At 37.6% G+C, this 58817-nt stretch overlaps 2 protein-coding genes, 1 long non-coding RNA gene and 1 pseudogene across 4 annotated transcripts; 2 read left to right on the plus strand and 2 right to left on the minus strand.

Annotated features, from left to right (window-relative positions):
* The first annotated feature begins 8449 nt into the window (after positions 1 to 8449).
* Positions 8450 to 8953, plus strand: LOC140833688 (uncharacterized). The gene has a single exon (XM_073198010.1). The coding sequence runs from the start codon at positions 8450 to 8452 to the stop codon at positions 8951 to 8953; it is 504 nt and encodes a 167-aa protein (XP_073054111.1).
* Positions 8954 to 15615: 6662 nt separating this feature from the next.
* On the plus strand, positions 15616 to 19305 carry LOC140833762 (calmodulin calcium-dependent NAD kinase-like). Its single transcript, XM_073198145.1, has 8 exons — positions 15616 to 16069; positions 16181 to 16404; positions 16501 to 16562; positions 16706 to 16927; positions 17103 to 17229; positions 17464 to 17783; positions 18031 to 18175; positions 18380 to 19305. The coding sequence occupies exons 1-8, from the start codon at positions 15859 to 15861 to the stop codon at positions 18623 to 18625; spliced, it is 1557 nt and encodes a 518-aa protein (XP_073054246.1). The 5' UTR covers positions 15616 to 15858; the 3' UTR covers positions 18626 to 19305.
* On the minus strand, positions 16063 to 19335 carry LOC140833764 (uncharacterized). 2 transcript variants are annotated; one of them, XR_012118562.1, is made up of 4 exons: positions 19314 to 19335; positions 17090 to 17281; positions 16760 to 16902; positions 16063 to 16237 (listed from the first exon to the last, which is right to left on the minus strand). It is a non-coding gene; the product is annotated as an uncharacterized lncRNA (long non-coding RNA). The 2 variants fall into 2 exon arrangements; XR_012118563.1 differs by having other exon boundaries at positions 16760 to 16907.
* An 8-nt stretch (positions 19336 to 19343) lies between these two features.
* On the minus strand, positions 19344 to 20656 carry LOC140833763 (uncharacterized; annotated as a pseudogene).
* Positions 20657 to 58817: the final 38161 nt, after the last annotated feature.

The following is a 58817-nucleotide window of genomic DNA, read 5'->3' on the forward strand; positions in this document are numbered from 1 at the left end:
TGTGTTATATTGAGTTAGAAATTGATAGAAGATATATCAATATTGTCATTTCAGATTCGGATTGACAGATTTAATATTGACTTCGAGACTTCGAGTCTTCCTACGACAAGAAAGGTATAAGCCATGTTTGTTTGAGAAGCCACAACTCAAATAAGATATCATTTGAGTTTCCCAACCAAAATCACATACTAGCATTGTTGTATATATGGTAACATGTTTATGACTTGTTTATAGAATTATATCCAAATCTTGTAACATGATTATGCTTTGATTATAGAATTGTATTCAAGCATATAAGATCATTGTGATATTCAGATATGAATATGAGCATGCTTTGTTTACAGATTGATATTCATTGCATTTAAGATAAGAGAGTCGTTGACAGCTATTGTCAAATATCTAGATGTTCGGTGTATCTCAGCTTAGGAGCAGCTCTGACTCCTATTGCAGCCGTCGATACAGCTCAGACCGAAGTCTAGGAATAAGACGTACAGTCACCCCGAGTGGGAGGGTAGGTGACAGCCATTGACGTCTTATTCACACCGGGATCCCTAGAGTTCTAGTCGAGTCGAGTCCAGACATGGTTTGATTTGCAGTGCATTGCATGTTTATATGGATGTCATTCATTATATCATGTTTCCTGTTTTAGATTGATTATATGCATGTATACATGTTTATACTGGGATTTGTTCTCACCGGAGTTTCCGGCTGTTGTTATGTTTGTATGTGTGCATAACAACAGGTGGGGCAGGATCTGGGTCACGCAGAGGATGAGAGATGGACATAGCGTGGTGATCTCGGGCATAGCAGAAGAACTAGTAGTTGTACTTTTGACATATACTGTATTTAATTACTAGTTGTTGAGAATGGATGGAACAAGACATGTTGTACCTTATGTTTGTAAAATAAATAAAGACTTTATGCTTGTTTATACAACATTAGAATAAATGTTGAAAAACGAAAATTTGACCCACTTTTTATATTAACGATCCATTGAATCCCAAAGGAAAGAGTTAGAGACCGGGTCCCCACAACAGGTGGTATCAGAGCCGTAGGTTCTGTAGATTGTGATAGAATAGAATGAGCGGGGTAGATCGAGTCTTCTTCCTTGCTTTTGATATGCTAGCATGATTTATTGCTTTCCCTATTACGTGTTGTGTTATCTGATTTGATTGCAGCATGTATTGGTTAAGACTGAATCAGAACCGATTCTGGATCAGAGGTAAATGATCAGAGGAGGGCTGAGACAGTTGGTATAAATTGTATACTAAACTGTTTGAATAGCAGATACATGCCTCCTAGAAGAGCAGCCGTTCCTTTACGACCACCAGCACCAGAACAGGGTAGCACATCTGGTGATACGATGGATGTCACTGCTACGCCCATGGAGACTCTATTAAAGCGATTCCAGTCTTTCCGACCACCGACCTTAAAGGGTACAGAAAATGCAATTGAATGTGAAAGCTGGTTGGAGGATATCGAGATGTTATTCGAGTCTCTGGAATATAGTGATGAGAAGCGAGTGAAACTCATTGGCCATCAACTGCAAGACGTGGCTAAGTATTGGTGGTTGAATATTATGAGAGCACTAGAACAGCGTGGCACCGAGATTACATGAAAAGTATTCAAGACAGAGTTTTATCAGCGATTCTTTCCTGTATCCTACCGTAAAGATAAAGGCGCTGAGTTTGCAAACTTGAGGCAAGGGCAATTGAACATTGAAGAGTATGTTGCTAAATTTTCTTCCTTGCTTCGCTTTGCACCTCACGTTTCAGGTAATGATGAGGCCGTAGCAGATCAGTTTATAAACGGCTTAAATCCTGATGTCTTTACATTGGTTAATACTGGGAGACCCAATAACTTCGCGGATGCGTTGAATCGTGCCAAAGGAGCTGAAGCAGGGTTGCTGAGACAACGGAGTGTTCTGTATGTTGCCCCGAGTCCGAGACCGCCACTACCTCCAGCACAACCTCCTCCTAGATTCGATAGCGGTGGTAGTAGTAGTGGGCGAAAAGATCAACTAAAAGCGAAGGGCAAACAGTTTAAGAGGGCAGAGAGCAGTTCGTCGAGCTCCAGCGAGTCAAGAGAGAGAGGTCCTGGCCAGAGTTTAGAGGTGACAAGTGGATATTGCAGTACTTGTGGAGGTAAGCATGCCACATAACAGTGTCAGGGTATAGTGGGCAGATGTAACATATGCAAGCAACCGGGGCATTATGCCAAGGTCTGTCCTCAGAGAAGTGGTACACAGAGATTTCAGGGTGCAGGGTCATCAGCCCGAGAGGCAAGCTTCATCTGTTCACTCTTTTCAGCCGCCACCTGCACAGACCCAGCCTCGAGCCAGAGGTGGTCATACCGGGAATCAGCAGACCCGACAACAGGCTCAGGTGTTTGCGTTGACAGAGGAGTAAGCACAGGATGCCCCAGATGATGTCATTGCAGGTAACTGTTTCCTTTGCGGTTATCCTGCTTATATATTGATAGATACGGGTACATCACATACATTCATTTCAGAACGATTTGCATTATTGCATTCTTTGCCTGTTGAGTCATTGTTGGATGTCGTGTCGATTACTTCTCCGTTAGGAAGTGGATTGATATCGGTGACTACGGTTAGACATTGCATCATACAATTTGAGGGTCATGAAATTGATCTAGATTGCATAGTACTTGGGCTAGCTGACTTTGATTGTATAGTGGGTATTGATATGTTAACAAAGTACAGAGCCACCGTGGATTGTTTCCACAAGATTGTCAGATTCAGACAAGAAATGGCAGAAGAGTGGAAATTCTACGGTAAGGGTTCCAGATCTCGGATTCCCTTGATTTCGGCTTTGACTATGAATAAGTTGTTGCAGAAAGGAGCAGATAGGTTCCTTGTGTATTCTGTAGATGTACAGAAATCTAGCCCGACATTGGCAGATTTGCCAGTAGTACGAGATTTTGCAGATGTGTTTCCAGAGGAGATTCCAGGGTTACCTCCAATGCGAGAGGTAGATTTTAGTATTGATTTGATTCCAGGTACCACTCCTATTTCGAGAGCTCCGTATAGGATGGCGCCGATAGAGTTGAAAGAATTAAAAGCACAGTTGGAAGATCTGCTAGCCAAGGGATATATCAGACCTAGTGTATCTCCTTGGGGCGCTCCGGTACTATTTGTGCGAAAGAAAGATGGATCGATGCGGTTGTGTATCGATTACAGGCAACTGAATAAGGCAACGATAAAGAATAAGTATCCTTTGCCTAGAATTGATGATTTATTTGATCAGTTGCAGGGATCCTCTGTTTATTCTAAGATTGATTTGCGATCCGGATATCATCAGCTCCGAGTTCGAGATGTAGACATACCGAAGACAGCATTTCGAACCAGGTATGGGCATTACGAATTTATTGTCATGCCTTTTGGTTTAACTAATGCTCCGGCGGTATTTATGGGCTTGATGAATCAAATCTTTCAGAGGTATTTGGATGATTTTGTGATTGCCTTTATCGATGATATTCTGGTGTATTCTAAGAATAGGAATGAGCATGCAGAACATCTCAGAATTGTTTTGCAGACACTGAGAAATGAGATATTGTATGCTAAATTGTCAAAGTGTGAATTTTGGTTAAATCGAGTTGTCTTTTTGGGACATATCATATCTGGAGATGGTATTTCTGTAGACCCGAGTAAAGTGAAAGCTGTGATCAATTGGTCGAGACCGACTTCTGTGCCAGAGATACGCAGTTTCATGGGTCTAGCAGGATACTATAGACGATTCATCCAAGATTTCTCCCGTATTGCGAAGCCAATTACACAATTGACACAGAAGAATGCACCATTCCTATGGTCTGAGGGGTGTGAGTCTAGCTTTCTAGAATTGAAGAAGAGGCTGACCAGTGCACCTGTCTTGATGATTCCTTCAGGTACGGGTGATTTCATTGTATATTGTGATGCCTCTCACAGAGGTTTGGGATGTGTTCTTATGCAGCAAGGTCATGTGGTCGCATATGCCTCAAGACAGTTGAAGACTCACGAGACTCGATACCCCATTCATGATCTTGAATTGGCGGCTATCGTATTTGCACTAAAGATCTGGCGTCATTATCTTTATGGCGAGAAATTTGAGATCTATTCAGACCATAAAAGCCTAAAATACTTGTTTTCTCAGTCGGAGTTGAACATGAGGCAGCGTAGATGGCTTGATCTGTTAAAAGACTTTGATTGCGAGATCAAATATTATCCAGGGAAGTCAAATGCAGCAGCAGACGCCTTAAGTCGAAAGATTTGCTCCTTATCCTTATCAACGATAGGTGTTACAAAGTTAGTTGAAAATTGCTGTTTCTCTGGATTAGAATTTGATACAGATAGGAGGCCACTACGACTTGCTGCTATTCAAGTTGAGCCAGATTTGATCATGAGGATTAAAGAAGCACAAAGAACAGATCAGAGTGTGCAGAGATCGATTCAAATGGTCAGATTTTGAATGATTTAGCCATCCGAGAGCTTGCCAAGGAGAAAACCTCCATTTCCTTTTGATCTTAAACTTGTGATTTTGAATGATTTAGCCATCCGATTTGTATTCCGAGTAGAGATTCTTGTTCCTTGCTTCAAGGGCTTCAAGGTGATGTAAGTTTCCTTCGATTTCATCATGGTTCAGATTTTATGGATTGAGGAAAGTATAATATGATGGTTATATTGTGTTCTTGATATAATGAGCATCGTATATTCATTACCGGATTGAATATCGGATATCAGATGCAATTATTATAATTTCCAGCATGTATATGCATAAGATTATGCAAATTTTCATAGTTTGAAATGGTTATGGTACTGATTATGAGTTGAGGGTATTGATTATTGATATAGGATGAGATTTAGATTGATCGGTATTGAAGAATCAAGCCGTTATACCGTCGAATTGTATCAGAATCAATTACTGAATTGTATATGTGTTATATTGAGTTAGAAATTGATAGAAGATATATCAATATTTTCATTTCAGATTCGGATTGGCAGATTTAATATTGACTTCGAGACTTCGAGTCTTCCTACGACAAGAAAGGTATAAGCCATGTTTGTTTGGGAAGCCACAACTCAAATAAGATATCATTTGAGTTTCCCAACCAAAATCACATACTAGCATTGTTGTATATATGATAACATGTTTATGACTTGTTTATAGAATTATATCCAAATCTTGTAACATGATTATGCTTTGATTATAGAATTGTATTCAAGCATATAAGATCATTGTGATATTCAGATATGAATATGAGCATGCTTTGTTTACAGATTGATATTCATTGCATTTAAGATAGGAGAGTCGTTGACAGCTATTGTCAAATATCTAGATGTTCGGTGTATCTCAGCTTAGGAGCAGCTCTGACTCCTATTGCAGCCGTCGATACAGCTCAGACCGAATTCTAGGAATAAGACGTACAGTCACCCCGAGTGAAAGGGTAGGTGACAGCCATTGACGTCTTATTCACACCGGGATCCCTAGAGTTCTAGTCGAGTCGAGTCCAGACATGGTTTGATTCGCAGTGCATTGCATGTTTATATGGATGTCATTCATTATATCATGTTTCCTGTTTTAGATTGATTATATGCATGTATACATGTTTATACTGGGATTTGTTCTCACCGGAGTTTCCGGCTGTTGTTATGTTTGTATGTGTGCATAACAACAGGTGGGGCAGGATCTGGGTCACGCAGAGGATGAGAGATGGACATAGCGTGGTGATCTCGGGCATAGCAGAAGAACTAGTATTTGTACTTTTGACATATATTGTATTTAATTACTAGTTGTTGAGAATGGATGGAACAAGACATGTTGTACCTTATGTTTGTAAAATAAATAAAGACTTTATGCTTGTTTATATAACATTAGAATAAATGTTGAAAAGCGAAAAATTTGACCCACTTTTTATATTAACGATCCATTGAATCACAAAGGAAAGAGTTAGAGCCCGGGTCCCCACAAAAGCATGATGTATGTATATGTTATTTTCGAAAATGATGGAAAATTTTTATGTTGTGTTCAATACGCCCCTACTTGCTGAGTATTTCCCAAAATACTCACCCCCTTACAACCTTTCCCAGAGAAAATCCAAGGAGGAACTCGAGGAGGAGGAATCGGACTAGTTTTGGTGCTGGTGAATGCGAGACATCAAGATTTTAGATTAAGTTGATCTTTTAATTTAGTTTTACGATTCCACAATTAAACTCTGTCGTTTTTTGGATTTCGGTATTGTAAAGACAATGTTTATTCCGTTTGAATTATGATTTATAATCTGGTTTCGGTTTACACTGTGCTACAAAGGCTTGTTGTTTCGATTGTGTGATTGTTAAACAACGCTGGTGTCGACCCTGAGTTTCGGGGCGTGACAGCCTCGGCAGAGAATGCATGTGCATATCGTGCTAATATAAAAAAACAATGATAGAACTCGATCGAGCTTGTATTCGATTACATAGTGCGATACATTCTACAAGCTACAACATAGACAGGTATCGCATCACCACAATGATGAAAAATTATTAAAATGGGCTAACGAAGTTAGAGAATGTTTACGTATCTCATCCTGATATATTGATGACACAGACTTACAAGATTCTCATGTACGAGCTTAGTATTAGTAGTGATGCTACATCAAATAAGGAAAAGAGGAGGGAAAGACCGATGTAGAGGGATAAGTTGTAGCGCTTGCATGGATGGGACTCGGAACATTTTTTGAAACGAATGAGTTTATCTCATACACCTTGGAAACCATTACTAGGACTCTAGGAGGTAACTTTCACACTTTAACTTAATTGGTCAATTGACTGTCATGGAAAAAATACAAAATTCATTTGTTAACTTGGTTATATTTCTTTTTTTATTTGTCATGTAGTAGGTCTTCGAGGGCAAGGGCCTTTGCCCTAATAGACTTTGTCATACACCATTATTCATAGAATATCTCATCCATGACAATGGTTTATGTGAACCAACCATTATACGCCATGAACAACCTGGCGTATGTGAACCAACGTCTGACCCAGCAAGTTGAAGCTCTCAAGGACCAAATCAAGCAGAAGAAACAGTGCCATCTGTAGTATCAGCAGCATTGGAATGATGAGAAGGAAGCGGCTGAGGCAGAGATACAGGGACTTAAGGCACAGGTGGCACAGCTCACAGAAGAGAACGACCAGCTCACTCATATGGTGGAGATACTTCAAGAGGAAGAGCCAGAGGAGGAACCGATAGATATAGATGGGCCTATAGCAGTAGTTGGGGATGGAGATATAGATGATAGAGTGTCTTAGTAACTTTTCTTTACTACTAGGAGTCATTTTACTATTGTTGCTATGTTATTCAGTACGATTTGTTTTCATTCAGTACTATTTGTTTCCATTCAGTTGTTCCTCTATATTCAAAAATTAACAAAGTTATGGTTATTTATTCATTTAAGTGTTCCAGCATAACTTATTCATTCAAACATATCGTTATGAACAAACAAATTCTTAGAAACGTTTAAATTGTAGGAAATGGCCGGTAGACCTCCGAGGCAAAACCGCAGCCCCCGTTATGCAAACAACAACAATGACAATGAAGGGGACAATGGACCAACACCTGGGTTCAGTCTTAACCAAGCAGACCTGATGGTCATAGCCACGATCGTGGCAACGACACTGCAAGGGTTAGTGAACCCGAATGCCAATCAACAACCACCACAACACGGAGTCAAGTTCCACTATGAGTCACTGCGCAAGAACATGTGTCCAACTTTCAGTGGCGCTGCGGACCCTGAAGTTAGCCAGAGTTGGCTAAAAAGCGTGGAGACTCAGCTGCGACTGTTGGAAGTCCCTGAGGTACTAAAAGTAGACGTGATTGTACCTTTCTTGGAGGATAGAGTAGTCAAGTGGTGGGAAGCAATCTCACCAGCCATAACAGCTGCAGGACCAATCACGTGGCAGCATTTTAGATAAGTTTTTCTGAAACAGTATTATCCAGCAGAGGTCAGACTGCAGAAACTGAGTGAGTTTGAAAATTTCAGTCAAGCCCCAGACATGTCGGTTGTGGAATACACCTCCCAGTTCAATGCCCTGGGATCTTATGCTCCAGCTATCATGGCGGACGAAGTTTTGAAATTGCACCGCTTTAAGAAAGGATTGAACAGCAGGATCCAATCAGCCCTAGCAGTCTACCAACCGGAGAATTTTTCAGACCTGATGGGCGCATCTATCCGAGTTGAAACTGATATCCAGCACAGGGAGAAGGAATTTAAGAACAAAAGGCCTATGAGTAGTCATTCCCCACATAACGGCCAAACTTTCATGAGGCCTAACCAGTTTGGTGGACCATCAAAAGGGCCTTCGCCTGCCACAAACTACTAAGTCATTAAGCCTTGCCCAACGTGCTACTTACGACACCTGGGAGAGTGCCGTAGAGCGAGCGGTGTCTTCTTTGGATGCGGAAAACCAGGTCACCGTATGGCAGAATTTCCAGACGCTACCTACAGAACAACTGGACCGGGTAAAGGAGACGGTTCAAACTCAGGGGTGAATGCAAATAAGCCACGGGAGAACAAACCAAATGCCAGGGTGTTTGCCATAATTCAAGAGGAGGCAAACGAAGCAAACGATGTCGTGACATGTACCATATTTATTCAACAAGTGCCTGCTTATGTGTTATTTGACTGTAGTGCTACACATTCTTTTATGTCTAAGAGATTTTCTAAGAAGTTAGGATATAAGCTCGAGAAACTAAATGAGCCCTTTCGCATAGCCACACCTACAAGTAGGGCCATTGAAACTCACGAAATTTACAGAGATTGTAAAATCAGTATGGGTAACCAGACTTTTAGCGCCGACTTGATACAGTTAGTCATGGTCGATTTCGACATCATCTTAGGAATGGAATGGTTAGCAAGAAACAGCGCGATAGTAGATTGTAAGGGAAATAGAGTCAATCTCAGAACCCCAGATCAGGAATAAGTCGTATTTCACGGTAAATCCAAGGAACGGAAATCGCTGCTTTCCGTATCTCAAGCTTGGAGGGCCATGAAATCCGGAGAATACATCTACCTAGCAATGGTCAGTGAAATAAAAGAAGAATTCGAGCTGAAACTGGAGGACATCCATATAGTGAGAGAGTTCCCAGACATTTTTCCAGAATAACTCTCTGGGACGGTCCCGAATCGTGAAGTGGAGTTCGAGATCAACCTGGTTCCCGGTGCTGCACCAATCTCTAAGGCACCTTATAGAATGGCACTAGCCGAACTCAAGGAACTAAAAGAAAAACTCCAAGAATTGCTAGATAAAAGTCAAATTCGACCGAGTGTGTCCCTATGGGGAGCTCCAGTACTCTTCGTGAAGAAGAAAGACGAGAGTATGAGATTGTGCATCGAGTACAGGGAATTGAACAAGATCAAAATCAATAATATGTACCCTCTACCTCGGATAGACGATCTGTTTGATCAGCTTAAGGGAGCCTCCGTTTTTTCTAAACTGAATCTGAGGACAGGTTACCACTAGTTGAAGGTCAGGGCTGAAGATATCCCCAAGACAACCTTTCGAACCAGATATGGACATTATGAATTCAAAGTGATGCTTTTTGGTCTGATAAACACACCGGCAGCATTTATGGACCTGATGAACAGAGTATTCAAGCCATTTCTGATCAGTTCATAGTGTATTTATTGACGATATCCTTGTCTATTCTCCTGACGAGACGAGCCATGAAGAGCACCTTCACCTTGCTCTGCAAATCTTAAGAAAGAATAAGCTCTATGCCAAGTTTAGCAAGTGTGAATTCTGGCTAAGGAGTGTCATTTCTAGGACACTTGATCTCGAAATAAGGAGTGCCAGTGGATCCAAGGAAAGTAGAGGCAATCACAGAGTGGCTGAAACCTAAGAATGCCACCGACATCAGAAGCTTTCTTGGATTGGCAGGTTACTACCTGAAGTTTGTCGAAGGGTTCTCCTCGATAGCCGTGCCACTGACGAAGCTCACACAAAAGAATTATAAATTTATCTGGAATGAGGATTGTAAGAAGAGTTTCCAGACATTAAAAGAGAAACTCGCGTCCACGCCAGTGTTGATCCTGCCCACAGAGAATAAAGATTTCACTATTTACAGTGACGCCTCTAAGGAAGGTCTAGGATCCGTACTCATGCAAGAAGGAAGGGTGATCGCCTACGCATCGAGGCAGTTGAAACCGCACGAGCAGAACTACCCTACTCATGATCTGGAACTGGCAGTGGTTGTCTTCGCCTTAAAGATTTGGAGACACTACCTCTATTGTGCTAAATGTGAAATCTTCACAGACCATTAGAGCCTCAATTAATTGTTCACCCAAAATAAACTGAATATGAGGAAACGACGATGGATCGGACTTCTGAAGGGTTATGACTTGACCATAAGCTATCATCCGGGTAAAGCAAACAAATTGGTCGATGCGCTAAGTCGGAAGGGCCCAAGCAAGGTGACTCTAGCTTCCCTCTCGGCCCAACCATGTCTGTAGGAGACCGTCAAGATAAACCAAGATCGAGACCCGGTACTGACCAAACTTAAAGAGCAAGTCAGAGAAGGGAAGTCTCAAGATCACCAGATTGATGACAAGGGGATCCTATGGATGAAAGGAAGACTATGTGTACGCGACAGCTATAACCTTTGCCAAGAGATAATGGCAGAAGCACAAAAATCAAAATTCCGAGTCCATCCAGGAAGTACAAAAATGTAAAGAGACATCAAGAATAATTTCTGGAGGAATGGCATGAAAAAAGATGTGGCCGAGTTCGTCTCCATATGTCAAGTATGCCAGCAGGTCAAAGCAGAACACCAGTGACCTGGAGGATTACTGCAACCTCTGGAAATCCCCGAGTGGAAATGAGAGCATATTTCCATGGACTTCGTGGTAGGATTGCCAAAGTCTAGGCAAAGCCACGACGGTATATGGGTGATCGTAAACAGACTCACGAAGACTGCTCACTTCTTACCCATCCGCATGAATTACGATCTCGACAAGTTGGATTCACTGTACATGGAAAACATTGTGAGGCTGCATGGAGTGCCAGTGAGCATCCTATCTGATAGATACCCGAGGTTCGTCTCACGATTTTGGAGGATCTTTCAAAAGGCCTTGGGAACGAAAGTAACCCTCAGCACAACCTATCATCCTCAGACTGATGGGCAAACTGAAAGGACCATACAAACCTTAGAAAATATGCTGCGAGCATGCGCGCTGGAATTCAGTAGCAACTGGAGCACTCATCTACCCTTAATTTTGTTTGCTTACAACAACAACTATCACAACAACATTGGAATGGCTACATACGAAGCTCTTTATGGAAGAAAATGTCGATCACCACTTTACAGGGATGAAGTGGGAGAGAGAACCGTGGTGGGACCTGAGCTTGTACAGATGACCGTGGACAAGGTTAAAATCGTTCGGGAAAAGCTCAAGGCAGCTCAAGATCGACAGAAATGCTGGGCAGATCTTAAAAGAAGGCCGGTAGAGTTCAGCATGGGCGAGAAGGCTTATGTGAAAGTCTCGCCTATGAGAGGAGTTGTCCGATTCAGTAAAGCCGGGAAACTGAACCCTCGATATGTTGGACCATTCGAAATCTTGGAAAAAGTGGGCACACTAGCATACAGACTGGCACTGCCACCAAGCACGTCAAGAATCCACAATGTTTTCTACGTATCCCAACTAAGGAGGTACATTCCAGACCCGAGTCACGTGTTGGAGGTAGAACCACTCTTGATCGAAGGGAAGTTGGGAGAAGAACTGAAATACGAAGAAGTCCCTATCAGAATCGTGGACACCAAAGAACAAGTTCTTAGGCGACGTATTATTCCTTATATCAAAGTGCAGTGGTACAACCACACATAGCGAGAAGCAACTTGGGAAGTTGAAGAGAATATGCGAAAGGAATATCCCTACCTATTTGGTGACCAAGCCGGCCCAAGTTTTGAGGACGAAATTTCCCATAAGGAGGGAAGGATGTAAGAACCGATTTTTTTTCCATATCATTGTAAGGATGTTTGTAGGATTTTATTTGTTGTATAAAATAATAATAAAAGATATGCACCTTGGGAAATTAATTGTTGGAAATAGTTTTGCCAAGTCAAGAATAATATACCAAGACTTGGAAAATAGAAATTTGGGAAGGGGATTCACAAGATTGAGATATCCTACAAGATCTAAAGAATTAGGCATGATATTTTCGAAATTATACTAGAGTATATGCCTAGATATTGTGATGCATGGTAACTTACAAGGAGAAGCGGAAGAAAATCATCAAACTTGTGCACAAAAATTCCTTACCCTAGCCACCATATTTTCGAATTTATGAAGGATATTGAGATCAAAGAATAATCTCACCACTTAGGTAGCTGAATTTTCAAAAAAGGGCAAGGAAATTTGGGGTCAAATATTGCAAGATTTGAAGCAATTTTGGCATGATTTAGCCACCATATTGAGCCCCATCCTCCTCTCCTATAAATAATGCATCAACCTTAGCCATTCCCACACCACAAACTCGAATTCCCTAGCTGCAATTTTCGAAATTTTCAGCAGCATCTCCTAGCCAAAACTCTGCTCAAGATCGTCCAAGAAAAAATCAAGCCGAAGTGTCACCGACTGAGGAACAAGGAACCATCCACTTCCCGAAGTCGAGCACCTACGTTTTTAGCAATTCAAAATACTGTAAGTGGGCTGTTTTAAATATTCAAACTTCCAAGAGTATCTATGTGATTTGTTTTGTTGTTTTAAAAATGCGGTCGAGCACCGTCGTTTTGTCTATACATTTTAATGAAATCTTGGTACGTTTATGTGTTGGCATTGTGAGGATTCCCTGAAAATGAGTGGAATTCCAACATATGGCCCTTTACAATAGGATAGAACTGTTTTATGGCCTCGCCCCCTTAGAGGATTAAAACTTAGGGACTGACGTCAGTAAACCGTTGAAGGTGAAAAATCGCAGTGTTGTTATGTTATGATATGATGTTACGATTATGAAAAACATGATGTATGTATATATTATTTTCGAAAATGATGGAAAATTTTTATGTTGTGTTCAATACGCCCCCTACTTGATGAGTATTTCCTAAAATATTAACCCTCCTTACAACCTTTTCCAGAGAAATCCGAGGAGGAACTCGAGGAGGAAGAATCAGACTAGTTTTGGGGCTGGTGAATGCGAGACTTCAAGATTTTAGATTAAGTTGATCTTTTAATTTAGTTTTACGTATCCACAATTAAACTCTGTCATTTTTTGGATTTCGGTATTGTAAAGACAATGTTTATTCCGTTTGAATTATGATTTATAATCTGGTTTCGGTTTACACTGTGCTACAAAGGCTTGTTGTTTCGATTGTGTGATTGTTAAATAACGCTGGTGTAAACCCTGAGTTTCGGGGCGTGACAGTCTCGGCAGAGAATGCATGTGCATATCGTGCTAATATAAAAAAAAACAATGATAGAACTCGATCGAGCTTGTATTCGAGTACATAGTGCGATACATTCTACAAGCTACAACATAGACAGGTATCGCATCACCACAATGATGAAAAATTATTAAAATGGGCTAACGAAGTTAGAGAATGTTTACATATCTCATCCTGATGTATTGATGACACGTACTTACAAGATTCTCATGTACGAGCTTAGTATTAGCAGTGATGCTACATCAAATAAGGAAAAGAGGAGGGAAAAACCGAAGTAGAGGGATAAGTTGTAGCGCTTGCGTGGATGGGACTCGGAACTTTTTTTAAAACGAATGGGTTTATCTCATACACCTTGGAAACCATTATCAGGACTCTAGGAGGTAACTTTCACACTTTAACTTAATTGGTCAATTGACTGTCATGGAAAAAATACAAAATTCATTTGTTAACTTGGTATATTTCTTTTTTTTTTTTTTTGTCCTGTAGTAGGTCTTTGAGGGCAAGGGCCTTTGTCCTAATGGACTTTGTCATACACCATTATTCATAGAATATCTCATCCATGACAATGGTTTATTTGGACTCCCCAGCACTCGATCTAAGACCTACAAGATAAATATTTGGTACTAACTCTCATGAATCTAAATATTTATCCTAAAGCTCTTAGGCTCGAGTGTTGAGGAAGATTAAATGAACCATTATAAAAAGATGATATATTCTATGAGTAAAATTGTATGAGAAAACTCGTGTGAGCCAAGGCCCCAGTGGGACCCCAATATCGAGATAGTTCGTGGTTATTGATTTTTTTATATTTTAATTTAGTTTTTTCATTAGCGTAGAAACGCAACACCTGACTTTATTGTCGGTCCCAATGTCATTCATATAAACACATTAATATTATGAATTTGAAGTATAATCAGTGTTAGAAAGCAAAAGTAACTTGCACGCTCATAAGCCGAAATGAAAAGTTTGTTGATCTATTCCATAAGCTAAAGTGGCTATGTAAGTACCAAACTTTCGTAGTATATCCCCATGATGATCCAAGAACACTTCCAAATTCATGTTTAGTGTATTCTCGTGAAAATGTTTGATCTTTTAAAGTTCTATTAAATGGAGCTTAACCATGTTTGTTGTATTTTGTCATTAGTTTCGAAATTATAAGGAGTTGTGTTGTACTTGAAAATTTAATGTCTTGTTTATTAACACAACTTACTTGAGTAAATTACACCATTTTTCGAGCCTTAAATAATTGCGGGGCAGCTGGAGATTTTTTTTAAAAAAAAAATTCCAAATATGTTGTAGACCATTCTTGGTGCTCAATCTTGTAAATCACTACAAGCTATAACATTGTCATGTTACAACATAGTTGGATGTTGCGTTAGCACACTGATGAAACATTCTTACATAGTGTTTTAATCTCGACGTAAAAATTTTGTTCTAAATAAGTAAACTTTCTTTCATATTTTGGTTGTTTATTGTGCTGGATAAGTTTTCTGATAGAATATTATTTTTATTTAATGGATTTTATCTTGATATACATGTTTTTTTTGTTGTTGAGATTTTTTGGATATTTTCTAATATTTATGATATATTGGCTCTTTCATTTCTAGACAGTATAATAAGATTAAAGATTCAGAAATCTTCTATGTTTTCTATAGTTGGTATTTTTTCTGCATTCCTTTTTGTTACAAATTTATTTAACTGTATCAGTATATATAGAGACTGGTTAATGCATTGATAATTATATCGTTGTGTTTGACTCTAAAAAACGCTAAAAAATAACAGTTAGAAAACTGTTGTCTTTTTTTAAAAAAATACTCGAAAACAAAACATTTTTGAAGAAAAAATTTCCAAATAAAATGCAGTTATAATTTTATAATTTCACATACATTTTGTTTCTTCTACATTAGATTACAAATTGCATTTGAAATTACAAAACTATATAAAAAAACATTTTTTAAGAATTTTTTTTTAATAAAATGCAGTTATAATTTTATAATTTCGCATACATTTTTTGTAACTATATATATATATATATATATATATATATATATATATATAAACATTTGGTCACAACCAGACCCAAATTTTAGTTCATAGCTCCTAAAACAAAATCAAACAAATCTATCATTAATGTTATATACAGGGAATTACAAATTTTAGTCCATAGCTCCTAAAACAAAATTAAACAAATCTATCATATTATTATAATATATACAGGAACGACACATAACAACACGTGTGTTTTCTCAAAGCCAAAACAACAACCTTAACGAGTAACCAGCAATCATGAAAATCCCCGAATCCACAGGATAATCATCTTTATTCTCCTTCCTTAGCCAAGAAATGCAGAAAGGTGAAATCTTTACGTGTACATTCTTCATATTTTGAATGATATGTTGTGCAGATGACAATATAAAAGCTCATATTGGATCAAAATATAGAGAAAATAATGGCAATATCTTTTCCTCTTTCATCAGATCGTAGCATCAGTTCTAATCCCACATACACACAAATCATATTAGCCTCGTCCATGGGATTGATCATAGCAGCTGCGATGCATTATCGATTCAAGAAAATAAGAGATCAGCGGATCATTCCGTACATAAAGGTTTCCAATACTGGCCAGGTTGTGAAGCTTGAAAGATTCTCCCATTACGTAGGTAAATTGTAATATCCTTGGTGTTTGCATATCACATGTACATTTCTCGTGCAATATAGATCTATATCGGATTTTCTCACCGTGGTGTGCGTGTGTACATGTGCTAATGCAGCAAGGCAACTGGGATTCGCAGATAGAAGAGAATGCCCGAATCTCTGTAAATTAGCTTCTGATTACATAAGAAAAGCCGAAGGGTGTGAGGAAGAATTATATGCATTTTTTGCTAATGAACCAGATGCAGACTCCCTGTTTATAAAGATGGTAGAAGAGTTTGAGAGGTGTATTCTTAGTTATTTCGCATTTCACTGGAAACATGCTTCCTATATGATCAGTCAGGTACGCGTGTGTCCGCACACACCACAAGTTTGCAGATAAATGACATTTAAATCAAGCAAGCAATCATAAAAAATTTTCCACATTGTGAATCTTCAGGTTCTTGGTTCTGAATTAGAGCCAAAAAAGAAGCTTAAACACATAGTCATGGCAGCCACTAGGTATGCGTATATAAATATTACCTTTTTTCTCATTAACTTTATAACTAAAAACACATGATATGCCCATTTTCAAGTTGAAGATATGTAGATTTTCAATTTAGAGTTTCGGTAAAATTACTATTCTTGTGTTTCACGGGATGAAGAGAACAGAGATTTGAAAGGGTGACCAAGAATCTGAAGGTTGCTAGAGTATTTACCACGTTAGTGGAGGAAATGAAAGCCATTGGTCTCGTATCTCTGGATGATTCACAGTGCACCGATGTGATGGTTCCGATGGCTCATAAAGACAGAAGTCCGGTTCTCCTCTTCATGGGTGGTGGAATGGGGGCTGGCAAGAGTACTGTACTAAAGGAAATTCTTAAAGAGTAAGCACATCAATCACATTATCAGCTAAAAAAGAAAAGAAAACAAGTATTAGATCGGTTTAATTTCATTTCATAGAAGAGTGGATCATAATCTAGAAGTTCTTAAAAATCATAGTTGGTGTAAAAAAGCAGACTTTTATACGTCTGAATCAAGATTCCTACCTCACTGGAACAGATCATTCTGGGTTGGAGCATCTGGGAATGCTGTTGTTATAGAAGCAGATGCCTTCAAAGAGTCAGATGTCATTTACAAAGCCCTAAGCTCTGCAGGACACCATGATATGCTTCAAACTGCTGAACTGGTATGCATTTCTGCCGCCCCGCACAGTTTCCAACCAACAAATGCTTCATCCTCTATGCCAAAATAAATGGCAGGAGAAAGGACTGAGGATGCTAGATTTTAAAAATATATATGTGAAAAAAAAAAAATTAAAGTGATAATTGAAACAAGCAGCTTATCACCACAAAAATGAGGCTATTGGTTGCCTTCCACAGTATTCCAATAGAAAATAATTCAACATAATTGAATTTTGCAGGTGCACCAGTCATCTACCGATGCAGCATCATCCCTCCTTGTAACTGCACTGAATGAAGGGCGAGATGTGATCATGGATGGAACCCTGTCGTGGGTTCCATTTGTTGTTCAGACAATTACCATGGCTAGGAATGTTCACAGGCGTCGATACCGCATGGGAGCTGGTTACAAGGAAGATAAAAATGGAGTTGTGACTGAAAGCTACTGGGAACAGCTAGATGAAGAACAAGAACAGTGGGAAACTAAGAAGAGAAGGCCATACAGAATTGAGCTGGTGGGGGTTGTTTGTGATGCTTATTTAGCAGTTATTCGAGGAGTAAGGTCAGCAAGACATACTTCATTTGGATTATTCTAGATATCCGCTATTATTCTAGAGTTGATACAAGTAGGATATTGTGATACAACATTTCCTTTTAATGTTCAACATCCAACCGAATAACATGAAAAGGAACTTAATTGTGCAGGTTCAACTTTAAGGTTATAATTATTTCCAAGAATGAACCATTAAACCAGCAGCACATATTTCATGAATTAACTAACATATTCTGAGTACTCGCTTCATCCACAGGAGGGCTATAATGTGTAGACGTGCGGTGAGAGTGAACTCGCAGCTAAAATCACACAGGAGGTTTGCAGATGCTTTCAGTACCTACTGCCAACTGGTAGACAATGCTCGACTCTATTGTACCAATGCCTTGGAAGGCCCTCCTAAGGTACATTGACCACTCTTGATTTCTAAAGTTCTCAATGGATTTCATCATCTTATTACATGTAGCAACTAAACCAACAAGAAACAATAGATATCATGAACCCAATCCCGAAATTTCAATTTTCTTGCCAAGGGAATTGCAAAGCTGCTTTGGTGTATTTATACAGATTGAAACGTCTCATATACTAACACAGCTATGATTTTGAAGTTAATAGGATGGAAAGACAAAGACAAGACTTTGCTGGTTGATCCAGACGAAATAAATTGTTTAAAAGTTGTAAGCAAGTTGAATGACAAAGCAGATTCAATATTTGAGCTCTACAAAAGTACAAATCCTGCGTATGAGGCAGGGTCAGTTTGGAAAGACATCGTGTTGTCCCCATCAAGGCTTAACATTCAGAAAGAACTCAAGTACTCAATTCAGAAGGTTGAAAGACACAGAGAGAGCGATTAGCCAACACAACATATTGACAATCAAAACTCATTGACTTTCCCTAAGGTAGCAAACGAGATGTGGATTAGTGGCATATCGGTTTAAGGAACATCAATTGTATAGATTTTTCGAAAAATAAGACTAGAAAAGATCCACTCTCTGACTCGAGGATTTTAGAAAAAAGTTCAACATGAACATGTGCAATTCTCTTGCATGCGGCTACATACGGAGTGCTACCAGTAGAACATATGCAATCTCCTGCATGCAGTTGCATATTGGTGGGCAGCAGTCATTTCATTGATGTAAAACCGTAAAAATAACCCACAAAATCTTACTCATTTTCAGTCATTGTCTCTTATGTTGATCGAGAGAGATTTGATCCAGATGCAGGCCAGAACTCAATTCACAAGTAGTTTCAAGTACAAAACTCACCTTAGATATCAGGATACTCACAATGTTGTGAATTCCAAACAGACTCATTTAGATGCAACTTTAATATCCATGTTCAGAAAGAGTGAACAACATCCAACGCATGTTTTCAACTGTTGATCCAACATTTCTGCCCCAATAACGGGCCTCACTAGTAGCTAGCATAATTGCAAGTAAAATTTTCATAAAGCAGAATGTCAATGTTGGCAAAAAAATCATAGCAGAAGATAATTAGAGCAACAAAGGAGTAGAGAACTGAAAGGAAGAACCGTAAGCATACCGAAAGACTATAGTTTACGAGTGAAACTGGAAATCCCGTTGAGCTGAATTCAAAATACCTACTTCCCACACACCATAGTGATCTGTTTATGTGCATTATTTCACCAGCCACTAATAAGATGAAAAACAAACAGCCACGTGCAGTACTTTTAGAACAATATTATGAACTTCCATTCCATTTTCTTCAGAAAATGCTTCGTAAGAAAAGAGCTTTTGTGATTCTTTCTGGAAAATAGGTTCAACCATGTTAACATCTGCAAACTGTATTGATCCTGAATACGATATATAAAAACTTCAATACCCAAAAATGTGGCCACACAACACATTTACAAAACTACTACTACAAACAAGCGCCACTTGCCAAACATATATATCTCTCTTATTTTTTCCCCTTTCTTGCAGCGGCTTCCTTCGCCGGAGACTTGACAGACTTGGGCTTTACACTCTTCACCGGAGCCTTCTTAGCCACAGTTTTCTTTGCTCCTGTAACCGCGGCTTTCTCCTTCCCCGGTGTGCCTCTTGTTGATACCTTTCCCACCTTAGTAGCCGGTTGCTTTTTACTTTTGTCTTCCTGTTCCTTTCTCTTCGTCGCGGCCTTTGGCTTGACGGGATCAGCAGCAGCTACCGACTTCGCAGCAGACTTAGCGTTAGAAGCGGGCTTTGAGGTTTAGAGGTTTTGCTGGCAGTATCTTTTGGCTTGGTGGCGGGAGCCGGTTTCCTCTTAGCAGGAGCAGGAGGGCCAGAAGGCAACTTATACGAGGCCTTAACTTTTACAAGCTTTCCAGAAGCAACGAGCTTCCTCAACTGAACCAGTAAAATCTTCTCGAAGTTAGGTGGAAGATTCCTCTGTTTCTCTTCGATAAACTTCATGATCGCATATTGGCTCGACCCCGTCTTATCCTTCAGCGTCACGATCGCGTCTTGAATAATCTGTATTTACGCAGAATCATCAGTACCCCAGTTTCACAAGAAACGAAAAACCCACCAAAAACGAAAATGAGAACATTTCACTACCTCGAAGTAATGAGGGTGAGAGGGTGATCCCCGCTTCCTCGGCGCGGCGGGCTTCTTGGGCTTGGTTTCCTTAGAAGCGGCTGTTTTCTTAGGTTTTCCCGGTGGCTGTAGCAGCCGGCTCAGCCACTGTATCGGCCTGAAGCGTTGCGGCAGCCATGTGGAATTCTCAACTATATCAGAAACAAGATCCCATCTTGGGCAAATTTGAAGAGAATCAAAGCCGTTAGCTATCAGTTTCTTGCTGAATTTATCAAGCAGGAGAATGAATGCAACCATTTGTTAAGCACGGATTAGGGATGGCAATGGGGCGTCCCTATCAGGGATCCTCAAATTCAACCTCCATCTCATATACACTGGATCTTAGTTAATCTCCAAACCCGAAATTTCGAGTATTAACTTCTTATCAAAGTCACCAAGTTAGTTTCAAATAAATATTACAAAATGTTGACGGATATAAAATTTTTTTAAAACCAAATTTATTATTATATATTATTATTAGTGATAATATTAATAATAATATCAATATCAATAATAATAATAATATTATTATTAATATTTAAAAAAAATTATTTATATATTATTGATACTAATAATACTATTATTTTATTATTGATATTATTTTCGAAGTGGGTTCGAGGATGTTGATATTAATCTCATATTCGTCCCGAACTACATCGGTGATTTAATAAAATATCCGAACCCAAACCCAAAATCGAAAAAATCGGAGATCCTTATCCCCGTGTCGGGTTTTCTCCATGTCGAGTTTTTCCCTTGAGGCTCCAAACCCGTGAGAAAAGTTGACATCTCTAACACGGATGCCTCCAACTTATTAAGCTATCTTGACACTAAAATTAATTTAGTCTAATTTTTATATCAAATATAAAAATCATTTTTAATCCATTACTTCTAAACTCTGTAATTACAACTATTTTATTCACTATAATTAATTATTTCACAAAATATTTATCAACAAGTTAATTAAAATATCAAAAACACATTAATATTAGGGCAAACTTTTCAAAAATCCCTAAGAGCAAACTAAAATGTTTTTCCAGTCCCCATGTCAGAATAAATTGGTTTAACTCCCTGACCCATTATAATATATGTTTAAGGTACCTAATTCGCATGAAGTTACGTTGTTTTCCTTGTTGTTTTTCCAAAACCCTGAAACACCCTCTTGTATTTGTTAAAAGCTTCTCGACATTACTCCTCTTGAGTCCCAACGTCTCCCAAACTCTATCTACTTCATGCGACTGTGAATCGGAGGAAAGCTCGGCAGAAAAATGAACAACAGAGAGACAAAATGGGTAAAAAAAACTTGAGTACAAGAATCTGAAGAAGAGTATAGAACCGAAGGAGATAAGGACGAGTAAATCACCACAAAAAAAGATAGCGAAAAAAGTTGTGAAAGAGAAAAAACAAAGAACGCGGAAATCAAGTTTATATATTTCTGTATGTTTTAAATTGAACCATAACCATCTTGTTATGATGTTGCTATTTTGTTTCGTAATAGTTTGCTTGTTCGGACAGTGAATGCTCTAAATTTTTCCCCATTGATTAGGAACGTTTATCCCCAATTTCTAGGGTTTCTTTTTTCATATCGTTATCAAGTTGGTTCTTTAGTTATATTGCATTGTTTTTGAAGGTTATAGATGAAGTTTATAAATCAGGTTAAAAAGTATTGATTTTATGAACCAATTATCCTCAATTACCACATTTTTTTATGTTAATAGTAATGTGATTGATAGTTGATCAACTCTCTTTATTTGTTGTTATATTTAGCCTAGATTCATTGAAAAAAAATTCACGTTCTGATATATAAATATATATATACATCAGAGATAAATTTCTTATCTTTTTCTCATTTTCTAATGTAGAGTTCGCTGTTGAGAAGAACCTTGTTGAATATGGTAACGAGCAGAAGAATGAAAATGAATTATGTTCAAAGCTACTTTCACGTTGTTCTCCCCATTTCTTTAAATCTGTGATGAGAAAACTGAAGCCTGTCTTAGGTGAGCAACAAATTGGTCGGATAAAAGATACGTCGTTTGCCAAATGGATTGATATCCTTGTCCTTACGATAAGTAGTTCGAGAATTGATTATGTTCTCAATATATTTCAGTTTGATTCCTGCTCGTTAGTTGTTGGTGAAGATATCTCAATATCTTTTAGTTCAACGGACTTTCTTATTCTCGGGTTGTGTCATGTTGGAAAACCTGTTGATTTGGACCTGAAAGTGGATTTCAACTTTTTGTCTCGTCAATTTGAAAGAAAAGTGACTAATGCCAAACGTTCACATATTTTTAACTAATTTCGCTTGCTGCCAGTGATGATAACAGTGAAGTCGATGATTTTGTTCGTTTTTTATCTTGTTTGTTTTCAACCGCATAATATTCCCAACTTGTAATTATTCAACCCCTGGTTTTATTTTCCCTTATCTCGATGACCTGTCGACTTTTTTCGAGTATGCTTGGGGAGATGTTGCCTTCCGATTTTTGTGACTAGGTTTACGTGACTTCGGAAGTAAAACTTATTTAGACGTAAGCACAGTTGGTTTAATGGTTAGTATTGTGTTTTATTTTTATTAAAAAAAAATTGTTCTCAATAATTTTCAGATTTTCTTATTTGTTTTAGGCATGGGTATATGAGAACGTTCCAGTATTAAGAGTGTGAACCGGTTTATATGTTTTCCCTCGATTGTTTCAATGGGTGGAAAGCAAGATTCTATTGAAGTTTGTTGAAGCTGAATCACTCTTGAATTCCATATATTCAACCCAAGTTGCTCTTATTTCATCCGAGTTCATTTTAAGTAATCTCGCTTTGTAAATATAATGGATGAAATGACAGAATTTTTTTTTTTTTTTTGTACTGGTGAACAGGTTCTACCAATTGCACCATTTTCTGAGGCGACGAAGTTGTTGGATATAAACCATGCAATTAAGCTGGAAAAAGGTATATCTGAAGTGAGAAATTTGTAAAAATTTTAACTTTTAAAAAAACAAATGGATGAACTGAAAATGTGGAAAAATAAATCTGTTCAATTAGAGCGAGAAAGTATTTTACATGTGGCCAGAAGATCATTGGTTTCTAAGAAGAATGATGAGATTATTGATTTAAAGTTGGAGGATGTTGAGGAGAGTAATAAAGTATTGGATGTTGACTCTACGCATAATGTATGCATGGATGTTTGAAGATGTTAAAAAGCAGATATGTTGAATTAAAACGAGAAAATATTTTGCTTGTATCCAAAAGAGAATATGTTTCTGAGAAGAATGCTGAGATTATTGAGGAAAAGTTGGAGGAGGCTAGACAGATTGATAAAGAATGGGCTGCTAAGTCTGCAAAAAATATAGATGATAATTTTGATGATGGTGTTGACATCATGGTGAAGAATGTTGTTGCTGATTTGCATAAAGAAAACCATGAACCGAGGGCAGTTGATTCTAGGAATTATTCAGGTAATAAAGAGAATAACGAAGTGAAAAGAACTGATTCTGTAAATCCTTCAACTGATAATATTACAATTGGACTTAATGCAAATTTGATGGTGCCTGATGTTGGTGTTGATTTTGAGAGAGAAAACAACAAAGTATTAGGCCTTGAATTTGCAATCGCTTCAATTGATAAAAACAGTTATGTGTTTGGTCCAAATAGCGGGAGGAGAACATATGACGATGATGAGAATAATGCTGGCAGTGGCATTGGTACTTCAGAAGTGCCGAAGATCTCCAATTTTCAATCTTCAATTGTAGATACCGTGAGGACTAGGGGTGATCGTGTGAAAAAGGAAAAACCCACGAGTTTTGTGACTCCACCCAGCTCTACACCAAAACGGAAAAGGTGTTCCAAAAAACTGGATTGCCGATAAATGGTGCACAATTTAATCCCCGAATAGTTATTTTTATCTCAATAATATGTCTATTTTCTTATTTATATCACTGCTAATATTTTTGCATCTTATATTAAAAATATATTGCAACATAGGGAAATTATGTCCAAGTTGTTAATGAAGGAAGTAGACCTCTTAAGACTTGCATGATGAAATTCAAAGGTAGAAGCAATTTTTGTGGGAGTGAAGAAAATTTCTGTAGAACAGAGGAAGTTGTTGACATAATTTCTGAATAGGGAAGAATTGAAGTATGTATATATTTGAAATTTTAATTTTGTTCATAATATTTTTTTCTCAATGTTTGTAATGAATTTTGTTTTCTATTTCTGTAGTGTTACAATTTGGATGGATGAGCATATTTTTTTAACTGGACCTTTGTTTTGTGACTTCTTGTTTGGTGAGCTCGTCAATGTCATTATGATAAACGTGTACATGAGCTAGTTTATAGCTTCTCTGAAATTCTCTAAATAACCAAAAAGACAAAATAAGCTAGTTTATAGCTTCTTTGCAGCTTCTTCGGTTGTGTCCTCGTACACGACAACGACTACACTTTGACAGACATGATTGAATTTGGGATGGTATTCTTTGAGTCCTTCTACGACCCGGCTGACTATGCACATCAAGAGCATTGATTACGTATCCTTCATCGCCATTAAACTAATACATCTCAAATGTCGGTATGAGATTAATAATGCCCTTGTATGTTTGACGATAAATATCAATTCTGAAAAATTTATCACAAAAGGCATATACCGACATTGAGTTCGATTCTATGGCAGCACAAGCATGTTTGCAAGGGAGCATATGGATCTGCCAGGATCTACATGAACAAGTCCATTCATTGAAATCAACAGCACATGTTTTATCATCATCAACTACTTCAAACTTCCAACCACATGAACGGTGCACTCTCAAGGTGCGAGATTCAATGTATGTGCTCATAACATCCTTCTCCTTTGCTGGGCTTATTTCTTTCACCATGCCTAATGTTGCTTCGCGTCGTCGGTGCATCATATTAATTATTTGCACATGTATATGGTAAACCATAGAAACAACAGAGAGATAACGAGCTGGTTTAACCCAATTATTCCAACATTCATCGATGTTATTATTTATAACACCCCAACGATTTCCACGAAACAAAGCATTAGCCCAGCTTTCAGGCTCAGACTTTTGAAAAAAAGCTATTGCAAGTGGCATGGACTCAAATATATTATTTATGTGCTGTGAAAACTCATGTTGTGATGAGGCATTGGCAACTTTTTTGAATACCGACGACCAATGTTTTTTGTTATGTAGAGGATAACTTCGCAACACCTATAATGACCAAAAGACAATTAATAATTTTTTTCTAATAACAGTACATACATTAAAACTATTTAATCATATAATACACACACAAAACATTAATTAATTACTAGCCGTCTTCACAAAATTATCCACCAAGTGCCTCAAACAATACGCATGATGACTACCCGGAAATAAAAGTTGGATAGTCTTGATAATCCCAGGATGTCTATCTAAGAAAAAAAGTGAATCTGTTGAATCCCATGGTATGATGCGTAAGTATGACACATATCAAATGATAACAAAACAATTCACAATTAGAATCATTTTCCGCATCTACTACAGTACAACACAATATGATTCAATATCCTTTGCCTACAGTACACACCCACTTCAGCAGAACTTATCATTTGCCTACTGAAACTCTTAGTAACTCAACACAATATGATTCAATATGACAAGGTTCTGGAAAAGACTCTTTTCCTGTTTACATACTCTTCTTCAAAAGAATATCGTAAGGCGTTTTACTAGAAGAGGTGAAGAAACAGCAGTACAAAATGATCTCCAAAGATCAGATGTAAGATATTAAGCGTGTACTGCTTTTCTGCAAGTTGAGCTTGGAAGATAATGATTGTTCGCGGTTGCTCCATGTAACATTGGATAGATAATAAATATTATCAGCGTTGTTCTGGGTTTGATCCATATATATATATATATATATATATATATATATATATATATATATATATATATATATATATATATATATATATATCTTGAATCCAACGTCTATAATCAAACGGATTCTTTGACTTCTGATATAAACAACTTTATTGCTAAAAGTAGTTCCTGCAGAAAGGCTTCAGAAGAATCAGTCTTATTACATACTAAAATAGGTAATGCGTATTAAATGACTTTGTTCAGCATTAATGAAGCATTTAATACTCGTACTTGATAAAGTAACGGTAACATTTAATATAACAACGATAGATTCTGTTCCTATCAATGAGTTAAGTTCTGCTTCTGTTTTTCGAAAGTGATAAGTACTCGAAGAGTACTGCTTAGTTAAGGCGATAAGCAATCTTCTGTTTTTATATAGTCTTCTGGTTTCACTTAACGAGATCTACTGGTTTTGACTATCATCACCGTAATTAAATTAAGTCTATCAATTTCTCCCTTTGCGGTGATGCCAAAACCTAGAAGTGAGTAAGAAGAAGAAAAACAGTTAAGTCACAAAAGATAACAATTATAAATTGAAGGGTAAATAAACAGTAAATCAGAGTTAAAAAAGAGAATTAATCATCGGTTTCAATGTCTCTGAAAAGTGCATCATTGTCATACTGAGGTTCCTGGCTTTTGAGGGATGATTCTGCTTGATGATGTCTTCCAAATCCTTCATCTGCTCTTACTTCTGTTCTGCTTACTGTTTCCCCCTTTTTGGCATCAAGACGAGTTAGCATCTCATCCATTCGGCATGACAGACTAATAATGCTATCATTCATCATTTTCAAGAAGGTAACTTGATTTGAAACACAATCATTCATGATCTGAATAGATTGAGATTGGGACTCAATCTTGGTGTCAATGGATTCCAGTTTCGAATCAGTAGCCTCCATTTTAGTCGAGATAGAGCGTAAAGATGATTCATGATCAGCAATTGTTCGTAGAACATCGGATTGTCCAAGAACTATGTTGGCATGACTGGTCAAGACATTCTTCGTGAAGAGTTCAGATTCAACTTCAAGCTTAGCCAACGATTCTGTCGTTTTAATGACATTACTCGTTATCCGATCTTAGAAGAATTTTGTGGAGTCGACTTCACCAGCATGTTCAAAAGACATCTTTTTCATAATCTATGAGATTCTTTCAATGTTCCTTTTAAGCGAATCAATCTCAAATTCAAGATCAAAGTGTTCTTCAGGGGATGGAGTTGTAGCAAGCATGCTCGCAGATATTTCAGCTAGATGCGCAATGTGAGCAATGCGAGTAGGAGACTCAGTAGGAAGAACAGCCAATTCAGTAGAAGTAGAGGGATTTGATGGACCAGTAGAGACAGCAATAATCAGTTCAGTAGCAGCAGATGATCCAGGAAGTTTTCTTTGCATGGCTTCGATGGCCTCCGACTGTTCAGCAGCTGCATTTTGATCAGTCAAGTTAGCTACCATTTCTCTTCGATGTTCAGAAGAGAAGACCTCCAAATTCGGCAGTGACGGAGATTTGTCAGCCTCTGATTCTGCTAATTGTTGAGCGGCTGGAGAAGTTACCGATTGGACCAAGTCATCAGCCATGGCTGCTTCTGGTGCAGCGGAGATATCAACAACAATGGATTGAACGACTTCATCCCCTGAAGCCAATTCACGGACAGAGAGGAGAGGAGATGAGTGAGAAGGCATTTTGGGAGAGGCAGGAGTACTAGAAACTTTAGCTTTTGGAGAAGCCATGGTTCTTTCCTCAACTGGCTTACTCTGAGCAAGTTCTGGAACAAAGCCTACTGAATATTGAGCGGGCTCACCAAATGCCTGTTCTTGAGAAAGAAGTTGCTCATCCATCAATCTCAAGTGGTCAGAAAGAATTTGGATCACGTGCTGATCCTGAGCAGCGGTTGGAATCTTGGCATCAAAGTTAGACTGAAGAGTCTTTAAAACTGATTCCAGTCGTTGTCGTTTAAGCTGCTCAAGAATGAAACCTCGGCGTTTCATTGCTTCGATCGCATTCTCATTTTTGTCAAGTGCAAACACTTTTTCCTCATTTCTGACCAATTTTTCCGAATGCACCTTTTGTCCTGAAGAAGGTAAGAGGATGATATACTCGAACCTTGTGCCAGTCATCAACAAATGTCATTTCTTCATTGGCAAAATTCTCAATATCTCTCAGATGAAGATCAACACCAGTTGAAACAAATGATTTGACGGCGTGAATCGGTGGTTCTTCAATGATTTTACCTTTGCCTTTACCTGAGAATGAGGCAGGCAATATGGGTCGAAAAGCAGAAGACCTAGCAGTAGATTCACGGATGACCACTCCAGATGAGGGTCTGAAAATTGGAACAGAAGAGGTGGTGATGACAGAGGTAGCAGCTGGTTTGGAAATAGCGATGGTTGTTGGTACAGAAGACACGACTTCTGGAAATACTTGACGCACTGGGATAGCGTCTAAATCAGAAATTTTTGTTGTTTTCTCGATGCAAAGAAGAGTTCGGGCTTTCTTCTTGGTAGGGGTGGCAGGAACAGATGCTTGAATAGGAGCATCAAACTCCTCAGAGACTGTTTTATCAGAATCCGTGGAGATAACCATTTTCTTTCTCTTTATCTTCTTCTGAGGTTCTTGAGCCTCAGCTTGTTCATCTCCAACTTCCTTTTTAATGAAGATAAATTCAGCCACAGTTGGTTTTGGACTTAGCGCAAGCACGTTGTCAGCATCAGCCATTGTGACGTAGGATGCGTCCTGATCAGTAGTGAAAGAAAAACCAGCATCCTTGAGCATTGTGCTGATTTGAACTGCAAAACCAGAAATTTTCCGCAGCACCATATCCTTAATGAATCGAAACAAGAAAGAGCTCCAATTCACTTTGTACTTAGAAGTGATGACAATCATCACCTGAACCTTTTCTTTGGTCAACCGATCAAACGTTCCGGCTTTCACCAGCAGTGATTTTGCTACAATGTCAGCGAGCACTTGAAATTCCATCTTCAAAAGTTTCTTAAAACAGGATCGAGAGAGTTCCTCTTCAGAAGCTGAGAAACCAAGTAGAGCAGTAGACAATTCCTCCTTAGAAATGCAAGAAAATTCAGAAAAGCCAGAACAAGGCACGAAAAGGTTGATCCCAATAGGGCACTGTCGATGGATATAGTTGCCTTGGCATAGAAATCCAGAAGAGCAGTTTTGTATACAACGGCAGGTGCTTCTAAAAATTTTCCGAGTCCTGATTTCTCAATAGCTTGAAACATTTTGACAAGAGGTTCATCCTTGATAGTTAGGACGGAAGCAAAGTTAACTTGATAAGCATTCAAAGTGTAAGCTCCGGCCATTTCTGTGAACAAGACAAATTTGAGATAAGATCTGTAAAAGAGATGAGCAAGAGAAATCAGTAACTAGCAGCCAAAATTCTGGAAGCGTAAAAAGTGAAAAGAAATTAAAAGAGCGGTTAATAATCAAAAAGTGTACAGCCGTCAATGAAACATAAAGACACATGTCAATATGTTTGCGGTTGAGTATATGAAAAGTTAAACAGAGGGTGTCAGAGAGACACTAATGATTTCAAAATTCGAAAAGTAATACAAAAAGAGCGCGCTGTCCAATTGGTTACTGAAAATATCCAGAAGAGAGTTTGTCATTTATGATAATATCCACTGGAAGTCATAAGGTGCTGAAATATTTCTAGCACTTGGATACAAAACCAGTAGACACATTGTTTTATCGAAAAGACAAACATCCTTTCTGCTTCTGACAAAGTATGAAAGTAACAGTCTGAAAACGATACTATTCCCTCTAAATTATTGCAACTAATAAATGCGAAGATACAAAATCTGAGGGAAGTGATAGATAATTATTGGTATTCGAGTAGTCAGATAGCCGTCTCTTCATCTCTCCAAGATTCTATATAAGTGTCTGCAAGTTCACAAACTAAGTCATATAAACTTTTATCAAATCAAATCAAATGATAGAACAAGTAATCTCTTGGAGTCTTCTCCAGAGTCTGAATCAGCAGAGTATTTACAAAAGCAACTTCTAGCATCTCGTAAGAAGATATTTGAAGACATCCTTTTTCAAGATATGAGGGCTGAGAAGAAAATCCCCAGTTTATAATTTCTTCACCATTAAATGCAACATGTCTATAAATAAGATAACAACAAATGTTAAGGAAACAATAATTCGATATGTCGGACTCAAGCAATTCGGATGCGTGTAGCAGCACTCATGTCTTGGTAACACCGGAGACACTTCCATATCTAGAAGCTTTGAAGAAGACCATTGAGGAATATGGCTGGATAAAAGTCATGTCTACATGGTTCAAGGTGCAGGAGCTCCAGAATTTGTATCAAAATGGTTTGACTTCTACTACTGCTCAAAGAGCAAGAGCAAGGAAATACAAACGGGAGTTTGAAGTTGATCAAGTTTCTGAGCTTGCTACTGATAGAGTTCTGGTTCAGATGATGCTCTGGAAGGAATGGCATCTACTTGAGAAGATTTCCAGTGCAGAATCCTTTAAAAGGATTAGAAGTCATGAGTTGCATAACTGGATTTCTGAGTGGCAGGATTCTGTAGGAAGTGAATTATCTAGTGTAACCTGGTTTCGATTACATTCTAGATAAAATAATCAGTATTTGTCACAAATTGTCTTTTTATTCTTCTGCGAATAAATCAATGTTAGTCAAATAACAGATAACAGATTTAACATAATCAAGTTAAATCAATTAAACCGAGTATATTACGGAAATAAGAAAACTTATTCTCAGGCAGAAGTTTTGTAAAGATGTTTGCTGCCTGTAAATCAGTAGAAAAATATTCCAGACGAATGTCCTTCTTCTGCACATGATCTCTGACAAAATGATGTCTATTGTCGATGTGATTTGTTCTGGAATGAAGTACAGGATTTTGCGTAATTGCAATGGCACTGGTATTGTCACAGAAGATAGGTGATTCAGAAGCATGAACTCCATAGTCTTTAAGCTGTTGTATCCACAGTATTTGAGAACAACAGCTTCCAGCAGCGAGATATTCTGCTTCTGCAGTAGATGTAGCTATGGAAGCCTGATTTTTACTAAACCAAGAGATCAGCCTATCACCAAGGAATTGACAAAAATCACTTGTGCTTTTCCTGTCTAGCTTGCAACCTGCATAATTAGCATCTGAATATCCAATAAGATTAAAAGATGAATCATTGGGATACCATAAGCCGACATTTTGAGTTCCCTTTAAGTACTTCAGAATACGTTTAGCAGCAATATAATATGACTGCTTAGGGTTAGATTGAAATCTTGCACAAATACAAAAAGCAAACATAATATCAGGTCTACTGGCGGTAAGATAATAACAAAGAACCAATAAGACCACGATACTGAGTCACCTCTACTGGAGTTCCACTATCATCCTTATCAAGTTTAGTATATGAGCTCATTGGAGTGGAAGTAGCAGAGCATGCTTCCATGCTAAACTTTTTCAGTAGCTCCTTGGTGTACTTAGCTTGATTTATGAAAATTCCAGTATCAAGTTTCTTGATCTGCAATCTTAGGAAGAATGTTAATTCTCCCATCATGCTCATTTCAAACTAATCCTGCATCAACTTAGCAAACTTTGCACATAATTTGGGGTTAGTTGACCCAAAAATTATGTCATCAACATAAATCTGTATTAACAAAATGTGCTTATTCTTAACTAGGGTAAATAGATTTTTATCTATTGTGCCGATTGTAATATCATGATTGACAAGGAATTGCAAGAGGGTGTCATACCATGCTCTAGGTGCCTGCTTTAAACCGTACAGGGCCTTTTGTAATTTAAATACATGATGAGGTAAGAAATGATCGATAAAACCTAGAGGTTGTTCAACGTAGACCTCTTCTTGCAGTAGACCATTCAGGAATGCGCTTTTCACGTCCATCTGATAAACTTTGATATTTTTGAAAGCAGGAAAGGCCAAAAATATTTCGATGGCTTCAGGCCTTGCTACTGGTACAAAGGTTTCATCGTAGTCTATTCCTTCTTCTTGTCTAAAACCTTGAGCTACCAGTCCTTGCTTTATTTCTGACCACATTGCCTTCTTCATTTAATTTTTTTCGAATACCCACCGAGTTCCAATAATGGCTTGATGAGTTGGTCTGGGTACAAGAAACCATACTTCATTTCTTTTGAATTGATTCAGCTCTTCTTGCATAGCTTCTATCCAACTGGGATCCAGAAGAGCTTCTACAATTTTCTTTGGTTCATCCTGGGAAATAAAGGCAGCTTGCGTATATTCATTAATCATTTGCCTTCTAGTTCTTAACGGAGCCGCAGGATTACCAATAACCAGGGAGGGAGGATGTGATTTCTTCCAAACAAAGGGGTTTAGCGAGATTTCTTCCTGGTTTGATGTATTCGAAATGGGCTCAGCTGGAGCAGTAGCAGGTTATGGAATGTTCACTTCTGGTTCTGGTAAATCTTTTGTCAGAACAATTGGTTCTACTAGAGGAATGTCTGGTTCAGGATTTTAAGCATCTTTAACTCTAGGTTCTGCATCATCTTCACTATCCAGTTCCAGATGAATCATATCTAACCTGTTACTCAGATTTGATAAGTTAGAGATTCCAAGAGCACTGCTATCTTCATCAAAAACAACGTGAATAGATTTTTCAACATTAAGAGTTCTATTGTTGAAAATCCTAAAAACTTTGCTTACTGTTGAATAACCAAGAAATAATCCAGCATCTTATTTTGAATCAAATCCAGATAAATAATATTTACCGTTGTTGTGAAAAAAGCATCTGCGACCAAGTACATGAAAATAAGATACGTTAGGCTTACTTCATTTCCATATTTAATATGGAGTCTGATTGTGCCTTTTGTTGATCATAGTTCTGTTTTGTGTGTATCATGTTGTGTTGACGGCTTCTGCCCAGAAGCGCTGAGAGATGTCTGCATCTGCTAGCATCGTTCTAGCAGCTTCCTTAAGAGTTCTGTTTCTCCTCTCAGCCACTCCATTTTGTTGAGGCGTTCTGGCAGCTTAATATTCATGATGAATATCATGTTCATCTAAGTATAACTCAAGAATCTTGTTAGTAAACTCAGTACCCCGACCATTTCTGATTTTAATGATGGAAATAGATTTTTCATTTTGAATCTTTTTCAAAAGCTTAATCAGGAGACTACTGGTTTGATCTTTTCCAGTAAGAAAATTACTCATGTAAATCTAGAAAAATCATCAACAACAACAAGTGTATACTTCATTCCCCTAAGCTCATGATAGGGATTGGACAGAACAGGTCCATATGCAATAATTCCAAACACCTTGAAGTTGATTTATTACCTTTATTCTTGAAGCTAGATCTCACCTGCTTTCCAAGTTGACATGCAGAACATACATGATTTTTAACAAAGTTAATATCGGGCAATCCATCAACTATGTTCTGCTTCTTGAGATTATTGATAGATTTGAAATTCAGGTGATTCAATCTCTTGTGCCAGAGCCAATGCTTATCAGTAAGAGAGGCAACTAAACATGTAGGAACAGTAGCATGATCCAAGTTCCATGAAACTTTGTAGGTGTTGCCTTCTCTCTTTCCAGTTAATACAGTAAACTCCGCAGAATCTTTAACTATGCATGTGTGCTTCTGAAAAGCTACAGAATAACCATTATCACACAGTTGACTAATGCTAATCAAATTATAACAGAGATTCTCAACCTGTAATACATCATTGATTGTTATGTTACCATGGATAATCTTACCCTTACCCAAGGTTTTACCTTTTGAGTTGTCCCCAAAAGTTATCTTTTGTCCAGTACAACTCACTACTTCTGATAGTAATTTTTTTTGTCCAGTCATATATCTTGAGCATCCACTGTCCAGATACCATGTGGACTGCTGATTTTGATTTTCTTTTGTTTTTCCCGCAAACACCAATTTTAGTATCTGGTACCCAAATCTATTTGGGTCCAAGCCTTATCAGTCCTTTAGGGACCCGCATTTGGACAATTCTTGGTGACCTTGTACTTCGGGTATCCAAAGAGGTGTGTGCAATAGAAGGTCTGTTATTTCTAATATTATGCATATTTGAATGTTGTTCTTCCCTTCTGTTTGTGTTGTCTGGCCTGTATCTCTTCTGAACAAGTCTAGAATTATAGTACTGGTAGTTTTTAACCTTCATAGGGGGTTTTCCTCCTGAGTTGAATCCTCTACTGGATCCATCACTCTGGTGAACTCTCCCCTTAGGTTCAACATATCCGAGACCATAATGTTTTCTTCTGTTCATCTGATTTACATTCCTTTCAACTCGTACAGTTGGTACTTCAGGTTGATATACCACACTGGATTTGACAAAATGAATGAATTTCCCTTTGCCTTTATCCAGTTCTGGCTTGGTACTGGTTTCAGAAGTGCTTTCATTATTGCTGAATCCGAGACCACTTCTGTCACAGGATTGCTTCTGCAACTCTTGCATCTTCTCTAAAGAATAGAAGATTTGTTCCATGCATTTACCAGAACTGACAGCTTCTAATTTTCAGATCTCATTGTCTGGTAATCTTATTTACTCTTTCATTCTCAGTTCTCAACTTACTCATCTCAACTTTTAAATCATTGCAGCTATTCTCTTGCAAACAAGTGAACTTACTGACTTGATTTTTTAAGTTTTGATTTTCAGTCTTAATTTCCTCGAATGATTGAGAAAGTCTCGAGTACTCCTCTACCATGTCATGCAGTGCTTTAATCAAATCAGTTCGTGTAAATTCGTCAGAGTCAAAGCCAAGTACCTCTTCAGATGTCGAGGTTGGTTCAACATCCGCCATAAGACATTTGATCTCTTCTGCATCACTTTCACTAGAATGACTTTCTGAGTCAGAGGACTCAGAACTAGAATGCGCCCATTTAGACTTGCTTTCCTTAGCAGTCATCGTTTTGCGGTCTTTTCTGAACTTCTTGTCATTCCTTTTGTATTCCTTCTTCTTCTGGTCATCTTTCTTGGGCTTTGGACAATCAGCAATAAAATGACCAATCTTTCCACAGTTGAAGCACTCCATATCACCAGGTGGTGAATCCTTCTTGAAGTTCCGATTAGAACTTTGGTAAGCTTGGTGATTCTTTTTCATAAATCTAGAGAATTTCTTCACAAAGAGAGACATAGCATCATTGCTGATCTTTTCAGCAGTCTTTTCAGAAGTGCTCTCAACAATGGAAGATGGTGATGTTGTTGCAGCAGCTGTAGCAGCAACAGTAGCAGTAGTGGCAGCAAGAGCTTTGGTTGGTAGATTTGTAGAGGGCTCTTCTCCGCTTCTTACTTCCAATTCGAACTCATAGGCCTTCAAGTTACCGAACAAGTCATGTAGCTCTAACTTGTTTAGATCTTTAGAGACTCTCATAGCCATTGTTTTGACGTCTCATTCCCTGGGTAAAGCTCTCATCACCTTGAGTGCTATTTCTCTATTGTCATGCTCTTTCCCGAGAGCTGCTAGTTCATTAACCAGCTTTCATTTTCAGATTTTCAAACTTCTGCATTGCTACAGACAGTTTATTTTCCTTTGTCTTCTCATTTCCTTCACATATTTGAATGAGCTTTCCCAAATTTCTTTCACGGTAGAACACATCTTGATTTTGCTGAGGGTGTTCTTATCAAGAGTTTTATAAAGAATGTCCTTCGCGATGTTGTCGAGATTGGATTTCTTCTTATCTTCGTCAGTCCATTCGCTTCTTGGTTTTTCAGCAATTTGCGGTGCACCATCAGTAACAGCAACAGTTGTGTTAGGCTTTAAAATCTTTAATGAACCATCTGTGATAACATACCACATGTCATCATCTTGGGCTGCAAGATGAGCTTGCATACGGATCTTCCAATCATCAAAGTCTTCTTTTGAGAACATAGGAACCTTGCTGAAATGTGCCATAACTGTTTGTAAATATTTCAGAACAAGAGAATCTGCTCTGATACCACTTGTTGGGGATCGATGAAGAGTTTAGAGGGAGGTGAATAAACTCTTTCCTTTACTGATAGATTTTGCAAATGGTGCTAGAATCCTGTTAGAAATTGTAGATGTTCTTGTTCAAGGTTACGTCCAGCAGATCACAATAATAAGTGCAGAAACAATCGATGGAATATGGTGAAAACAGTAATAACAGTAGGCAGTAGAACAGTAGTTGTTTCTGGAAGTTCGAAGATAAAATCTTCTACGTCTCCCCTTCTTCTGTTTCCAGAAGGTATCACTAAAAGACTTTGGATTTTACAGTACAACACTTGTATACACCCACTTCAACAGGACTTATCACTTGCCTACTGAAACTCTTAGTAACTCAACACAATATGATTCAATATGACAAACTTCTGGAAAAGACTCTTTTCCAGTTTACAGAATCTTCTTCAAAAGAATATCGTAAGACGTTTTACTAGAAGAGGTGAAGAAACAACAGTACAAAATGACCTCCAAAGATCAAATGTAAGATATTAAGCGTGTACTGGTTTTCTGCAAGTTGAGCTTGGAAGATAACGATTTGTTCGCGGTTGCTCAATGTAATGTTGGACAGATAATAAAAATAATCAGCGTTGTTCTTCAAATGGGTTTGATCCATATATATAGATATCCTGAATCCAACGTCTATAATCAAAACGGCTTCTTTGACTTCTGATAGAAACAACTTTATTGTTAAAAGTAGTTCCTGCAGAAAGGCTTCAGAACAATCAGTCTTGTTACATACTAAAATAGGTAATGCGTATTAAATGACTTTGTTCAGCATTAATGAAGCATTAAATACTCGTACTTGATAAAGTAACGGTAACATTTAATATAACAATGATAGGTTTTGTTTCTATCAGTGAGTCAAGTTTGCTTCTGTTTTTCGAAACTGATTAGTTAAGGCTATAAGCAATCTTCTGTTTTTATATAGTCTTTTGGTTTCATTTAACGAGATCTACTGGTTTTGACTATCATCACCGCAATTATACTAGTATAGTTGGCAAAACTCGATAAGGAATAAATGCATTTGGATAAAAATCATCCATTGTTTTCAAATAATTCAGCAAATCAATGACTTTTTTTGCTTCTCTTAACAACTTTAATTCTAAAATATATCTGATCCATCAACATCAGAGTGCCCATCATGTGTTCTAGAAAATAGAAAGTTCAAATATGCTCGAGTGGTGAAAAGAGAAGTGAATTTTTTATACTTCAACTACTGATCTGTTTCTTCTCGCTTCCGAGGTATTTGAATTACTTATATCCTCTATATCTAGTTGATGTGTGAAATAAAGTTGAATATGGGATTTTGTTGAATAAACGTGCTTATGGGATTCATTATTCAAGGTCATTAATCATTATTAACTAGTAAAAAATACATAATCGTTGCATGTGTTATTACTATTTTTAATTTAATGAAACAATACTAAACAATTAACACCAAATTATTTTCAATTTAAAAGAGTTGTTCGATTTAAAACGGAAGTTTTGTTTATATTTTTTTATATGTAAAATATGGAATGACTTGAGAAGGTTTTTAGCAGGATAAGAAGGGTAATTATGGAAATAAATATTTTGGTGTGCACTAAAGCAGTTATTCTAAAGGCCTCAAACTTAATAATATAGAATAGATAATGGACTGATACGAGGAGTTTATGGACATAACATATTAGTTAAAAAAAATTAAGATACTGGTGCCCAAAATTTGTGGACATGAGGCACAGGCTGCACTTGCCTCAAATATTATAATATATTATATTATCAATTTAACTGGAAGTCTACTATTTAACATATTCTTACAAAGGTGAGGCAATTAATAGATTAGGGCATCTCCATTACTCGATAAATCGAAAATAAAAAGGAACACATTGTGATACATTTATATATTTGGGAAAAAACTATAATCTCTCTCGATTTTGGATTGAGAAAGAGGATACACAAAATTTGACAGGCAGTTATTTATTTTTTCTTTTTTATGGAAACTTATTATTCTTCCAAAATTTCCCTTAATTCTTGTCCTAAAATTTAAGTTAAACGTTTTCATTTACAATGACTCTGATTCTGATGATGAATTAAATTAGCTAGTTCAATATATGCAATTCGATTTCAGTACAAGATTATAGTTCAAACTATTATAATTATATATAATTTTTGGTAAAATATGGAACATTTGATCCTAAAATTTATATATTTACTCTTTTGTTAGAATGTTAGAACTTGTGACACTCGAAGAGTGTTAGAAATTAATAAATTGTCATTGGCTTTTGACTTACAATATGTTTTTATGTGTTTTATAAGCTAGATTTTGCATTAAGTTTTTACTTAATTTAATTGAAGTTCAGAAGTTGGTGAGATGCTGATTTTGATTCTGCAAAATGTGATTGTAAAAAAAAAAAATTTGAATTAAAATCACTTATCTGTCAAATACTGTCAACTTCTTTTTTTTCATTTTTTTTAATTAAACACTACAAACTTTCTAATAATATATAAATTTAGTCATTTTTTTAAATTCATAAGTTGTTGCAAACACTCTTAATATATAGAAGGTATATTTTAGATTAAGTATCTATTGTTTTTATCATATAAACTTGTAGGATAACAATTAATATGACTTAAATGAAAAATTCAAAAGAAATTGGGAGGCTAATAATCGCATACGAACATGTAATTATTGTTAGGGTAGGTGTTCAACGAGCCAACTTGTGACTTAGGCTTTATACATTCTTTTGTAAAAAAAAAAAATAATCTTTATTTTAATAATATTTTATGGTTTTATCCAATTATGGTATTTATTTGATATGTATACTCACGCAAGCTGCATAAATAAAGTCCTTTAATATATAATAGGTACTATGAGGTCTGTTTCTCAATGTAAGATCATGAAACTCATTTGGAAATGTACTGTATATTCTAAACTGATTCCTAGGAGATTCAGCTGCCTAAAATAAGGATAAATGTCGCTCGAGCAACTAGCATGATGGATCGGTTCGGGCACCTGCGAGGGTGCTTCAAACACAATATTCTCAATGAGCTGCAATAGCTCGTGTTCTAAGAATGCATACACCGATGAATTAGATCGAGTTTCATTTCAAACCAAGTGGAAAACAGTCGAAATAATCATTCGTTAAGAAAACTGATATATTTTGAAACTAAAAACTTGTGTAAACTGATCGTGAAACGCCTGCCCTTTTTATTGCTTTAAAAGTACTAGAATTTTTTTTTTTTTATTTACCTCATTTTCGAAAATGACATAAATAATACTAGAAAATATTTTCATAAAATATTTTACTCTCTTTAAAATAAAACCTCGATCACTAGTATATCAAAACTCGAGTGCAAAAGTCGTAACATAAAAACGTCTACTGTTTTACCAAGTTTAAAAGCAATAAGTTTGAAAGGGTATTAGCCCATACTAAGCCTCTCAAAATCTCTCAAAATAAGCATAAATAAATAATCTTTAAAATCTTTAACTTAAAATCAAAAGCATGATGCGGAAATGACGCGCCGGTCCTCGGGTTGTGTGCACCTTCAGCCCAGTAGAATCATCCGTCAAGAACCCCATCAATACCACCTGCATCCATCACACCTAATGAGTCTAAAGACTCAACACCCCATAATCTTGTTAACGAGTAGTAATAATAAAATCGCATGCAACAGTGAAAATACTTTTAATTAAAAATAACATTTCATGACTTGAAAACATGATATCTTTTTCTTTAACATGACGTGACATGACATAAATCCTTGAGCATGAATCATGAGTAAAATCGTTTTCCTTTGTTGAATTCAGATCGTTAATTATGACTTTCCTGACGTGACGTGACATGACATGACATGACGATGGATCCATCAACGTGAATACCTCACGTGTAAACCTCAGTACTGGGCGGCGGGGGACACCAGCAACACTCTCACCGGTCAACTGGGCCCTGGCCTATCATGATCGAATAGAAATACGCTCGTCGGGGCTCCCTCGGGGGCCTTTTCCCAAAACATGGGTTCCCTCTGGGGCCTTTTCCCCTCACGTCATTCCCATTCTTGGTGTTACCATAAAACTTGATACCATGAATTCGCAATGATAGAAACACGATCGTCGGGCTCCCACTGGGACCATAACCCTCACGACGTAACCACCATTAACGAATTAGTCACAATAACTTCACATCCTTCAACGTTTTCATTCGCATCACTTAGAAAAATCATGAATAATGTTTATGTTTTCCTTTTCGAAGCCAAGCATGCAACGTGTATTTTAAATGTTATATTAAACCATGAAAATTCCTTCGACATTTAAAAATCATCATTTAATCATGAGAAATTCATAAACATTTAAAAATAGCATAAATAACATGAAAACAGCATTTCGGGCACTGCCATGACCTTTACTAGTTTTCCGGTGTAAAAAGACCGTTTTACCCCTGGACTCGACTTTTTACAAATTCGATTATTTTCTTGACTTTATGACACTAAGACGTCCCAAATAATTATTTAAGCTTATATGAATTTCCTCGTAATTTTATTTGGCTTAAAACTTAGACTTTTTAATTTATCTTTTATTAGCTATTTTAACGGTGTTTAAATCCCGAAAAATACCAAACGTCAATATAAAATTCCTAAATTCTAGATTTAGTCTTTTTATATTATTTAAGCCCTTATGGACCACGACTCGACCCCCGTGAGCCGTTTTCCAAATTTTCTTTATTTTGAAACTCAATTTGACGCCTAAACTTCGACCCCGAGCCATCTCTTAATTTTATCGAGTTACCCCCGAACCATATCGAGCCAAAACTTGCCCAACATGTTGAAGTTGCCTACTGGACTCTAAGTTCGACAAAGAAACGTTTCAAAACCCAAAAACGAAGACTCCCTTACTGCCCTAATTCTGGCCGAGAATCCTTGTTGGACAAGGAACCTTGAACCAGCCCCTAGGGCTCTACCCATGCGTCCAGCTGCTGAACCAACGTGAGGAGCACTTCCTAAGGACCCTACAGACTCGACTCTACCCTGCCCTGGCCCCCTGGACCACGCCCCAAGCCCTGCCCGAGACCAGAACCTGCGCGCAGCTTCACTTACTTTCTCGGGTAGAGTCCCTCACGCGTGGGACTCTTCGCCAAGCCTCCCCACGAGTCCTAGCCTGGCTAGGACTCCTCCCTAGACACCAACATACCCTAGGCTAGCCATTAGCCCCAGCCCAGGCCGGCCCTTCCATGAAAACCAGTACCTGGAACCTCCCGACAGTTTTGACAGCAACACTAGTTCTATGGTGCAGTTTTACGGGTTTGGTTCTCTCCTTTCCTTTTAGCCGTGTGTTGGGTGAGAGTGGGTGATTCTAGTTCATGTAAAAACTCCTCTTGATCAAGGCTAGGACATGGCAGCCCCTTAACAAATCGTAAGCAATTTATTTGAATCAAAATCAAGTTATTTCAAGCCTCATGCCATGATGCAAAAACTGGACAGCAAACTCATGTATTTCTTTTCATGCACACAAAAATCGATCATAATATAGTATAATGGATGAGCAAGGGAGATTAGAAGGTGTCTTTGCATTGTTAACGCTCGAGTAATCAACGACGACGAAGAACGGAGGAGGCGAAGGGCAAGAACCACACGTGAAGACCTTCACAAAGCTGCTGCCGATTTAATTTTCTCCCAAGGAAGACTGCTGGCCGTGTGTGGTGTGTCTTTGAAAAACTAGGGAGAGTTTTAAAAACTCTAAAGTGGGTGGCCGATTATTCTTGTGCAAGATTAGCCTAGGTTTTGACCAAATTGCATATTAAATACTAAAGAAATCCTAATCTAGATTTTAGGCCTATTAAGCCAAAAATTAAAGCCCAATTAAATTGACTAACTTTTTAAATAAAATAATTAAAAGGATTAGAAAAGTTTTCTTTTGAAATAAAATGTGAATTTATTAGCCGGGTAGCTCGAAAGCTCGTATTTTATTTAAAAATCCAATACGGATAAAATATATGTTCCGGCGTATAAAATCACCTCACAATCCGATACTTTCAAAATTTACTTAAAAACGCCCACCGCATTTTAAATAATTAAAAACATTTATTTAATAAAATCATTTTTTACAATTTTCAGCCCTCGATCCCCGTTCCTCGATCGTGACTTGAATATCCCTGAAAATGCCATTTTATGCACGATGACAATGAAAATCTATTTTAGCAAATAAACAAGTACGACACATAATTAATTAATGCAATCCCAACAATTAATTAAAATACAAAAGCATTTAATAATTGCGCGCATGAGGTTCACGTAAACTTTAAAATTTTCGGGGCGTTACAATCTTCCCCCCTTAAATTGAATTTCGTCCTCGAAATTCGCTTATCCTTAATAACCCAAAGTTTAGATTCAATTCTAGTATCCCAATTAAATTTTCCTTCTAAATCCTTATTTGCAAATCGCAACTAAAAAAAAACCCAAAAGATTTAGTGCTATGTTATTATAACCTCGAATTTTCAATTTTTCTTAAAATTCCCAATAAAATGTGGCTGACCACGCTTATCGTATTTTTTTTTCCTTATTTTATACCCAAAGTATTCACCAACTTATCAAATTTCAATCTCAAAATCCCAAACGCAATCGTTAACGCTTAGATTTTCAATCCTGACATCGATTCGTCCTAAAAACCTTTGATAAAAATTTTCTTATAATACTAAAGCCAAGATATCTCAAAGTTCTGAATATTCTTAAAAGTCTAAATCCTCAAAATTCTCATCTTTTAAACCATCAAATTATCGCTTATTGCTAAATTAGTCCCCAATTTCTTTAATATTTGCAAAATAAATCTTAATTTCCTCAAAAATTATCTTAATTGGTCCTAAATTTCGAAAATTCTACAATTAACCCATAAATTTTTGGCATTCTTATTTTCCTTCTACAGGCTTCCCATAATATAATTTCAATAAGGTTAAACTTATTAACCCAAAAATCAATTTCTATAACCAATCTTACTTTTCATCAAACTTAAAATCCCAATTTATACATTTTCTTATTCCCAAAATCGTTGCAATCCTCGAATAATTATTCCTTACGTCTATTTCCCAAAAATTAATTTGACTAGTAACCATGAATCATAAATATTTTCTTAGAAAATCTACATATCCCAAAAGCATTCATAATATTCACGATTAACTTATAGCCCAAAAATAGAACATCGATACTAAAACCCAAAAATCGACATCGTCCAATTCCACCACAAAGCCAACATGCGCTAAAAATAATTTTTTCATTTCATATTGTATCACATATAAAAATTCAAAGCATATAAAACATATATTATCATGAAGCTACTAAACATGTGACATAAACATTTAATTCATGTACTAATGCAGGTAATATCATACAATCACATAAAGCATGTAAAACTTACAAATTTTGAGGCTTGACGACTGATCATCCCGGCGCTGACGGTGGCACAACCCTATACAGGAACCACCGCTCTGATACCAACTGAAACGCCTGCCCTTTTTATTGCTTTAAAAGTACTAGAATTTTTTTTTTTTTATTTACCTCATTTTCGAAAATGACATAAATAATACTAGAAAATATTTTCATAAAATATTTTACTCTCTTTAAAATAAAACCTCGATCACTAGTATATCAAAACTCGAGTGCAAAAGTCGTAACATAAAAACGTCTACTGTTTTACCAAGTTTAAAAGCAATAAGTTTGAAAGGGTATTAGCCCATACTAAGCCTCTCAAAATCTCTCAAAATAAGCATAAATAAATAATCTTTAAAATCTTTAACTTAAAATCAAAAGCATGATGCGGAAATGACGCGCCGGTCCTCGGGTTGTGTGCACCTTCAGCCCAGTAGAATCATCCGTCAAGAACCCCATCAATACCACCTGCATCCATCACACCTAATGAGTCTAAAGACTCAACACCCCATAATCTTGTTAACGAGTAGTAATAATAAAATCGCATGCAACAGTGAAAATACTTTTAAGTAAAAATAACATTTCATGACTTGAAAACATGATATCTTTTTCTTTAACATGACGTGACATGACATAAATCCTTGAGCATGAATCATGAGTAAAATCGTTTTCCTTTGTTGAATTCAGATCGTTAATTATGACTTTCCTGACGTGACATGACATGACATGACATGACGATGGATCCATCAACGTGAATACCTCACGTGTAAACCTCAGTACTGGGCGGCGGGGGACACCAGCAACACTCTCACCGGTCAACTGGGCCCTGCCCTATCATGATCGAATAGAAATACGCTCGTCGGGGCTCCCTCGGGGGCCTTTTCCCAAAACATGGGTTCCCTCTGGGGCCTTTTCCCCTCACGTCATTCCCATTCTTGGTGTTACCATAAAACTTGATACCATGAATTCGCAATGATAGAAACACGATCGTCGGGCTCCCACTGAGACCATAACCCTCACGACGTAACCACCATTAACGAATTAGTCACAATAACTTCACATCCTTCAACGTTTTCATTCGCATCACTTAGAAAAATCATGAATAATGTTTACGTTTTCCTTTTCGAAGCCAAGCATGCAACGTGTATTTTAAATGTTATATTAAACCATGAAAATTCCTTCGACATTTAAAAATCATCATTTAATCATGAGAAATTCATAAACATTTAAAAATAGCATAAATAACATGAAAACAGCATTTCGGGCACTGTCATGACCTTTACTAGTTTTCCGGTGTAAAAAGACCGTTTTACCCCTGGACTCGACTTTTTACAAATTCGATTATTTTCTTGACTTTATGACACTAAGACGTCCCAAATAATTATTTAAGCTTATATGAATTTCCTCGTAATTTTATTTGGCTTAAAACTTAGACTTTTTAATTTATCTTTTATTAGCTATTTTAACGGTGTTTAAATCCCGAAAAATACCAAACGTCAATATAAAATTCCTAAATTCTAGATTTAGTCTTTTTATATTATTTAAGCCCTTATGGACCACGACTCGACCCCCGTGAGCCGTTTTCCAAATTTTCTTTATTTTGAAACTCAATTTGACGCCTAAACTTCGACCCCGAGCCATCTCTTAATTTTATCGAGTTACCCCCGAACCATATCGAGCCAAAACTTGCCCAACATGTTGAAGTTGCCTACTGGACTCTAAGTTCGACAAAGAAACGTTTCAAAACCCAAAAACGAAGACTCCCTTACTGCCCTAATTCTGGCCGAGAATCCTTGTTGGACAAGGAACCTTGAACCAGCCCCTAGGGCTCTACCCATGCGTCCAGCTGCTGAACCAACGTGAGGAGCACTTCCTAAGGACCCTACAGACTCGACTCTACCCTGCCCTGGCCCCCTGGACCACGCCCCAAGCCCTGCCCGAGACCAGAACCTGCGCGCAGCTTCACTTACTTTCTCGGGTAGAGTCCCTCACGCGTGGGACTCTTCGCCAAGCCTCCCCACGAGTCCTAGCCTGGCTAGGACTCCTCCCTAGACACCAACATACCCTAGGCTAGCCATTAGCCCCAGCCCAGGCCGGCCCTTCCATGAAAACCAGTACCTGGAACCTCCCGACAGTTTTGACAGCAACACTAGTTCTATGGTGCAGTTTTACGGGTTTGGTTCTCTCCTTTCCTTTTAGCCGTGTGTTGGGTGAGAGTGGGTGATTCTAGTTCATGTAAAAACTCCTCTTGATCAAGGCTAGGACATGGCAGCCCCTTAACAAATCGTAAGCAATTTATTTGAATCAAAATCAAGTTATTTCAAGCCTCATGCCATGATGCAAAAACTGGACAGCAAACTCATGTATTTCTTTTCATGCACACAAAAATCGATCATAATATAGTATAATGGATGAGCAAGGGAGATTAGAAGGTGTCTTTGCATTGTTAACGCTCGAGTAATCAACGACGACGAAGAACGGAGGAGGCGAAGGGCAAGAACCACACGTGAAGACCTTCACAAAGCTGCTGCCGATTTAATTTTCTCCCAAGGAAGACTGCTGGCCGTGTGTGGTGTGTCTTTGAAAAACTAGGGAGAGTTTTAAAAACTCTAAAGTGGGTGGCCGATTATTCTTGTGCAAGATTAGCCTAGGTTTTGACCAAATTGCATATTAAATACTAAAGAAATCCTAATCTAGATTTTAGGCCTATTAAGCCAAAAATTAAAGCCCAATTAAATTGACTAACTTTTTAAATAAAATAATTAAAAGGATTAGAAAAGTTTTCTTTTGAAATAAAATGTGAATTTATTAGCCGGGTAGCTCGAAAGCTCGTATTTTATTTAAAAATCCAATACGGATAAAATATATGTTCCGGCGTATAAAATCACCTCACAATCCGATACTTTCAAAATTTACTTAAAAACGCCCACCGCATTTTAAATAATTAAAAACATTTATTTAATAAAATCATTTTTTACAATTTTCAGCCCTCGATCCCCGTTCCTCGATCGTGACTTGAATATCCCTGAAAATGCCATTTTATGCACGATGACAATGAAAATCTATTTTAGCAAATAAACAAGTACGACACATAATTAATTAATGCAATCCCAACAATTAATTAAAATACAAAAGCATTTAATAATTGCGCGCATGAGGTTCACGTAAACTTTAAAATTTTCGGGGCGTTACAGATCGATTGAAATACGGGGAATCAGTTATGGCTTCTTTCAGCTCAGCTATAAATAGAACTGAACTGATATCAGCTCAACTGATCAAATCAGTTTAAGAAACACAGTTGAACAATTAATACACAAACCACCTCAGGTAAGATCCACTAGAATAATTTGGTTTATACAACACCTTGTACAAACCCACACAGTTTAGGATTTACACACTGCCTAACTGAACTCCTAGTCTAAACTGAAGGCATTACCTTTCAGCCAACACTTGTTTAACGTCTATGTGTCAAATATTACATACACAAGTTTTACGTATTGTGCAAGACGGTATATGAGTGGAGGTGAGTATGTGTGAGAACTAATCTCTGAAAACTACCCAAAAGTGTTCTCACACACGGAGAGAAATATGCTTCTAAAACTAAAATTTTAACACGTTGAAGTGTTCCCTCTGGGCTGATTGCTTCTTCAAAGCTGATATGCAATAAACGTGCCCTTTCTTTTCTCTCTTGTTTTCACCTCTCGTTCATGTATGTTTGATGATGGTCTTGGTCTGTATTTATAGCAGTAATGCGACCGTACATCAAGACTCATAACATGTGATCATTGCAGCTAGAATGCGTTCTTTGAAATTTGTTTCTCGACTTTTCCGACAGCCATTTTGGAACATTTTGTCTTTAAACTTTGCTGCAACTTCCATTATTGTACTATTGATAGTACATATGCTTTTGTACCTTTGTGCACAGCTGGATCTCATTGAATAAGCTTGTCGATTCTACAACTAATTGATTCTAATTGATGTTCTGAACGGGTTAAAATTAGTTGACTCATCAGCTAAACTGATTTCACTTCATTAGTTGAACTGGTTAGTTGGGCTCTTCATCACTTGAACACTTCATCAGATGATCGAACTTTTGAAGATTTTCTGCTGAATCTCCTACCAACTGGACAATCAATTGAACTGTTCTTGATACTTCAGTTGACACTTTCAGTTTGCGTCTCGATAACTTCATTTTTGATTTGATAACTGATCAATTCGAGTCCTGATCAATTTCAGTTTCTACGCACTTAGGTAAAATCATTAGAAAATGTTCCAACATAGCATATGTGATTTAAATGCCGTGTTTCATTGGTAAAGGCATGAAGATGTACGTTCATATAGATGAGTGGTCGTTTGATGATGCACTAAACAACCCTTCTCAGACTTTCCGAGTGATTATCACTTATTGAGTGGCATAATTTGCGGTTATGGTTGTACATCATTAGTTATTTGTCTCGAGACAACTTAGAGGCTTTACATATTAGAATGCACTTTGGTTAGTCTACGAACTCCATTGAGGGTAATCGGGTGACGAGATTGAGTGTAGTTTTGAAATACGTAGAAATCAATGTATTGTAGTCGAGAATTCATCGCTCACCTACGGGTGAAGATATCTTACGTGATCTGATGAGTTAATAGTATAAAGAATCTCTAGCCATAACAAGACATGTACATTTTTCGGAAAGGCATTTACTCAGTTGCACATAACATGTCACTATTATTACTCAAAGATATATCACATTGTTGTCGAATTTATTTGCAACTCTCGATACAGCAATGATTGCAGATCATATCGGGATAAATGAGTTGGAGGGACCGTACTGTATGTTATCCATAACTTAAGTTTCTTACAGGCACTATTAGTTATACCTAAAGGATCGTGGAGAAATGCTACTAGATACTGGGTGTAATCAGACTTGAGTTCCAAGGTTCTTGATCAAATGGTTGATGAAAATAATGGAGAATAGGAACAAATGTTGTTCTGAATCACACAAAGTTATGAACTCACAGCTAGCTATATCCCTGAACCATTGGGGATCACACAAATATCAGATTTTGTATTGGCATTGAGGTAGTCAAATTCAAGGAGTTGAATTTGGCGATTGTAGTATGACGATGATCAAAAAGATTACTTATAAAGGATTTTATAAATTGATTCCATGAAATGAAAATTGTGAAATTTAACTTAACTACAAATTAAGTGAGGAAAGTTGAACGGTCTGTTTTAATGAACGAGTTCACAAAACTGACAGCTGCTAAAATAGATCAGTGAAAAATTTCGGCATTTGAAATTTTCATTTTTCATTATATGAACGAGAGTTTTGTGTTCGACACATCGACGATGTCTATCGCCGATCTAGATTATAATTAGTTCATAATCATTTATTTAGTATAATAAATATGAAATATACTAATTAAATAATAAATTAGTAGTAGTGACTACTAAGTGCAAAATTCTCATTAAACATTCTAGAAGAATTTAGAATGGATTAAATAATAATTAATTGAGTAACTAAATAAAATTTATTTAATTTAAAACATTAACAAATATATATATATATATATATATATATATATTGTATTATCAAAAGTTAATAATAATTTCATTATGTATGATAGTTTCAAGAATGAAAAATACAAACATGATAGTTTTTTAATAATGATAAAACAATATAATAATAAAAAGAGAGTCCTTGTTAGATCATAAAGAGACTTTTATATATATATATATGTAATCAATAGTTGAATTATACACAACTTATAAGACAAGTTTTTGTTCCCACCCTCAAAAACCGACCACCTTCCTGCGCATCACCTTCATGAAGCTGCCGCCCAGACATTTCTGTGCCGCCGCCATCTCACCGGATTTCTGAAATTCCAGCAATCAACACTGAACATAACTTTCGTTTAGATCTTTAGTGCAATCTATACGAGGAATCCAGTTTTCTGATCGTGATCCTGACTAAATTAAACAATTGAAGAAAGAGAAAGATCTATTCGTAGAGATTTATAACAAGATCTATTTCCACTTAAAATCCAGAATAATTGGAGTCGATGTTATATACGCAAAGGTAAATCATTCTAAAACATCATATGAATAATTTAAATCACATAACGTCTAAATAGTGTTTTGAACGTCAAGATAAAAAAAATTTTAACTTTCGAGAAAACGGTACACTAACAATTACGAATTCTCGAAAAAGACATTGAAAAGCATGTTGAATGTTCAAATTTGCAAACTATGATAGTGTTTATATGTTTGTTTTCTATTATTAAAAAAATTAAAATGTATCTTTTTATGATATGAAATCAGATCTTGGTAGTTTATTTTCTAATTAATGTTACATCTATATGTATGAGGTAAAAACAACGCAACTGTCAAACATAAATGGGAAGGATATAACCTTTTTCTATTAACCATCACAGCCTCATAAATTAGAGAATCATTATTTTAATTATATATATATATATATATATATATATATATATATATATATATATATATATATATATATATATATGTCACAGCCTCAGAATATATATGTATATATATATATATATTCAGAATATAATTAATTATTCAGAATAATTATTCAGAATATATATATATATATATATATTTATATATATATATATATATATATATATATTCTGAATAACTAATTAAAATAATGATTCTCTAATTTATGAGGCTGTGATATATATATATATAAGGCTAACAAAAGTTTTATGGACCCTCATATTCAAAGACATTGTATATTGTATTTTAAATGTATTAAAAACTTATTATTATTTGAATTAAAAAACATAAATCATTATCATTATTAGAGCATCAACATTGGTTGTTAAAGGGGTGTTATATGTAAAATGTATTAAAAATTAAGTAAATAAAATTTTTCTGGTATACCGTATATTTATACCTTTATTGTTGTTATTATTATTATTATTATTATTATTATTAAAGAGATCAATGATGCATCAAAATTGTGAATTCTATTAAAAGTTTCAAATAACACTAAATCACGCAATGTTATTTAGCGTTTGAAATGATATATTAGATTTAATTAAAGATTATGAATTTGATCTGACGAAGGATTCGAGGGATGAATTTTAATTATATCTATTTTGGATATCTTTGAAATCCATTGCAGTTATCATTAAAACTTTATAGCTTGGTACGGAGTAAATCTGAAATCAAATTGAATTTTAAAATCAATGGATTTGTTCATCAATCAAATCACAACTTTCCCAAACAAATAAATAATTTGAAATTCAGCATCTCAAATTCATTAATCCAATAACAACCTTACAAAAAAATTAAATGGAATTAATTTACTCAAGAGTGAGTTTCACGTGAGACCGTCTCACGGATCTTAATCTGTGAGACGGGTCAACCCTACCCATATGTTTGTACAATATTTGATTTGCGGGCGTGTCAGGTGCGAAGATGCACCAGTGTTTGTGAAAATGATAAAATCTAACTTCTAAATATTCAAGCAACGTGAATTCTAAATTCGACCGTCAGTTATAGTCTCCTAAAACAACTATAACACCAAAATGAAGAAAACTATCGGAAATTGATGGAAATAAACCCCTGACATAATTTTGAATTTACAAAAATTGTAGGAGTTGATCAAAGACATGAAAAATATAATAAATTGTAAAGTTGCTGAAATCTGAAACAACAAGACGTAGAATGCTAGAAATATGTTGGAACGCTTAAAAACTAATGCTTGAAGATTGAATTTTTAGCCGAGAGTATTTTGCAGATTTTTGCTGAGTTGAGTTGTGTGTTTGTCGAGTTGTCTGTAGATTTGTTTGCCGATATCTTTTTTTCCCAGTGTTGTGCCGTTTCTCTCCACTCCTCCATGAGCCCATGATCTTTCCCATTCATGCCACGATTTCTACCTATCCTCCCACGTTCTTCTTCCTCTTCCGCGCTCAGTGATCAGTTTTGAATCGATTAAGAATTAGTGTGACATGGGCTTATTATTTAATTTGGCTTCATAATTGAACGCATGCTTTATAATTTAATGTGGGCTTCATGATTTAATTATTTTAGCCCAAACAATTGCCCCCCGCAAGCATTGGCCCATTGGGCCAAAATGCTTGTATGTAGCCCGGTCCGACTCATTTAGCGGCCCATAATCATTTATCTGTGACTTGGATTTGTAGTAGTGGGCCGCTCACCCAAGCCCAATTCGCATTTGGGATTTAAATCCCTGGGTTCCCTTCTTCCCGCTTCCATTCAAATTCTGCTGCCCGCTTTTTTTCTTTTTTTCTTTTTTTTTTAATTTCCTCCGCCCCTTAGTCTGATCGCTCCTCGCTGCTATTGTGGAAGATTGTCGCCTTTCCCCCTTCGCCCTTCAATCGTCGCGCCTTCAAGCTCTTCAATCTTTCTCTGCCGCCGCTTCATCCCATTGCTCTCATTTGCTGGTGTGGAAGACGCCGCTTCGCCAGCCCTACTCCCCCTTCATCCTTCAATCGTTGCGCCTTCACTGGAATCGAGTATTGCGGTTGTCGTTGCTGTCTGAAGAAACTGTATGGCCCAAACGTCGGCGCAACTTTCTGATTCCAGCGTCGCGGTCGCCGTTTATTCTCAAGCCGCCATCTCAATCTCTGCTACTGGTTTCAACTCCTTTTCCGCCGCTTCTAGGTTGTCCACGGAATCAAATCGAGTTTTACCCGTCCTCTACTGCCATGGGTAATCTTTTTCATTTTCTTGAATTTTACTCTGTATTTCTTTGCTCCTTGTTTATCTCCAAAATTGGTTGCCACGCTATTCGTATCTATGCGCAAATTACAGCATCAAAAATTACCTGATAATTAATTATTGCCTTGGTTGGAGTTGCATTTCATTCTTCCTGTGCGAAGTCTTCAGGTGTGCGAGGATTGAGCGTGAATTTTTGTACAAAGGGTCTTTTCTTGCCTTGACTCTTCTCCGAGAATTGTAGGATAAATGATTGTGCTTATTTGTACGGCTCGTTTGAGTTGTCCTTCTTTACTCCTTTATGTGGTACTTTTTGGGGAGTTAAGAATTTGGGGGCTGCTTGGCCATACACTAGCCTTTGTCTTGTGGGTGTGCTGGGGTTACCATTGCTTGGCTATATTGTGTGCATCAGCGGAGACCGACGTCTTGCATAATATATGTTTGCAGTGATTTTTAATCCAGACCCATCTACTGGCTCTACATTTACCTCTGGTGCCATTTCCATAGGCGGTGAAAAGAATAGGTATGTAGCCTCTTGTTGTTTATGTGGTTCGCTCTTCACAGTTAATACCGGATTGAGAATTAGCCATGGGTTGGCCTCAGTTCTCCGGTGCATTCGACACTTAATCTTTGGCATCATTTGGGGCTTCTTGAAACACAGGTACCTCTCAAAACTCTTATGTGATCTTATGTGCCCTTACATGCTGCATCCACTCAAGACGATTCCCTCGTCCCTAACATTATGCATTTCACTTCAGTCGGACCACTTTCCCGCATACACGTATATGCATTTGCACTTCAGTCGGACCCATTTCTCGCATACACGTTTACTTACTGTTCTTGCATACGGTGATTCCGCCTTTGATTTGTTGACTGTTGGTTTGGTGTTGTGGTTGTTGGGTGATGGATGTGGAATGAAGGTGGGTTTGTATGTGATGTTGTGTATTGGATATTGGGAAGCCTTAATTCAATTAACCCAATTCACTTCAATAGCTTCAATCCATAGGTTGGCCTAAAACTCCCCGCTCGCGATTATTTCCTCATCTGATTCCCTATCGAAACAAAATACATTCAATATGATAAAAGTGGCCTACTTGCCAACTTTAATTGTTTTTCTCGTTTTTTGAATCATAACCAACAAAATATTTACATTAGTAGCCCTACGGCCTACTTAAATACAACATAAAGCTTAAAACCGTACTAAAATGGCTGGTTAGCCTATTTTTCTTCCAAAATCAACTTCTGGGTCCTCTTGGGGTTCGCATAACGCCTTTGTTCTCTTTAGTTCTTCCTTTATTACTCGTTGTCCGTCGGTGAGCTCAACTCCCCGCTCGCTGTGTTCCTTTCCTGCCATATTCTAAGTGGCCTCAAGGCCTACTTCAAGAGTCTGTCACTGGGAGGCATAAGAACATGTGGGTTAGATAAATATCTCTTGATTACATCAAAAGCTTTCTGATGCGACTCTTCCCATTTGAACTCCCCGCTGTCTTTGAGCTTCAACAGCTGTGAAAACTCCTTTGTCTTTCCTGCAAGATTAGAAATAAAACGCCTCAAGTAATTCACTTGCCCAAGGAAGCGTTGCAACTCTTTCTTATTTCTAGGAGGATTTGCTTGCATAATGGCTTTGGCTTTGTTTTTATCCACTTCAACTCCCATCTGATGCACCAGAAATCCCAAAAAGTTTCATGCTTTCATGCCAAAGGCACATTTCAATGGATCTAACTTCAACTCATGTTGCCTCATTCTTTGGAAACTCTTCCTCAAGTGTTCAATGTGATCAGCAGCTTGTTTAGACTTTACAATGATATCATCTATATATACTTCAATATGATACCGTATCACGTCATGAAAGATCGAGTTCATAGCTCTTTGATACGTGGCCCCTGCGTTCTTTAGCCCGAATGGCATAACAAGCCATTCAAACGTACCAACAGCTCCCGGGCATCTGAATGCTGTTTTGTGAGTGTCAGTTTCCGCTATTTTGATCTGATTGTAACCCGAAAATCCGTCCATGAAAGACAACAACTCATGTCTAGCCACTTAATCAATCAACATATCAGGTATCTGCATCACATATACATCTTTGGGAGTTGCACAGTTCAAGTCTCGCAAGTCGATTGATATTCTGACCTTGCCATTCTTTTTCATGACTGGCACAATGTTTGAAAGCCATTCGGTATATCTGATTGGTTTTATAAGCTTGGCCTTTAACAATTTCTCAGCTTCCTCTTTCACTTTCAATTCAACTTCTTTTGACATGCGACGAGATGACTGTTGAAATGGTTTGAAACCTTCTTTGAGTGGAAGTCGGTGTTCGATCAATTTTCGGTCCAACCCTAGCATTTCATCTTAACTCCATGCAAAACAATCTTTGTATTCCTTCAACATGCTGATCAAGTCTTACTTCAACTGCTCTTCCAGTAGCTTACTCACATATACCAATTTTGGATTCTCAAGCTCCCCCAAGTTAATCTCTTCCAATGGGTCTTGAACTTCATGTTGTCCATCTTCCATTTGAGATGGTGCCATCAACAACTCATCGACTTGGAGCTCATCATCTTCGTATTCTTCTTCTTGGACAACTTCAATTCCATAAGTGTCACATGCTTCCTCTTCCTTTAGTTTTTCCAGTACTTGCTGCACATGTGCCTTCCATATAGAGGTTACAGCTACCTCTTTTTCTTTTTGGTTCAAATCAATCATCAATCTCCTCAATCAGCGGCTGAATTATCGGCCTAGACGGCACGATAACAGTAGATTTGAGGATTATTTCCAACACCGAGCTTGGAGTTGGTGTTTGCATGTACAGTGGATTTTTTTCTTGCTATTGCTACGGATTTTGATGGGCCCAAAATCCCCATTGTAATATCTAGCCTCAACTGCACTTGCACTTGTTTGAAAAAGCTGTCCATCCGCTTCTACGACCTCCACGTCATCCCCTTTCCAAAATAACAACAGCTGGTGCATTGAGGATGGTATGCACTGGTTTGCATGGATCCAATCTCTGCCTAACAACGCTTGGAAGTTGACGGAGGAGTTTACCACGAAAAATGCACATAACTATGAAATACTCCCCACGGTAACATCAACAGGGAATACCCCAATGGTCTTGGTGGTTTTCCCTGTAAATGCAGCAACCAAAACTTCCGAAGGAATCAAGTCTTCTTCATTTTTGCCCAGACTTTTCAACATTCTTACTGGAAGAACATTTACAGCTGAGCCATTGTCAATCAACACCCTAGACACTGGCTTCCCATTCAAGTGGGCTTTGATGTACAAAGACCTTATGTGCTTGGTCATGGCCGGTATAGGCTTTTCAAGTATCACTTTTTTAGGCTTATTCGGCTGATCTTCCTTGATAATCACTCTTGAACTCCCTTCAGGGAGTTTATTTGCATGCTCTTTCTTTTGCACTGATTCTTGGGGCATCAACTCCCCATTCTCTTCTTCCATAATTTTAAATCTCTCGAGTAGTATCACTACTCTTGTGGCACAGTCCGCGGTGATGTGAAATTCTCCAACGCGAAAATTAATTGTTTTTCTTGCTTGATCATCCTCTTCGCTTAACAAATCATCATCATCTTCCACAAACTTATCTTCAGTATCCGATCATCCAAACTTAGATTTACTCCCCACTGGCTCCCTGGAGACTGGAACATCAATTGTGGGTTCATTTCTCAACTTAGCGGACTACTCTCTTCTTGCAATAGCTGTTTCCCTCAACAGCCATCTCTTTTGTGTCCTAGTCGGTGGCCTAGGGAACTTTTTGGTGTTAGGCCACTCTCCAAGACTCACTGAACTTCCCTCTGGCTGGAAGGGCGTTTCTCGGCTTTGCTCTCCGGCTCTCAATCATTTTCCTTTTGAGATTTCATATGCACGCCGCTCCATGCACTGATCAGTTGATATTTTCCTGGTTTCCACCTTTCGTGACTCAACTCTACGTATGTTTCTCCAGTCTGAGTATCTTTGGTGCTGATCATGAGATGATTCCCCTCCGAACTTTTGATTCTCAAACACTGGTCTCTCAAGGAAATGTTGGTTACTCGACCGATAGGCCGCGGATTCACCAACATTTCTAAGGAAACTTTGATGAACTGTTCTCATTCGATCGGCACTATGCCTTCCATGAGCTTCAAACAATTGACCTTTTGGAATCCAGTATTTCTTGATTATCCGGTCTTTCACTGCAAAGGATCGGCTTCTTTCTCATTGAGAAGATCCCTCAAATCTGTCACATTCACATTAACCAAAGCCACTGGAGGAAAATGATCATCATCCACCGCCATAGACTCTTGTTTGTTAGGGAATTTCACAACTCCCTTGTTAATTTTATCCTGCAAAATGTTCTTGAACGCCCAACAAGATTTGGTGGCATGATTATAGGAGTTGTGGTATTTACAATACTCTCGTCCCTTTAGCTCTTCCATAGGTGGAATCCTGTAATCAGGTGAAAATGTGATGAATTTTTCTTTTACCAAGAAATCGAAAACTTCTTCGGTCTTTGACACATCAAATGTATACTGCATGTCTTTGGGGAGTTGGGAGCTGTTCTTCTTTTCAGGTTCTGCTGGCTTCTTTTTTAGTAGGGGGACTATGCAAGAACCAGCTGACCGAATCTCTGCCAATGCCACATCTTCCACCTCCTGATAATAAGACCCCATAGCAGTTTTCTTCTTGTACGACTCTTCCCGCAATAGTTCTTCGTATTCAGCCACTTTGGCAGCTAGCTCGAAGAAATCCCTGAACTCCATTCCCTGGAATTTCTTCCTTAATTCAAAATCCAGCCCTTTTTGTGCCATCTTCACGAACTCGGTCTCAGGTAGGAATACCTTGCACCTATTCTTTATCTTCTTGAACATGTCTATGAAATATTCCACAGACTCTCCTTTCTTTTGAGTGACTCTGGATAAGTCGGCAATGCACACTTATGGCTCTGTTCTATAGAATTGAATGTGAAATTGTCTTTTCATCTCTTGCCAACTCATCACTGAATTTCTGGGGAGTGAGGCATACCAAGCGAATGCAGTCCCAGTGAGGGAATTCGGGAATAGCCGCAACTTTAGATTGTTGAAGTACTCCAAGTTGGCTAATTCCCCGCACTGGATGGTGAATCTGGCTATGTGTTCCATGCTGGACTGGCCATCCTCCATGGAGAATAAACTGAAATCATGAACTCTATAACCCCTTGGGTACGGGTTATTCACGTCTATGTAGTCTGGATAGGGTTAGTGGAATTCTGGGTGGCCAATCTGTTTGAAGGCCGGTCCATATAGCTCTTGAACAGCCTCTCTCACAATTTTTGGATCAATCCCGTGCATGTTTCGAGCGGGGAGTTGGTGATGGTAGTAATTTGCCCCCCGAGCTTGAAACCATGCATTTAAACCAATATTACCTCATGGGAAGCCCCCATCCACTCCTTGATAATCCATGTGCGATATGTCATCATAAGCTCCTGGTTGGTATAGAGGATTTGTCACGATGTACACTTGAGTAACTGGTTGTTTCGAACTCCCCACTCCATGAGCACGTGGATATGGTTGGGATCTTCCTCCTAAGATTTCTTCTCTCTTGTGAGGTGGTGTATAACTCCTTTCTGGATGATTTGGGAGAGTAAAGTTTCCAACTCCCTGGTCAAATTCATGGACGTTGTTATTTCCCTGAACTTGATTGCTTCCTTGGTTCCCTTCTTTTTCACTTATGTTCTGCCCTTTGTTGGTTGACTGGTTTGGTTTACCCAATACTGTCTTCAAGCAATTAGACACAACCTTGGACAGTGCTTGTGATATTTCTTCAATTTTCATCGCAGTCAATTCTTCAACCAAACGGTTTGAAATATGAGCATATATCTCTGGAACATTACTTGGATGCAAATCCAACTCCGTGGCCGGCACTTCAACGACCGGCTGCTCTGTTAGTGGAACATGAACCTCTTCTTGGCTTGGTTGAGACTCCCCATCCCCTTGATTGACGTTTTCTTTTCTTCTTGGCGGCATAGTGATGGTCCCACTGGGCGTTGCCAAAAATATGTTTGCACAATATTTGATTTGCGGGCGTGCCAGGTGCGAAGATGCACCAGTGTGTGTGAAAATGATAAAATCTAACTTCTAAATATTCAAGCGACGTGAATTCTAAATTCGGCCGTCAGTTTTAGTCTCCTAAAACAACTATAACGCCAAAATGAAGAAAACTATCGGAAATTGATGGAAATAAACCCCTGACATAATTTTGAATTTACAAAAATTGTATGAGTTGATCAAAGACATGAAAAATATAATAAATTGTAAAGTTGCTGAAATCTGAAACAACAAGACGTAGAATGCTAGAAATATGCTGGAACGCTTAAAAACTAATGCTTGAAAATTGAATTTTTAGCAGAGAGTATTTTGCAGATTTTTGCTGAGTTGAGTTGTGTGTTTGTCGAGTTGTCTGTAGATTTGTTTGCCGATATATTTTTCTTCCCAATGTTGTGCCGTTTCTCTCCACTCCCCCATGAGCCCATGATCTTTCCCAGTCATGCCACGATTTCTACCTATCCTCCCACGTTCTTCTTCCTCTTCCACGCTCAGTGATC

The sequence above is a fragment of the Primulina eburnea genome, chromosome 6 (genome assembly GCF_022965805.1).
Source record: "Primulina eburnea isolate SZY01 chromosome 6, ASM2296580v1, whole genome shotgun sequence".
NCBI lineage: Eukaryota > Viridiplantae > Streptophyta > Magnoliopsida > Lamiales > Gesneriaceae > Primulina > Primulina eburnea.

Bases quoted from the DNA above. Each gene is read 5' to 3' on its own strand.
- LOC140833762 (XM_073198145.1), top strand. From the start codon at position 15,859: ATGGCAATATCTTTTCCTCTTTCATCAGATCGTAGCATCAGTTCTAAT. The intron at 16,070-16,180 runs GTAAATTGTAAT...GTGCTAATGCAG, and splicing joins AAGATTCTCCCATTACGTAG to CAAGGCAACTGGGATTCGCA. The intron at 17,784-18,030 runs GTCAGCAAGACA...CTTCATCCACAG, and splicing joins GCAGTTATTCGAGGAGTAAG to GAGGGCTATAATGTGTAGAC.
- LOC140833688 (XM_073198010.1), top strand. From the start codon at position 8,450: ATGGCAGAATTTCCAGACGCTACCTACAGAACAACTGGACCGGGTAAA.